We start from the raw sequence: 71,833 nt of genomic DNA, 5'->3' as shown, positions 1-71,833 counted from the left end.
CACTAGACAATTACATAATATTTGCAGAAAATTATGAATAAATGTTAATTTCATTAAAAAAAGTGATAATTCCTCACGGCACATTAATGCACCACTGCACAGTGGTTGAAAATTACCACACTAAATGACACTAACTATATTATATACTATATTATAGAGCTGTAAATCCCCATTCAATTCCTTTGGACTGCACTGATGCTACTTTTTGTTCTGTCCACTAGAGGGCGCTAAACTCATTTTGTTCACTAGATGGTGCATATGCGTCTTTTGGTCAGCTAATGGCACTGACACACAGTCCTCTCGTCATCACTTTCTATTCATATGATATATTTTTTCCCTCTCTTTTTGTCACTAGTACTCACTACGAGACATACAGCAGGCGACTGACCGTCTTATGAAACGCAAGTCAACATTCGCTGTGCTAAACTCCATGCTAGCCGAGCATCCTGCCTCACCGGAACCGGAGGAAAGAAGCGGCATACTGAGCATGTGCGATGACCCCATCATCTTCGCCCAGCAGCTCACACACATTGAAATAGTAAGCACTTACTTGGGACTCCATAGTATGATATTGTACACTAACCACACCTTTAGTCATATAGTAAATATGTGGTTGTGGTGTACAAATACAACTTTTGAAGATTTTTCTTCATCACCATTTAACTTTTATTGCTGATTCTTTTTCTTCCAGGACAGGATGAGTTTGATCGGGCCGGAGGAGTTCACCCAATCATTTGCAGTGAAGAACCCTCAGGTAGATGTGCAGTGACAGTTATTATGTCTGTGTGTGTCTGGACTTAAAACATTACATGACCAATTTTCCCTACTTACTGACTTACAGGTGTTTGTGTGTTGGTCTTTTTTGTCTCTCATGTGCATGTTTTCAGTGTCAGGGCAGCAACCTTGAGGCTTATGTGAGGTGGTTCAACAGACTGAGCTCCCTTGTGGCTACTGAGATCTGTATGGTATGTTCACTGGTGTTTGCATTTAGTCAGCTTGTAAAGATTTCATGGCGCTCCATACGGGTTGTTTAGGAGTCTGTGACTTATTCGTGTTCTGGCATTGCAGCCGACCAAGAAGAAACACAGAGATGGAGTGGTCAAGTTCTTCATCGATGTGGCTCAGCAATGTTTGGATATTGGAAACTTCAACTCCCTAATGGCCATCATTGGTGAGTATTTTTTTACCATGAACTCTGCTGCCTTTTGTTCCAGCTTTTGAGTTTTTCTTTTTTCTTTTTCTAGACCTGATAGTGAAGTATTGTTGTCTTACAAAAAAAGCACAGATGGACTCTTTTTGTGTGTGTCACTAAATCTGTGATTCTACCTTTCAGCGGGGATGAACATGAACTGTATTTCCAAGCTGAAAAAGACCTGGAATAAAGACAACACTCACAGGTTTAAAACCTTAGAGGTGAGAAAAATCACATGACCAAATACTAAATACCATCATGGAGGACACAGTACACTATCATTGCCTTATTCTTGGTTGTCTCAGAACCTGATGGACCGATCCTATAACTTCAAGAACTATCGCACTGCGCTCCATGACGCCACTGAGATGTCCAACACTGCTGACAGCACCCAGGAGAAGATTGTCATTCCTTTCTTCTGTCTTCTCATGAAGGACATCTTCTTCCTGGATGAAAGCTGTGCTAGCAGGCTTCCTAATGGACACATCAACCTCAAGGTTGGTACACAATTAAACACACACCTCAGTTTTCATCATTAATCTGTACTTTAACCAAATAAACCACACAAATGTAATAAATAAAATATGGATGAGTATAGTGTATGTAAGTGTAGGTAGCTATGATTAGATTTGACTCAAATGTGTTTTCTTTTTTTTCAGAAACTGGAGGATATTACAAAGCCGATCAGCCAGTTTCTGCTCTGGCGTCAGGCCATATGCCCATTCCACAGAGATGAGACAATCCTTCAGTTTCTCATCACCATGCCGATCATCACCGAAGACGGTAAATCAACCCGCTGTTATATCTTGTCTTGTTTTATACTTTATCATGTACATTATATGGATAAAAATGACTGCATGTGGATTAGGGATGAATGTATTATTTTTTTATGAGACAATTAGTTAAAGTTATGTGTGGTGTTTCTGCAGAGCTCCATCTGATCTCTGAAGGCATCGTGAAGGACAGCCGTCCATCTTTTTGGGGGTTCCTCACACAAAAATTAAAAAAAAAGAAAAAACAATAAACCATTCAAAACCATTCTTATATTCCTTTCTTTCTCTGAAGATCCTCTGTCCCATCAGTCCAGCATCATTCAGGATGCTCACTCACTTTTGTTCTGCTCAGCCATTGGGGCAGATAATTTTATTCATCTAAATGCTTTGGGGATGAGACTCTGAGGCCATGGTTTCAGTCCAAAAGGTCTTACTCAAACCAAAACGGATGCTAACCAAATAGATTTTTCTCATAAGAAATCATTCATTCATTCATTCATTTTCTACCGCTTATCCTCACCAGGGTGCTGGAGCCTATCCCAGCTGCCTTCGGGCGAGAGGCGGGGTACACCCTGGACTGGTCACCAACCAATCACAGGGCACATATAGACAAACAACCATTCACACTCACATTCATACCTATGGACAATTTGGAGTCGCCAATTAACCTAGCATGTTTTTGGAATGTGGGAGGAAACCGGAGTACCCGGAGAAAACCCACACATGCACGGGGAGAACATGCAAACTCCACACAGAGATGGCCGAGGGTGGAATTGAACTCGGGTCTCCTAGCTGTGAGGTGCTAACCATTTGTCCGCCATGCAACATTATTAGAACCCTCTAAATATTAAATAACACCTATAGCGACTTCATCCAAAAGAGTCGCTGAGAGGCTGAAGCCGGGCCTTTCCTTTGTCTGACGCGCCACACATAAAAAATCTCCGAGATACAAAAAATGAATTCAACCTTTTATTAAAGAAAATTAAAGATCAACTTATGATACCGTGCACAAACTCATAATCAAAGTAATCACAGAGATTAAATGAATTAGCGGTCAACAAAAAATACGGCAACCCTGCTCACCCTCTCTCTGTCTCTCTCTGGCCACACAGGTGAACAGGTGCCTTTATTAACGAAACGTCACCGCCCATAACCATTTGACCTACTTCCCGTGTCCACGTGATCACAACGAATCTAAATAATATCATAAACAATAACAAACACCACTATTCAAGTTTAAACTATCATGCACCTACAAAGAATCAATCCAAATTCATTCATGGCTCCTACATTCCAGCCCCTAATTATTAGGTTCACACATAATAATTACCCATATTCATATCAATAGGAGACATGTAACAATTAAAAGCTTCATATTTAGAGTCCATAATACATATATTGTCTTCTGTCTTCTTTCTTCTTGAATCCAAAGTCTGTGAAGTCAATAATCAGGCTCAATCAAAAGATTTTAGCCATCATTCTGTGGCAAGTCTTCAGCTTCCTGTAGTAGGCAGATCTTCGTAATTGGACGATCCAAGCAACTGCCCTTTGTTTTGATCCGCACCTGCCGCACTAATCCTCTTCTATCTGGAAAGGTTTGAAGAACTTTTCCCATAACCCAGGAATTTCGAGGTGCTGTGTTGTCCACAATAAGCACTATATCTCCAGGGACAATGTTGCGCTTCACTCTGGACCATCTCTGACGCTCCTGCAGTTGTGGTAAGTATTCTTTAATCCACCTTTTCCAGAATAAATCTGACATGTATTGCACCTGCCTCCATCGCCTGCGAGCGTAGAGGTCAGCTGCCTGGCAGTCTCCTGGTGGTAAAGATGGTAAAGTCTTCAGCAGCAACAGGTGATTTGGCGTCAAGGCCTCCAGATCATTCGGATCTGTAGATGCCTTGGTAATCGGCCTGCTGTTAACGATGGACTCCACTTCACAAAGAACCGTGTGAAGGCCCTCTTCATCCAGATTTTGCACGTTCAGAGTAGAATTTAGGACTTTCCTCACAGACCGGATTAACCTCTCCCAAGATCCTCCATGATGTGAGCCAGCGGGGGGGTTAAAGGTCCATTTTATTCCTTTCTGAAGAAGTGCATTGTTAATCTGTGACTGATTCCATTGTTCAATAGCTGTTCTCAACTCACGCTCTGCTCCAATGAAGTTTGTCCCATTGTCCGAGCACAGTTCCTGGACTTGACCTCGTCTTGCTATAAAGCGTCTGAGTGCATTTATGAAGGAGTCTGTGTCCAATGAAGATGCTACTTCGATGTGAATTGCCCGTATGGCCAAACAGGTAAAAATAACACCATACCTCTTTACAACACTCCTTCTGCTCTTCACTTCAAACGGTCAAAATAGTCAACTCCAACACGAGTAAAAGGCGGCTCATCTGGAGTCACTCTTTCAGCAGGTATATCTGCCATCTGCTGGGACACTGGCTGAGCATTCAGTCTCCGACAGATGACACACTTAGACAGAGCTCTCCTTATGGCTGTACTAGCCCCAGTGATCCAATACTTCTCCCGCAGTTTGGCTAGCATGTGGTTACGGCCACCATGTCCCACTTCCTGGTGAATATGCCTTAGAATAATGTCTGAGATATGGAAATCTTTAGCCAATATGATGGGATGTTTAGCCTCTGCAGGCATAGAAGACCTGCTCAGTCGACCGCCAACTCTCAGAACACCATCTTCGACCAGTGGGCAGAGTTTATAAATATGGCTATGGCCCATAACACTTTTGCCCTTTTGGAGCCTGGAGAATTCCTCTGGAAACTTCTTCCGTTGGCAAAACCCGATGATTTCCATCTCGGCCTTCTCCAGCTCCTCCACTGTCAGACAACTTGAACGATTCTCCTCTTTAAAAACATCCATATTCTTCTTCAAAGAACATTCCTTGTGTATCACATCCAAATCAGACTGGGCACGCTCGGTGGTCAACTGTTTCCTTTTCTGACAGCAAGCCAAAAGCCAGTTCTTGAATCTCAACATCCAAGCTACGGACCTTTTCAGACCAGTCCAAGATGAGAAATAACTGATCATGCGAACCAAAGCATCATCCTCCTTGCTGGCCTGTACAGCATTCCCTGCAACAGCTTTCTGGACCTCAGGGTCATCTGATGGAAGCTGTTGAACATCCTCAGGATTAACAGGCCACGAACACTCAGGTTGATGGAGAAAAGGTGGACCTGACACCCATGTTAGATTTTTGAGGAATGCATCCACTTTCAAGCCTCTCGAGGCCACATCTGCTGGATTACTTGCAGTGTCTACGTACCTCCATTGAGAAGACAGTGAAACTTTGAGAATCTCCGAGACCTTGTTGGCAACAAAAAACTTTGAACCTGGAAGTCTCATTCTTGATATATTTGAGTACAGATGCACTGTCTGTCCAAAACACGGAATCCTGTAGATCCAAATGTAGCTCTTTCCTCCACAGGACATCAATACGGCTCGCCATAGTGGCAGCGATTAGCTCCATACGAGGGATGGTAACAGACTTAAGTGGAGCCACCCTTGCCTTTCCCATGACAAAAGCACTGTGTACCTGAGAGTCTTTGTTACGTGACAGCAGGTAAGTCACTACCCTGTAGCCATCCTCACTTGCATCACAGAAATGGTGCAGCTGTGCGGTGGTTATCTCTCCAAAGTTTAGTGGTTTCAGGCATCTCGTGACGTTAAAACCCTCTAGACGGCACAGTTCCTGTAGCCACGTCTTCCATTCTTTGACAACTGGTTCAGGTATGATGTCATCCCAGCCAAGTGATCTCCTGCACAGATCTCTCAAGATTTTCTTAGCCAATAATACTACAGGGCTCAGGATTCCAAGAGGATCATAGATGGAGCTGACAGTTGAGAGAATTCCCCTCCTGGTGAGTGGTCTGTCCTTGATAATGATCTTAAACTTAAAAGTGTCCGACTGAATACACCATTCCACACCCAGCACTCTCTCCACTGGTAGCTGATCCTGATCCAGGTCCAAGTCTGTAATGTCTGTTGCTCGGTGGCTTTCAGGTATTGCAACCATAACCTCACGTCTGTTGCTTATCCATTTCATAAGCTTAAACCCACCCTTTGCACAGATGGAGACAAGGTCATGATGGAGAGATACAGCTTCCTCCTCTGAAGTCACCGACACCAGACAATCATCAACGCAGAAGCAATGTAGGACCTTATCAATCACTTCTTGGCTGAACTGTTCCTTATTATCTTCTGCACATTTCCTGAGAGCGAAATTGGCGCAGCTGGGAGACGAAGTTGCCCCGAAGAGATGCACCATCATCCTGAAGTCACTGGGTTCTTTAATTTAAATCCCCATCAGGCCACCAGAGAAACCTCAACAAATCTGCGTCTTCAGCTGGTACCCTTACCTGGTGAAACATGGACTCAATATCTGCCATGATCACCACTGATTCTTTCCGGAACCTGGTCACCACTCCGATCAATGAACTGGTCAGGTCCGGTCCTTGCAGGAGCTCAGCATTAAGAGATGTTCCTTGGAAACTCGCTCCACAGTCGAAAACGACTCTGATTTGCCTCTTCTTCAGATGATAGACACCATGATGGGGGATATACCAAACCTTGCCATCACAGCAGTCCAACTCCTCTTCAGGCACCTTTTCGGCATAACCTTTGGCAACCAGATCATTCATGAAGGCTGTATATTCTGCGTGGAATGACGAGTCCTTCAGAAGCCTCCTCTTCAGGTATGTTGCTCAACAATTATTCTATTATTTGGCATGTTGAGTTCCTCATTCCTTGTTTCATCGTAATCTGATCTGGTAATGGCCATTCACTTGCTTTGCTGAGTTTCTCACCAAATCCATAAACTTCTGATCCTCTCTTGACATTCCAGGTTGCTCATCGATACTACATTCAGGGAAATCCACTTTGAACTGCTGCTGCCAAAATTCATCCAAATTTACAACTGACACAACTGACACACGGCTTGGAAATTGACTGCTGTTTGTCCATTGGGAATGATGGCGCAATGGATTGAGGATTGAATCCTTCGGCGCATCGGCGTTATTTATTGCAAGACATCCTGGTGCTGAAGTTATCTCCATGCTATAAATATGTGAAATATCGCTCTCTCGCTCCGACGTTGCTGCTGATCTGCCGTTATGTGGGACGATTTTTGGATGAATTTCCTGTTTGTCTGTGGATGCAATTTAAATGCACAAAGAATACATTGAAGAAAATCCCAAAAGGAAATGAATGGAGGAAACGGAGTCAAATAAATGCTGCTGTTGCAAGTTTTGAAGTCCATGTGTTTCAAAGGTGCAAACTGATAAATCAAAAGGATGTGTTTTAAAGGATCTCAAAAGGAGAAAAATTAAATGAAATCAAAATATAAAGATGAGTGAAATAAATGCTGGTGTTGAAATGGAGTGTGGAAAAAAAGAAACGAAACTCACAGCCAAGGCCTGGGCAAATAAAATTGAAAAACTTCAGCATGAACGCAAAACCTTTGTGAATAAAATTAAAGGGCTCATACCTGAAATGAAAACGCTTATGAAAAGCAAGGGAAACGTCTCACATGTTCAATCTCACCTGGAGAACTTAATTCAACTTTGTGAAAATGCTATCACATCACATAATGTGTTGATTCCTTTACTTCCTGAGGACGAACTAAATAAACAAAATGAATGGTTTGCCAGCATCATGAAATATGGTAACACATTTGAAGAGGATGTTAAAAGGTGGCTTAGTGAAGCTGAGGAGCCACAGCAAAATAACAGCCTTGGTCAATCAGATCCTGATGCAGTCAGTGAAGAAGTGCTTCATTTACCAACTGAGGATGAACATCAAGCACCAACTCAGGCTGTGTCCATAATCATGACAGAGGACATGCAAGATAACATAAAACCAAGTGACAGTGTATCAAACGTGGGAAGCAAGAACTATGTTACTGGAGGAAAGTCTGTTGTCTCTGCTGCTTCTTCTTCACGTCTTAAAGCTGAGGCTGATTTGGCAGCTTTAATGGCAAGACAGAGACTACTGAAGGACAAACAAGAACTGGAGGAGCAGGAGGAACAACTGAGGAGAAAGAAAGAGCAATTAAAATTGGATGAAGACATTGCAGTGCACATGGCCAAATTAAACGTGCTACGATCTCAGAGCATCTTAAGTGGAACCTCATCCAAGCGCTCCGATGGAATGAACTCTTACCTGGAGAAAGGAAAATCTAAACCAAAAACTCTCAATGCTAACGCAAAAACATTTACTCCACAAGCACCACTGAAACAAAAGGAAACCAAACATGATTACATGGATCCAGGGGCAAAGCCCAAGGAGAAAGCTGTACCCCAGTTCATCTATTCCGAGCCCGTGTCACTTAATGAACCCAAACAACGTTCAGTGAACCACCCAAACTCGAAACGAAGATTTATGGAGTGCAGCATTTGAATCAAAAAATGAGGATCAAAACAATATGCTAGGAATTATGAGGAAGCAAAATGAAATAACTACGCTTTTGATACAACAGCAATGCCTGTCATCATTGCCAAAGAGAGAGATCCCAATTTTTGATGGTGATCCATTAAAATATCAAGCGTTTACTAAAGCTTTTGAGAATGGTGTGGAACGAAACACTCAGAGTTACAGTGATAGACTCTATTTCCTGGAGCAATACACTAGAGGTCACCCTAAGGAACTGGTTAGAAGCTGCCAGCATTTTAACCCAGAGAGGGGCTACGTCAAGGCCAAAGCTCTATTGAGGGAGCATTTTGGGAATGAGCAGAAAGTAGCCGCAGCATATATGGAAAGGGCTCTTTCATGGCCTTCCATCAAAATGGAGGATGCAAAGGCTCTCCAGGACTACAGTCTTTTCCTCAGAGGCTGTTCTAACGCCATGGCAGGGGTGGGATATTTGCATGAGTTAGATCTGCCCGCCAATATGCTCTCCATTATAAGGAAGTTGCCTTACAAATTCAGAGACAAGTGGAGAACCGTAGCCTGTGAGCTGCAGGAGAGGCGCAATCAGAGACAAACGTTCAATGACATCACCAATTTTATTGAGAGACAAGTGAAGATCTTGACTGATCCAGTGTTTGGAAATATATATGATGCTCCCCCAGCGACAATAAATAAAGGTGTAAGCAAATTCAAGCAACAGTCTCGTTCTGGAATGAAAGGAACCAGCTTCGCCACCACGGTAGCTCCTGTAGAAAACAACATTCTAGAACCAAAGAGAAGGAACAATTTCAAGCTGCAAGGAGGATGTGTCTTTGTTGTGGAGGAGGACACATATTGGATTTGTGTCCCCAGTTGGAGAAAAGACCCCACAAGGAGAAGATAGGCTTCTTACGAGAAAAAGGTGTCTGTTTTGGCTGCTTGTGTATAGGACACATTAGCAAGGATTGCAGAAAACGGATTTCTTGTGCAAAGTGTGGTCTTTTACATCCAAATGTTCTTCATATTCCAAAGGCAAAGTCAAAGGACTCTGATCAAGCCGAAGGGAAATCAGAGAAAGCTGCGGACAGCACCCTGGTGTCAAGTGGTCTCACTGGGGCTGGTGATCATGAGTGTAAACTTCCCATAGTCCCCGTACAAGTTAAGTCGAAGAAGGGCAGCAAGATTATTAGAACTTATGCTTTCTTGGATCAGGGAAGCACAGCAGTATTCTGCACAGAGGCACTACTGCACAAGCTGGGCCTCACAGGAAAGAAGGCACGTATTCTCTTGCGGACCATGGGCCAAGAAAGGGTAGTGAGCAGCCATATTGTGTCAGGACTGGAGGTGGCTGGTCTAAACTGCGATAATTTCTGTGATCTGCCCAAAACTTTCACACAGGAGTGTATGCCCGTCCACAGTGGGAACATTCCAAGACAGAGGGATCTTCAGAAATGGCCACATTTGAAACATGTCCAGTTGCCTGAAGTGGAGGCAGGGATTGAGCTGCTGATTGGGACAAATGTTCCCAAGGCTTTGGAACCATTGCAAGTCATTCATAGCGTCAATGGTGGGCCCTATGCAATTAGGACAATGCTGGGCTGGACTGTGAATGGACCTCTAAGTGGAGAAAGCGAGGAAGCGATGGATTGTGAGCAGCCAGAGTTATCTGTGAACAGAGTGTCAGTTGTAAATTTGGATGAACTTTGGCAGCAGCAGTTCAAAGTGGATTTCCCTGAATGTAGTATTGATGAGCAACCTGGAATGTCAAGAGAGGATCAGAAGTTTATGGATTTGGTGAGAAACTCAGCAAAGCAAGTGAATGGCCATTACCAGATCAGATTACCATTAAGGAATGAGGAACTCAACATGCCAAATAATAGAATAATTGTTGAGCAACGTGCAAAATACCTGAAGAGGAGGCTTTTGAAGGACTCATCATTCCACGCAGAATATACAGCCTTCATGAATGATCTGGTTGCCAAAGGTTATGCCGAAAAGGTGCCTGAAGAGGAGTTGGACCGCTGTGATGGCAAGGTTTGGTATATCCCCCATCATGGTGTCTATCATCCGAAGAAGAGGAAAATCAGAGTCGTTTTCGACTGTGGAGCGAGTTTCCAAGGAACATCTCTTAATGCTGAGCTCCTGCAAGGACCGGACCTGACCAGTTCATTGATCGGAGTGGTGACCAGGTTCCGGAAAGAACCAGTGGTGATCATGGCAGATATTGAGTCCATGTTTCACCAGGTAAGGGTACCAGCTGAAGACGCAGATTTGTTGAGGTTTCTCTGGTGGCCTGATGGGGATTTAAATCAAGAACTCAGTGACTTCAGGATGATGGTGCATCTCTTCGGGGCAACTTCGTCTCCCAGCTGCGCCAATTTCGCTCTCAGGAAATGTGCAGAAGATAATAAGGAACAGTTCAGCCAAGAAGTGATTGATAAGGTCCTACATTGCTTCTATGTTGACGATTGTCTGGTGTCGGTGACTTCAGAGGAGGAAGCTGTATCTCTCCATCATGACCTTGTCTCCATCTGTGCAAAGGGTGGGTTTAAGCTTAGGAAATGGATAAGCAACAGATGTGAGGTTATGGTTGCAATACCTGAAAGCCACCGAGCAACAGACATTACAGACTTGGACCTGGATCAGGATCAGCTACCAGTGGAGAGAGTGCTGGGTGTGGAATGGTGTATTCAGTCGGACACCTTTAAGTTTAAGATCATTGTTAAGGACAGACCACTCACCAGGAGGGGAATTCTCTCAACTGTCAGCTCCATCTATGATCCTCTTGGAATCCTGAGCCCTGTAGTATTATTGGCAAAGAAAATCTTGAGAGATCTGTGCAGGAGATCACTTGGCTGGGATGACATCATACCTGAACCAGTTGTCAAAGAATGGACAACGTGGCTACAGGAACTGTGCCGTCTAGAGGGTTTTAACGTCACGAGATGCCTGAAACCACTAAACTTTGGAGAGACGACCACAGCACAGCTGCACCATTTCTGTGATGCAAGTGAGGATGGCTACGGGGTAGTGACTTACCTGCTGTCACGTAACAAAGACTCTCAGGTACACAGTGCTTTTGTCATGGGAAAGGCAAGGGTGGCTCCACTTAAGTCTGTTACCATCCCTCGTATGGAGCTAATCGCTGCCACTATGGCGAGCCGTATTGATGTCCTGTGGAGGAAAGAGCTACATTTGGATCTACAGGATTCCGTGTTTTGGACAGACAGTGCATCTGTACTCAAATATATCAAGAATGAGACTTCCAGGTTCAAAGTTTTTGTTGCCAACAAGGTCTCGGAGATTCTCAAAGTTTCACTGTCTTCTCAATGGAGGTACGTAGACACTGCAAGTAATCCAGCAGATGTGGCCTCGAGAGGCTTGAAAGTGGATGCATTCCTCAAAAATCTAACATGGGTGTCAGGTCCACCTTTTCTCCATCAACCTGAGTGTTCGTGGCCTGTTAATCCTGAGGATGTTCAACAGCTTCCATCAGATGACCCTGAGGTCAAGAAAGCTGTTGCAGTGAATGCTGTACAGGCCAGCAAGGAGGATGATGCTTTGGTTCGCATGATCAGTTATTTCTCATCTTGGACTGGTCTGAAAAGGTCCGTAGCTTGGATGTTGAGATTCAAGAACTGGCTTTTGGCTTGCTGTCAGAAAAGGAAACAGTTGACCACCGAGCGTGCCCAGTCTGATTTGGATGTGATACACAAGGAATGTTCTTTGAAGAAGAATATGGATGTTTTTAAAGAGGAGAATCGTTCAAGTTGTCTGACAGTGGAGGAGCTGGAGAAGGCCGAGATGGAAATCATGGATGGAAAGGAAGAAGTTTCCAGAGGAATTCTCCAGGCTCCAAAAAGGCAAAAGTGTTATGGGCCATAGCCATATTTATAAACTCTGCCCACTGGTCGAAGATGGTGTTCTGAGAGTTGGCGGTCGACTGAGCAGGTCTTCTATGCCTGCAGAGGCTAAACATCCCATCATATTGGCTAAAGATTTCCATATCTCAGACATTATTCTAAGGCATATTCACCAGGAAGTGGGACATGGTGACCGTAACCACATGCTAGCCAAACTGCGGGAGAAGTATTGGATCACTGGGGCTAGTACAGCCATAAGGAGAGCTCTGTCTAAGTGTGTCATCTGTCGGAGACTGAATGCTCAGCCAGTGTCCCAGCAGATGGCAGATATACCTGCTGAAAGAGTGACTCCAGATGAGCCGCCTTTTACTCGTGTTGGAGTTGACTATTTTGACCGTTTGAAGTGAAGAGTAGAAGGAGTGTTGTAAAGAGGTATGGTGTTATTTTTACCTGTTTGGCCATACGGGCAATTCACATCGAAGTAGCATCTTCATTGGACACAGACTCCTTCATAAATGCACTCAGACGCTTTATAGCAAGACGAGGTCAAGTCCAGGAACTGTGCTCGGACAATGGGACAAACTTCATTGGAGCAGAGCGTGAGTTGAGAACAGCTATTGAACAATGGAATCAGTCACAGATTAACAATGCACTTCTTCAGAAAGGAATAAAATGGACCTTTAACCCCCCCGCTGGCTCACATCATGGAGGATCTTGGGAGAGGTTAATCCGGTCTGTGAGGAAAGTCCTAAATTCTACTCTGAACGTGCAAAATCTGGATGAAGAGGGCCTTCACACGGTTCTTTGTGAAGTGGAGTCCATCGTTAACAGCAGGCCGATTACCAAGGCATCTACAGATCCGAATGATCTGGAGGCCTTGACGCCAAATCACCTGTTGCTGCTGAAGACTTTACCATCTTTACCACCAGGAGACTGCCAGGCAGCTGACCTCTACGCTCGCAGGCGATGGAGGCAGGTGCAATACATGTCAGATTTATTCTGGAAAAGGTGGATTAAAGAATACTTACCACAACTGCAGGAGCGTCAGAGATGGTCCAGAGTGAAGCGCAACATTGTCCCTGGAGATATAGTGCTTATTGTGGACAACACAGCACCTCGAAATTCCTGGGTTATGGGAAAAGTTCTTCAAACCTTTCCAGATAGAAGAGGATTAGTGCGGCAGGTGCGGATCAAAACAAAGGGCAGTTGCTTGGATCGTCCAATTACGAAGATCTGCCTACTACAGGAAGCTGAAGACTTGCCACAGAATGATGGCTAAAATCTTTTGATTGAGCCTGATTATTGACTTCACAGACTTTGGATTCAAGAAGAAAGACAGAAGACAATATATGTATTATGGACTCTAAATATGAAGCTTTTAATTGTTACATGTCTCCTATTGATATGAATATGGGTAATTATTATGTGTGAACCTAATAATTAGGGGCTGGAATGTAGGAGCCATGAATGAATTTGGATTGATTCTTTGTAGGTGCATGATAGTTTAAACTTGAATAGTGGTGTTTGTTATTGTTTATGATATTATTTAGATTCGTTGTGATCACGTGGACACGGGAAGTAGGTCAAATGGTTATGAGCGGTGACGTTTCGTTAATAAAGGCACCTGTTCACCTGTGTGGCCAGAGAGAGACAGAGAGAGGGTGAGCAGGGTTGCCGTATTTTTTGTCGACTGCTAATTCATTTAATCTCTGTGATTACTTTGATTATGAGTTTGTGCACGGTATCATAAGTTGATCTTTAATTTTCTTTAATAAAAGGTTGAACTCATTTTTTGTATCTCTGAGATTTTTTATGTGTGGCGCGTCAGACAAAGGAAAGGCCCGGCTTCAGCCTCTCAGCGACTCTTTTGGATGAAGTCGCTATAGGTGTTATTTAATATTTAGAGGGTTCTAATAATGTTGCACGGCGGACAAATGGTTAGCACCTCACAGCTAGGAGACCCGAGTTCAATTCCACCCTCGGCCATCTCTGTGTGGAGTTTGCATGTTCTCCCCGTGCATGCGTGGGTTTTCTCCGGGTACTCCGGTTTCCTCCCACATTCCAAAAACATGCTAGGTTAATTGGCGACTCCAAATTGTCCATAGGTATGAATGTGAGTGTGAATGGTTGTTTGTCTATATGTGCCCTGTGATTGGTTGGTGACCAGTCCAGGGTGTACCCCGCCTCTCACCCGAAGACAGCTGGGATAGGCTCCAGCACCCTGGTGAGGATAAGCGGTAGAAAATGAATGAATGAATGAATGATTTCTTATGAGAAAAATCCAATTGGTTAGCATCCGTTTTGGTTTGAGTAAGACCTTTTGGACTGAAACCATGGCCTCAGAGTCTCATCCCCAAAGCATTTAGATGAATAAAATTATCTGCCCCAATGGCTGAGCAGAACAAAAGTGAGTGAGCATCCTGAATGATGCTGGACTGATGGGACAGAGGATCTTCAGAGAAAGAAAGGAATATAAGAATGGTTTTGAATGGTTTATTGTTTTTTCTTTTTTTTTTATTTTTGTGTGAGGAACCCCCAAAAAGATGGACGGCTGTCCTTCACGATGCCTTCAGAGATCAGATGGAGCTCTGCAGAAACAAAACACCACACATAACTTTAACTAATTGTCTCGTAAAAAAATAATACATTCATCCCTAATCCACATGCAGTCCTTTTTATCCATATAATGTACATGATAAAGTATAAAACAAGACAAGATATAACAGCGGGTTGATTTACCGTCTTCGGTGATGATCGGCATGGTGATGAGAAACTGAAGGATTGTCTCATCTCTGTGGAATGGGCATTTGGCCTGACGCCAGAGCAGAAACTGGCTGATCGGCTTTGTAATATCCTCCAGTTTCTGAAAAAAAAGAAAACACATTTGAGTCAAATCTAATCATAGCTACCTACACTTACATACACTATACTCATCCATATTTTATTTATTACATTTGTGTGGTTTATTTGGTTAAAGTACAGATTAATGATGAAAACTGAGGTGTGTGTTTGTGTACCAACCTCGAGGTTGATGTGTCCATTAGGAAGCCTGCTAGCACAGCTTTCATCCAGGAAGAAGATGTCCTTCATGAGAAGACAGAAGAAAGGAATGACAATCTTCTCCTGGGTGCTGTCAGCAGTGTTGGACATCTCAGTGGCGTCATGGAGCGCAGTGCGATAGTTCTTGAAGTTATAAGATGGGTCCATCAGGTTCTGAGACAACCAAGAATAAGGCAATGATAGTGTACTGTGTCCTCCATGATGGTATTTAGTATTTGGTCATGTGATTTTTCTCACCTCTAAGGTTTTAAACCTGTGAGTGTTGTCTTTATTCCAGGTCTTTTTCAGCTTGGAAATACAGTTCATGTTCATCCCCGCTGAAAGGTAGAATCACAGATTTAGTGACACACACAAAAAGAGTCCATCTTTCCTTTTTTTGTAAGACAACAATACTTCACTATCCGGTCTAGAAAAAGAAAAAAGAAAAACTCAAAAGCTGGAACAAAAGGCAGCAGAGTTCATGGTAAAAAAATACTCACCAATGATGGCCATTAGGGAGTTGAAGTTTCCAATATCCAAACACTGCTGAGCCACATCGATGAAGAACTTGACCACTCCATCTCTGTGTTTCTTCTTGGTCGGCTGCAATGTCAGAACACGAATAAGTCACAGACTCCTAAACAACCGTATGGAGCGCCATGAAATCTTTACAAGCTGACTAAATGCAAACACCAGTGAACATACCATACAGATCTCAGTAGCCACAAGGGAGCTCAGTCTGTTGAACCACCTCACATAAGCCTCAAGGTTGCTGCCCTGACACTGAAAACATGCACATGAGAGACAAAAAAGACCAACACACAAACACCTGTAAGTCAGTAAGAAGGGAAAATTGGTCATGTAATGTTTTAAGTCCAGGCACACACAGACATAATAACTGTCACTGCACATCTACCTGAGGGTTCTTCACTGCAAATGATTGGGTGAACTCCTCTGGCCCGATCAAACTCATCCTGTCCTGGAAGAAAAAGAATCAGCAATAAAAGTTAAATGGTGATGAAGAAAAATCTTTCAAAGTTGTATTTGTACACCACAACCACATATTTACTATATGACTAAAGGTGTGGTTAGTGTACAATATCATACTATGGAGTCCCAAGTAAGTGCTTACTATTTCAATGTGTGTGAGCTGCTGGGCGAAGATGATGGGGTCATCGCACATGCTCAGTATGCCGCTTCTTTCTTCCGGTTCCGGTGAGGCAGGATGCTCGGCTAGCATGGAGTTTAGCACAGCGAATGTTGACTTGCGTTTCATAAGACGGTCAGTCGCCTGCTGTATGTCTCGTAGTGAGTACTAGTGACAAAAAGAAAGGGAAAAAATATATCATATGAATAGAAAGTGATGACGAGTGAACTGTGTGTCAGTGCCATTAGCTGACCAAAAGACGCATATGCACCATCTAGTGAACAAAATGAGTTTAGCGCCCTCTAGTGGACAGAACAAAAAGTAGCATCAGTGCAGTCCAATGGAATTGAATGGGGATTTACAGCTCTATAATATAGTATATAATATAGTTAGTGTCATCTAGTGTGGTAATTTTCAACCACTGTGCCGTGGTGCACTAGTGAGGAATTATCACTTTTTTTTAATGAAATTAACATTTATTAATAATTTTCTGCAAATATTATGCAATTGTCTAGTGTCCGTGGTGTAACGACTGCCCGAGCAATGTAATATTCGTCCGTGTGGGAACACGAAGCAGATTGCATAGTTCCTACAATAGACTAGTGATGCACGTGAGAGGTCGTGGCGACATTTTGTAACATTTTCGGTTAGTGATGTGCCCCAAGATTCCCCCCCCCCCCCCCAAAAAAAAGGTGGCTCAGGAAAGGTGGAGAAACACTGATCTAGTGTTTGATGTACGGAGGAAATGTGACACTAACCTCGTCCACGCCAGCTACATGATGTGTTATATCTCTGAGAGAACGCATCATCCGCTCATCGCTGAAGTCGTGTGGAAAGGCCTCAGTCCACTCAGTCATCAGCTGCACCAGCTTCTTCGCCTCTTCGTAGAGACGTATCTGAAGAAACATCAAATGTAAGCATAAATACCTTGTCAGTTATTACAACTTGTTGTCAGTTGTAATCTACAGACCTGATCTAGCAGGTCATCTCCAGAGCCCTGCTCCAAACACAAGTGGCAAACTCGTGTCATTAGATCATAGGGCTGCAGGAAGAGACGTGAAGTCAACAGGAAGTTGAAGGCGTACGGCTTCTAATGATGTGAAGGACACAGAAGGGGATGGTGAGGACAAGTGAGGCTGACAAGTGCATTGACAGAAAGATGGAACTCACATCAGGGTAGTAATCCATGTGTTGGATCAGCGCCTCAAGAGATGCTGAAACCAAATTGTTTGCCATTTGCCTGTAATTGAACATGTTCACCTGCAAACAAGACAATAAACAACAAAATATTATTTTCATTCTCGAGGTCAACGTGTAAGTAAACAAGTGCAAGTTAGTCGTTATATTTCATATTATAATGAACACGTTACTACACACAAATCACACGTTACCAGCCTGTAAAAATTAACAAAACTAACCAACAAAGCAGAACATCTAATATCAGCAAATTGTTTTACGATGTATTTCTTTTAAGCCGTGCGTTTTATTTTTTCCAGCGTACCTGTCCAATGATGCAGCTCAACGTTCCGTTAGCCGTTAGATGAAAATTATTTATTAATTGTTCGTTCGATGTACTTTCCATCCGATTGACGTTATTTCATCTTTATTTTTTTACAATAAATACACAAAACTGTGTTACAACTGGAACTTTATGCAATTAGACAATTAGAAAATCGCACTTACCATCGCAATGATGCAGTTCAACGACGTTAGAAAGTATCCTGTCGATGTATTTTTTCACAAAAAATCCAGACAAAACAAATCAATCTTCAAGCAGGTTGTTCGTGATGCTGTCAGATCCCTTGGGTGTTTACCCTCCTGATATTTCAAGCACAGTAAACTTGATTTCTGGAGGCCCGATAAACCTGACCAATCAGGGCCAGGTGAAAAGTCTCACGTGGGATCAAGGGGACCAATCGCAGCAGAGTACGTCAACTGTTCAGTTGCTGCCACCCATCCATCCATCCATCCATCCATCCATTTCTATACCCTGTAAAAAATAAAAAATAAAAAATGATGACTGTAATTATTTGAATTATTATCTAGTTATCTATCAATCAAATGGTTGTTTGTGTACATGTTTAAACTTTAACATTATCTAATAGCATTATAGAGGAGAAATAACCCATATATTCATGGGAATTTCTTTTAGAAATATTTCTACATTAAATAATTCATTAAAACTACAGGCGGCACAATTTTAATGATAAATTATGAATTGATTTAAAATCACGAAGAACTAAAAAAGAAGGTGGTTTTAAGAAGTGTTAAAACAAAATGTAGCAGTTGTCATGCAATGCTATGAATGTCATTGCTAATATTTGATCAATGTAGACATTTACTTGTCCTGATCCCCTTGCCCTGCTGCGATTGGTCCGCTTGGTACAACGTGGTCCCACTTCTGCGCTATGATTGGTCAGGTTTACAGGGCCTCTGGAAGTCAAGTGGCGGGTTGCTTGCTAGCAACGGATAACCTGCTGAAATCACTTTTGTGTGGCTCGTGAGTGACAGAAGTAAAAAAAAAATAGACCGTTTTAATTTCGGACGGTTCACCGAACTTAATTCAGCTATATCACTCGAAAGGTCGGTGTGATTTGAAAAAATTGTTCTGTTAAATAACGTCCCAGTTTTAACTTCCGATACAGTTTTACATATTTGTCGTTAAGTGTACTTAACGTCGCTCAGGTGGAAAGTGCATCGAACGACCGGCTGTGTAACGGCTAATGGAACGTTAGTGTACTGTAAGAAATAAAACCCCTAAAACTTTGAAATTCTTATTATTAGTAGTCATTTTCTTGATTATGAGCTGAGATTTCATATGTGTTGAATTAAAGTGTGTGTTTATTGTGGGGTTTTTTTTGCAGGTGATCATTCCAGTTACGAAGAAATCACTTGGATTTCTTCCCTGATGTGAGTTCCAAGCAGTCATTGTTTTGTTTTTTTTTATGCACTTGCAATCTCACTTGTCTTCAGCATCCTGTTCTGTGACCTTCACATCATCAGATGTCAGACATCTTCAACTTCCTGTTGAGAAAGCTGTGCTAGCAGGCTTCCAAATGGACACATTAACCTTGAGGTTGGTCCACAATTAAACACACACACACATTGACTTAGTGACACATTAGGAAATAAATGAGTAATCACAATACTATGATGTAACAATGCCACCACAGTTGTCCCTCATTTATAACGTAGAATTGGTTCCAGACCAACAATAAATTAATTTCTATGATAATGTTAATAAATGGATAGACCATAGAAAAACATGTTTATGACTTTCTAAATATGTTATTTAAACATCATTGGAGACCTGTTGACATGACATAACACCTCAATAGTCACCTAACCAGTTAGCCTTGAATTTATTTGTTCTTAACTTAACTTCATGCAGTGTTAAAGGGGACCTATTATGCTTGGCCCTTTGTATTGTATAGAGTGATGAAAATTTATTATAACATATTGAAAGACAGCTACTTCCCCCTGGCCATCAGACTGCTCAATGCCAAATAAGCCCCTCTACCTTTACTTACATTATTATTATTTATTTAAATTATTTAAATTATTTGGGCAATTTACTGTTCACACTGCACTTTACATTATGTTGTTCATATTTGGTGTCTATTCTATCTATATATTCTCCACATTATTATTATTATTATTATTGTTCATTATTACTTATCTTCTTTTGTGTCTGTTATTATATGGGAGCCAGGCAACGACATTTCGTTGGCAATTTCACTACTGTGTTTTTGTGCAATGACAATAAAGGGAGTCTATCTATCTATCTATCTATCTATCTAAAAAACTTCATTTTGTCAAGGCAGGACGTGGGAAGGAGGACCCAAAGGCAGAATTGGCAGGCACTGCACGAGGTAAGGTTCTACACGCGGGTGAGGGTCGGTACACACGAAGTCAGTCCAATAAGGCAAAGGTATCCAAGAGTGGCAGGCAGTAGGAGAGGTCGAAAGGCAGGCGAGGGTCGAGAACCAGGCGAGGCGATGACAAGGAATGCTAGAGCGAGACATGAGAGTACAACGAACTTGCACCAGACAGGAGGAATCAGAGGCAATATATAGCAGCCGGAAATTGGGTGATGAGGGACACCTGAGCACAATCAGGCAGGAGGCGGGGTCTCCAAGGAGAAGGCGGGGTAGGCAATGGCAGGCATGACAGAACCCCTCCCTCAATGGCCGGCTCCTGACGGCCCAGGAACCTCAGGGTGAGCTACATGAAAGTCTTTGATGAGGGAGGGATCCAAAATGAACCGGGAGGGTACCCATTGGCGTTCCTCAGGTCCATATCCCTCCCAGTCGACGAGATACTGCCAACCTCGACCCCGCCGTCGAGCAGCCAGCAGTTTCCTGACTGTGTAAACCGGACCTCCATCCATGATTCGGGCGGGTGGTGGGTGGCTGGCTGGTGGGACCAGGGTGCTGGTTTTCGCAGGCTTTATCTGGCTCACATGAAAGGATGGGTGGGTTCGCATGGACCTAGGTAGTTTCAGACGGACTGAGACAGGATTAATAACTTTGGAAATTGGAAATGGGCCGACGAACCTAGGAGCAAGCTTCTTAGACTCCACTCTCAGGGGAAGGGTCTTGGAGGACAGCCAAACGTTATGGCCCACCGTATAGGCAGGGGCAGGAATTTTTTTACGGTCCGCCGCCACCTTGTAAATATCAGACTGCCTTTGAAGGTTCTTGCGGGCCCTCTGCCAAACTCTCTTGATGCGGCCCACCAAGGCCAAGGCGGAGGGAACCACGGAATCCTTGCTGAGAGAGGGGAACAAGGAGGGTTGGTGACCAAATACCACATGATGCGGAGACATACCGGTGGATGCACTAGGCAAAGTATTGTGGGCCAATTCCACCCACAAGAGTTGTTTAGCCCAAGAGGAGGGGTTTTGAGAGGCAAGGCACCTCAACTTTGTCTCAAGCACCTGGTTGATCCTTTCTGCCTGTCCATTCGACTGGGGGTGAAATCCAGATGAGAGACTGACTGTGGATCCCAGCAAGCCGCAAAATTCCTTCCAAAACAAAGAGATAAATTGAGGACCACGATCGGACACTATGTCCTGAGGGAAACCAAAAAGGAAAAATATATTGTTCATCAGTGCCTCGGCCGTTTCTTTGGCTGAGGGAACTTTAACAAAAGGAAAGAAACATGACATCTTGGAAAATCTGTCCACGACGGTGAGTACCACTGTCTTCTCCTCTGACGGGGGCAATCCACAAACAAAGTCCAACGAGATATGGGTCCAGGGTCGGTGGGGAATAGACAAGGGCCTGAGTTCTCCCACAGGTTTCTGTGATGAAGATTTGTTCGCAGCACAAACAGGACAGGCAGAGACATACTCTGAAACATCCTTTGCCATGTTGGGCCACCAAAAGCGTTGCTGGGTTACGAATATGGTCTTTTTAACCCCAGGGTGACAGGAGGTCTTATTGGTGTGAGCCCAATGAATCACCGGACCCCTCATGGCTTCCACAACAAATAATTTATCTGGAGGGCAGTTCGGGGGCCGAGGCACTTCAAGTCCTGCCTCCCTAACCTTGTCTTCTATTACCCACTGCAAGGCTGAGACAAAACACGAGTTAGGTAGGATGGTTGCGACTTCCTCAGGTTCCTTTTCCGAAGGAAAAAAAATACGGGACAAAGTATCCGGCTTGGTGTTCTTGGAACCCGGACGGTATGACAAGGTAAAATTGAAACGGCTGAAGAACAATGACCACCTAGCCTGTCGAGAATTTAATCTTTTGGCGGATTTGAGATATTCCAAATTTTTGTGGTCAGTCCATACCTGGAACGGCAGCGTAGACCCCTCCAGCCAGTGTCTCCATTCTTCAAGAGCCGTCTTGACTGCCAATAACTCGCGATCCCCAATGTCGTAATTGCACTCTGCCGAAGACAATTTTTTAGACAGAAAGGCACATGGATGCAGTTTACCGTCTTTTGTACCGATCTGGGACAGGACGGCTCCGACTCCAATATCTGATGCATCTACTTCAACCACGAACTGCAGATGGGGATCAGGGATGGCCAGCACCGGGGCTGTGGTGAAGCTCTCCTTAAGCTTCACAAAAGCTTTCTCACACTCAGAAGTCCAGTGAAATGGTTTGTGCGGAGAGGTGAGGGCATGGAGAGGAGAGGCTACCGAGCTAAAATTTCTGATATATTTACGATAAAAATTAGCAAATCCCAGAAATCTTTGAACATCTTTACGAGACTTGGGAGTGGGCCACTCTGCCACCGCCGAGACTTTTCCCGGGTCCATCCTCACCTCCCCCTCGGACAGAATAAACCCTAAGAACACATTTTTTCCTAAGTCACATTTTTCTGCCTTCACAAATAGGTGGTTGTCAAGGAGCCTTTGCAGCACCTTCCTGACATGCTGCACATGGGTAGGTTCATCACAAGAAAAAATAAGAATGTCATCAAGATACACAAACACAAAAATATTCAACATGTCCCTCAAAACGTCGTTGACAAGGCCCTGAAACACTGCTGGGGCATTGGTCAGTCCAAAGGGCATCACCAAGTACTCATAATGTCCGGTTGGGGTGTTGAAGGCTGATTTCCATTCGTCCCCCTCTCGTACCCTGACAAGATGATAGGCATTACGCAAATCCAGCTTGGTGAAAATCTTAGCTCCTTCAGGAGCTCAGTGGCGGTGGCAATGAGGGGCAGGGGATACTGGTTCTTTATGGAGATGTCGTTAAGGCCTCTGTAGTCTATGCATGGCCGAAGGGATTTGTCTTTTTTCTCAACAAAGAAGAAACCCGCCTGTTGGAAGAATTGTACATAAAGTTATTCTATTTTTACTATATTCTTATGACCTATTTTTACTATATTCTTATGACCTATTTTCTTATGACCTACTACAAGCATTTCATATCACTCACGGGGCAAAAGTAAGATTAATGTTGTGTCGCTTGTACATTTTGGTGTATATCATGATTAGAGAAAACAGAACGTGACAGAACATTCTCTCAGCAGATAGTTTTATCACACTCTCGAGATGACGTAGCTGCACGGGTCAGAAGTACGTAGATGTGACCTCAAAGAGTGTGTGTGAGTGTCTCCGGAAGATCACATGCCAAAGAGGAGATACCCACACACTATGGATAACATGTTGTGCAAAAGAACCGGTTTCAACTGGAATAGTTAGACCCCCCTTCCCTTAGCAGGTGAAACCATGTGTAACTAGGGCGTTTTCTGATTCAATAAATAGCGAGGAGAATGGAGGGTGTTTCAGAGTTGGTAGGAGGATTGTAACTTTGCAGTCTCCATCATCTCTCCTTGCAAGTAAAAAGAAACTCACCTCTCTGTGTCTTCCTTTGTACAGGCAGTGTTTTTTACAAGCATCGGGATTTTTAAACCTGACATTTTAATTGGTCCTGCAAGACTGTGGCCACAGCATTCAGACCCTTTCCGGGACTGGTCCCTCTCTTGCGGGCTGGGATCCGAAGGTTGAAGGAAATCCAGAGACGCAGAGACTGTGAGTACAAATTTTGTTTAAAAGAAATGAAAGTGAGAAAAAGTAAAATAGAAGAGAAAGAGTAAAATAGAAGAAGAAGAGACAAACCCTGCAGGTCAGACAGTTAAATTCCGTGGAGGAGTAGACTCCCCTAGTTTAAAAGAACTAGTTAAACTCTACATAGGATGGCGGAGTCCTCTGGGCTGAGAAAAAAGTAAAATAGAAGTGTAACAAACCCTGACAATTCTAGACTCTATCAGGTCAGACAGTTAAATTCCGTGGAGGGTAGACTCCCCTAGTTGAAACAGACTAGTTAAACTCTATAGGATGATAATGAATATTCAGGTCCTTACAACGTGTTGAGGCAACAATTGGAACAGCCAGTGGGAGCATCAGCACCAAATGAAGAATTAGGAGAGCAACCCCCGCAGTGTACACCTCAAATGACAGACGTAGGATTAGCGAAAGGAGCAGCACCTGTCATAATTAGACCCAAAACAGAGCATCGTCCCAGGATAAAACAATACCCTCTAAAACCAGATGCAATGGCAGGAATAGAGCCAGTGATTGAAGATCTAAAGAAGGCAGGTGTACTAATAGAATGTGCTGACTCCCCAGTAAACACACCAATATTTCCTGTGAAAAAGGCACCTCCATCAACAGGGTGGAGGATGGTTCAGGACTTAATAGCAGTAAACAACGCAGTAATCCAAAGATCTCTGTGTGTTGCAGATCCACACACGCTGCTGAATTCGCTAAATCCAAAAGCGATATTCAGCAGGCTTGTCTTAACAAATACAACCAGAACCAAATGATGAACCAGTAGTATAAGTACAAGTACACCTGATAAAACTAAATTCATATGAAGGAATAAAACCAGCAATAGAAGATTTGTTAAAAACTCAAGTCTTAGTAGAATGCTATAACCCACCATGTAACATCCCTATTTTCCCAGTGAAAAAAAAAAAGTGCCACTCTCTGTGGGATGGAGAATGATATAGGACAAGTTGTAAATCAAACTGTGGTGGCGAGAGCACCTTGTGTGCCTGACCCACACACATTGTTAAATACTTTACCAACAGATGTCACATGGTTCACCGTAGTAGACATCAGGCATTCTTCTCCATTCAAATAGAGAAAGAAAGTTCAGGTTCGCATTTACATTTGCAGTAAAAAGAAAAAAAAAAATATATATATATATATACGTACACACGCTTACCAAAAGAATATTGTGAAAGCCCGACAATTTATTCACAAGCAATGATGGCCAGTATGTCCACGTTTGAACCCCCAAATGGAAGCCAGAAACTATTATATGTAGATGACATCCTACTAGCGTCACCAGATAGGAAGTCATGCTATAGGAAGACACAATAGCCTTATTGCATCAATTAGCGAAAGAAGGCCATAAAGTGAGTAAAGACAAACTACAATTTTGTAAGCAATCAGTGAAGTATTTAGGCCATCAGTTGACAGGACAAGGGCGAACCATTCTAACAGACAGAAAACAAGCAATCTTAAATGAAGCTAAACCACATTTAACACTTGAGCGATGCACCACGCTCAACCCAGCTACCCTTCTACCATTCCCTGAGGAAGGCCAACCACGTGATTGTTATGAGCTAACAACACAAACTGCAAAGTGTAGACCAGACTTATTAGATCAGACACTAACAAAAAGGGGTGATTTTGTAGATGCTTCCTCAAAGGAAAAATTATTTGGGAAAAACAATAACAGGCTATGCAGTCATAGCGCTTACAGAAGCATGCAAATTAATGAAAGGTCAAAAGGTGACAAATTATACTGATAGCCAATATGTATATTCAACAGTAAATATCTTTGCACAATATTGGCAAAACAGAGGTATGATAACATCAACGGAAAAACCAGTAACTCATGCAGGATTATTAACAACCTTACTAGAAGCAGTACAATTACCAAAACAAATTGCTGTATGTAAATGCACGGCACATACTAATAATTCGGATCCAATATCTTTAGGAAATATGTTTGCTGATAAAATGGTAAAACAAGCGTCACTAAAAGAACTGAACCATCTTAACGCAGAAAAAAAAAAATTATTACAAGTACACTTTGAGATCCTGGCAGACATGTAACAACAGAGTCCAAAGCAAGAAATTGACCACTGGCTAAGGAATAAAGCAATCCTGGACAAAAATGTTAATATGTCGACAAATAATAAAACAATCTTGGATAAAAAAAAATTTTTTTTTGCATAAGTGGGACGCTATTTTGAGCCATGGTTTTACACATGTCTCAACAGGAGGGATGTGCTGTGGCACAATAGTGTGCTATTAACACCCACTTTACTACGTAGGGATTTAATTCTTATTCAAAAAATTTTTGTAGAGCGTGTTTAGCGTGTGCAAAACACAATGCCCAGGGCAGCTTGCGACCTCGGCCACAAAAGAACCACAATACTTATTTCAAGAAATACACATGGACTTCATTGAACTCAACAACAGTGAAGGCAAAAAATTCTGTTTAGTGATAATAGACTAATTTTAAAAATGGATAGAACTGTTTCCTACAAAACATCCAGATGCACTAACAGTAGCTAAAGCTCTATGCAAAGACATAATTCCACGCTATGGTATTCCAGAAAAAAATTACAGTGATAAACTATGACTAAATTATCCATCTCCATCTTAGTATTTACCCTAACTGTACCTATTTGCGTCATGATAATAGCATTGTGGTATCTGCTGTAGATTTGTAGCTCCTCAACGACCTTCAGAGGAAGTCCGGCTACAAAGGGGGCTGTAATTCTAGTTTGCAGTCGTCTCAAACCGGTGAAGATTGTCCACAACTCTGTTGTGTTATTAGGAGGGGTTGCAAGCCTGCAGGTAAGATGATCACTCAGACGCATAAAAATAAAAGTAGAAAGAAAAAAAATGAAAAATAAAATAATAAAATAATAAAATAAAAATAAAAATCTTAACATGCAGAAAAGAAGGGTGGGGACCCTAACCGATCACAAACACAGATCGAACAAACACCTTGGATAATTAGGTGGGCATACAACAACTCCATATGTATGACCATAGCCCCAAATTCGACTACCAAATACCCATATCATCGTTGAAAGGATTTTTAAATAGACATCAGGTGTCAGGGGAGACATATGCTAGTTATTGGTGGTATGTTACTGGACACGTGTTAGATTTAAGTTGGGACACATTGATTACCACACAGGAAGGTGATTACTGGACACCTGGTACCACATTAGAAGCCAGGCATTTCCATAATAAAGTTATGTTAAAGAAACATGGGGCCATATTAAGTATGACGTTTGCTTTTAGCTCAGCTAAGCTCAACCCATATGACCAACCATTGGGCACTACTTTAAATACCTCGTGTTGGGGTTTCCTTTTATGGGCCTACTCTTCTGGGGCAGATCCCTACTTTCCTATAATTATTTGCAAAAATCAAACTATGACCCCTGTTGAACTGCCAATCACAAATAACTACACACGTCACGCTGGAGTTAAAATAGCCGTAATTCGAAATACAGATGATTGGTTTCAGGTCACTACGGGCATCTCACAACAAAGTAATAACTGGCTGCTGCTAGTGGAACAGGCAGCAAAAAAGTCAAATCAAGAAGATTGTGTAGTATGTATGGGAGCCAGACCACTGTTACAAGTAGTGCCTTCAACTATGGGAATAGATTGTTTGATCGAAGTAATGAATAAAACCATTGCATAAGAAAGAAAAAAAAAATTGTTCACAATGGGATAAGGTCTATCCTCTTCCACTGAAAAACAAAAACCAGTATTTTCTAAAAAGGTAGCTGTAGGAAACTTCTCATGCATAAACAGAACAGGTGTTGGAATCAAATTAGGAAGATTGAATGACACTGAGTGTCAATCAATAGAGATGGTAGACATAACATTCAAACCCAGAATCAAAGAGATCAGTGTCAGGGTGGGATAAAAATGATCCCACCTACATAGACAGTATTGGAGTTCCGAGAGGAGTCCTTGATGAATACAAATTAGTCAACCAGATAGCAGCAGGTTTCGAATCATCGATTTGCTGGTGGTGCACAATTAACAAAAATGTAGACAAATCAACTACATCCACTATAACGTGCAGAAATTAGGAAACAACACTGAAAGAGGGTTCTCCGCCATCCATGAACAACTGTCAGCTACCTCCCTCATGGCTTTCCAAAACTTTGCTGTTGCTGTTGACATGCTCCTGGCGGAGAAGGGCGGAGTATGCGCCATTTTTGGTGATCAGTGCTGCACGTTCATTCCGAACAACACAGCAGCAGACGGGAGTCTCACCAAGGCCTTGGAAGGTCTAAGGTCCCTTTTTTTTTTTTTTTTGTCCCATCCAGCCATTGGGGCAGATAGTATTGTTGATCTAAATGCCCTTACATGCTAGACAGATTTGCTCTGTGTCAGGAAAGGTGTTGGCTACAACTTCCCTGTACCATGAAATTTTATTTGCCGTTATTTGATGTTTTTGTTATGCCATTTGGAGCGACTGGACCGGAGCAAGAAGAAGAACAGAAAAGAAGAAGAGAAAGGTGGGGTGGGGGGGGGGTCAGTAGAGGGAAAGACAAAAACAGCAGCAACAAGAATTCCCATAACAACAACAGTGACAAACAGAACAGTTAAATGTCAATGATGGCTAAGGGTCACAATGGAGATGACATCAGTGAAATGAAACAGTCCAACTTACCAGTAGCAATAGTAACAATGAAGACATGACCCATGATAGTAAACACAATTACAGCCATACGGTTACAGTAATTAAAATCTCCCTGCTTGACATCATTATTACTGTAATAATAGCATACAAATACTATATAAACATCAGGGATAAGATGGTAGATTGTATAGAGAAGCACCCATGTGCTGTGAGTGTCCATATGGAGGTGTGTTGTGTATGTGAATGCGAGTGTGTGAATGTGTAATTGTCACTGAGAATGACAAAAGGAGAGAGACTGCCTTCTACCACCCAGCAAACCCCGTCCCGCGCAGCCAGGTCAAGCCCCCACCGCCAGAGATCCTCCGGCCCCGTGGGTGTGGGCAAAGCCAGGGCCGACTCCCCAAGACCCGCCCCTGAAGCAACTCCCCGAAGAGACCAGCAAGAGGCCATGGAGGAGCAATCCCAACCGGCAACAGGGCGCCAGCAGGCCGGAGGAGAGCCGCACCCCCGAGACCAGCGGGAGACCATACCCCACTAGGGCAGAAGGGCATCGAAGGCCACACACCCGTGGGCACAGGGGCGCCCCCGCCAGCCGGAAGGGAGTCCGTCCACGGCCGGAGGCGCCGCCCCCCGCCCCCCACACACCCCCAGTAAGCAGAACCCGGCCCGCCCCAGGTTACCCCAGGCCTGACCACCGACATAGGACCGCCCCGGCCAGGACAGAAGGGGCCCGGGCACACTGCCCCATGGAGGACCGGGCGGTAGAGATGGAACGCCCTGCGCCAGACCCCCGCAGAGCCCCCCCCGCTATATATATATATATATATAATTATAATAAAACTAATCATTATTTATCTAAGTATTTAAAACAATAAATACATAAAATAATCTCAGACACACGCGCACACCCCATCCACTCAATACACACACACGCAAGCACACACTGTGGACGTCCCCGGGTGGGGTGTCCGGGGCATCACAGGGCGGGGGACCCAGGGGTCCCAGACCCACAACCAGGCCCCGAGCCCAGGGAGGTACGGACCGCCAAGGCATAGCACCTCCAGACTCCCCTCGACCACGGCATCAGGGCTACGGCAGTGTGGCAGACAAAGGAGCGGGTGAGGGGAGGAGGCCCGCACATGAGCAAGCGGAGGGGGCGAGCAGGCGAGTGGTGAGGCGCTCCACCGCGCCGGACGACACCCGCCGGGCAGCTCACCCCCGTGAGGGAGAGCCATAGCTCCAAGTCATGGGGAGGCCAAGCACCAGAGCCGAGGAGTAAAGACCAGCGCAAGGCCACCAACAGACCCCACCATCCACCGGGAGGGCCAACCCCCCCCCCAGAACCAGCAGGGCTCCACCCACGTACCGGAGAACCATCCCCGACGAGCCATAAGGCAAGACTGGGGATGGGCAAAGACAGGGACAGCGATGCAGCAGAGCATAGGACCAGTGGCAGCAGACACCCAAACGCCCGGAAGAGCACCGCCCCCCCAGCAGGCCCCACTCCGAGGAGCATGCTCCCCATCCTCACACGCCACCCAGACCCCGAGATACTTAAACTCCTCCACCTGGGGCAGGACCTCATTCCCAACCCGGAGGGAGCCCTCCACCCTTTTCCGACTGAGAACCATGGCCTCTGATTTGGAGGTACCAAGTCTCATCCCAGAAGCTTCACACTCAGATGCAAACCGTCCCAGTAAACGCTGAAGGTCGCAGCCCGAAGAAGCCATAAGAACCACATCATCTGCAAATAGCAGAGATGAGATTCTAAGGCCCCCGAACTGGACTCCCTCAACACCTTGGCTGCGCCTAGAAATTCTGTCCATGAAAATTATGAACAGAATCGGTGACAAAGGGCAGCCTTGGCGAAAGTCCATACTACTTATATTTATATATATAAATACATAGAGAACTTCTTAGCATATCATCATATTGATTGGGTTGATCCAATTTTGATTAAATGTACAGACAACTGATTCATACAAATGTTCATACCTTAAAATATTAACTATAATACATGTTTACATGGTTCACCCAAATACAAGACAATAGACAGCTTAAATAAAGTTTTCAATATGTTATAATAATTTTTCATCACTCTATACAATACAAAGGGCCAAGCATAATAGGTCCCCTTTAACACTGCATGAAGTTAAGTTAAGAACAAATAAATTCAAGGCTAACTGGTTAGGTGACTATTGAGGTGTTATTTCATGTCAACAGGTCTCCAATGATGTTTAAATAACATATTTAGAAAGTCATAAACATGTTTTTCTATGGTCTATCCATTTATTAACATTATCATAGAAATTAATTTATTGTTGGTCTGGAACCAATTCTACGTTATAAATGAGGGACAACTGTACACAAGCAATTGTGTGCTATACACATCCACAAGGTGGCATTGTTACATCATAGCATTGTGATTACTCATTTATTTCTTAATGTGTCACTAAGTCAATGTGTGTGTGTGTTTAATTGTGGACCAACCTCAAGGTTAATGTGTCCATTTGGAAGCCTGCTAGCACAGCTTTCATCCAGGAAGAAGATGTCTTTCATGGGAAGACAGAAGAAAGGAATGACAATCTTCTCCTGTCTTTATATTCCAGGACTTTTTCAGCGTAGAAAATCCAGTGAATTCCTTTTCATATTGGATGAGTGTTGACTGGCGTTTCATAAAACGATGGGGCATCTCCTGTATGTATCGCAATGAGTACTAGTGACAAAAAGGAAGGGAAGAAATATATCATATGAATAGAAAGTGACTTTTTCAGTGCCATTAGCTGACCAAAAGAAGCATCTGCACCATGTAGTGGACCAAATGAGACGTGTTAGTGCCATCTAGTGGACAGAAATTGTGTGATAATGACTTTGCCAACAGTGGAGAGGCATGTCAGTACCTTCTCAAAATAAAAAGTATCAGTGCAGTCTAATGGGCCGAACAGAGATAAATGTGCCATCTAGTGGATTGAATCCAGCATGGCAGCTGTCATGTAGTGTATGCCAAATGACAGCAGTTAGTGCCATCTAGTGGATAGAAAGAGGTATGTTAGTACCATCTATTGGGCACAAAAAAATCAATGTTTGCAATCGAAGATTAGCATGAAGGTGAAATGTTTAATTGGTGAAGATGTGTTTAAAAATGTTTGCACACAAAAGTGTCAACATGTCAGCAATATTATGCGTGTGTGTGTGTTTATAATCCACCTACCTGATAGCAGATGATCTCCAGAGCTGCTGCTCCAAGCACAGGTGACAAACTGGTGTCATTAGCTCGTACGGCTGCAAGAAGTGGCGTGAACTCAACAGGAAGTTGAAGATGTCTGACCTCTGATGATGTGAAAGACACAGAACAGGATGCTGAAGACAAGTGAGACTGCAAGTGCATAAAAAAACAAAACAATGACTGCTTGGAACTCACATCAGGGAAGAAATCCAAGTGATGGATCATTTCCTCAAGGGATTTCTTCGTAACTGGAATGATCACCTGCAAAAAAAACCCCACAATAAACACACACGCTAATTCAACACATATGAAATCTCAGCTCATGTTTTAGGGGTTTTATTTCTTACAGTATACAAACGTTCCATTAGCCGTTACACAGCCGTTCGTTCGATGCACTTTCCACCTGAGCGACGTTAAGTACACTTAACGACAAATATGTAAAACTGTATCGGAAGTTAAAACTGGGACGTTATTTAACAGAACAATTTTTCAAATCACACCGACCTTTCGAGTGATATAGCTGAATTAAGTTCGGTGAACCGTCAGAAATTAAAACGGTCTATTTTTTTTTTACTTCTGTCACTCAGGAGCCACACAAAAGTGATTTCAGCAGGTTATCCGTTGCTAGCAAGCAACCCGCCACTTGACTTCCAGAGGCCCTGTAAACCTGACCAATCATAGCGCAGAAGTGGGACCACGTTGTACCAAGCGGACCAATCGCAGCAGGGCAAGGGGATCAGGACAAGTAAATGTCTACATTGATCAAATATTAGCAATGACATTCATATCATTGCATGACAACTGCTACATTTTGTTTTAACACTTCTTAAAACCACCTTCTGTTTTAGTTCTTTGTGATTTAAATCAATTCATAATTTATCATTAAAATTGTGCCGCCTGTAGTTTTAATGAATTATTTAATGTAGAAATATTTGTAAAAGAAATTCCCATTAATATATGGGTTATTTCTCCTCTATAATGCTATTAGATAATGTTAAAGTTTAAACATGTACACAAACAACCATTTGATTGATAGATAACTAGATAATAATTCAAATAATTATAGTCATCATTTTTTATTTTTTATTTTTTTTACAGGGTATAGAAATGGATGGATGGATGGATGGATGGATGGCAGCAACTGAACAGTTGACGTACTCTGCTGCGATTGGTCCCCTTGATCCCACGTGAGAATTTTCACCTGGCCCTGATTGGTCAGGTTCATCGGGCCTCCAGAGCTCAAGTTTACTGTGCTTGAAATATCAGGAGGGTAAACACCCAAGGGATCTGACAGCATCACGAACAACCTGTTTGAAGATTGATTTGTTTTGTCTGGATTTTTTGTGAAAAAATACATCGACAGGATACTTTCTAACGTCGTTGAACTGCATCATTGCGATGGTAAGTGCGATTTTCTAATTGTCTAATTGCATAAAGTTCCAGTTGTAACACAGTTTTGTGTATTTATTGTAAAAAAATAAAGATAAAATAACGTCAATCGGATGGAAAGTACATCGAACGAACAATTCATAAATAATTTTCATCTAACGGCTAACGGAACGTTGAGCTGCATCATTGGACAGGTACGCTGGAAAAAATAAAACGCACGGCTTAAAAAAAATACATCGTAAAACAATTTGCTGATATTAGATGTTCTGCTTTGTTAGTTAGTTTTGTTAATTTTTACAGGCTAGTAACGTGTGATTTGTGTGTAGTAACGTGTTAATTATAATATGAAATATAACGACTAACTTGCACTTGTTTACTTACACGTTGACTTCGAGAATGAAAATAATATTTTGTTGTTTATTGTCTTGTTTGCAGGTGAACATGTTCAATTACAGGCAAATGGCAAACAATTTGGTTTCAGCATCTCTTGAGGCGCTGATCCAACACATGGATTACTACCCTGATGTGAGTTCCATCTTTCTGTCAATGCACTTGTCAGCCTCACTTGTCCTCACCATCCCCTTCTGTGTCCTTCACATCATTAGAAGCCGTACGCCTTCAACTTCCTGTTGACTTCACGTCTCTTCCTGCAGCCCTATGATCTAATGACACGAGTTTGCCACTTGTGTTTGGAGCAGGGCTCTGGAGATGACCTGCTAGATCAGGTCTGTAGATTACAACTGACAACAAGTTGTAATAACTGACAAGGTATTTATGCTTACATTTGATGTTTCTTCAGATACGTCTCTACGAAGAGGCGAAGAAGCTGGTGCAGCTGATGACTGAGTGGACTGAGGCCTTTCCACACGACTTCAGCGATGAGCGGATGATGCGTTCTCTCAGAGATATAACACATCATGTAGCTGGCGTGGACGAGGTTAGTGTCACATTTCCTCCGTACATCAAACACTAGATCAGTGTTTCCCCACCTTTCCTGAGCCACCTTTTTTTGGGGGGGGGGGGTCTTGCGGCACATCACTAACCCAAAATGTTACAAAATGTCGCCATGACCTCTCACGTGCATCACTAGTCTATTGTAGGAACGATGCAATCTGCTTCGTGTTCCCACACGGACGAATATTACATTGCTCGGGCAGTCGTTACACCACGGACACTAGACAATTACATAATATTTGCAGAAAATTATGAATAAATGTTAATTTCATAAAAAAAGTGAAAATTCCTCACGGCACACTAGTGCACCACTGCACAGTGGTTGAAAATTACCACACTAGATGACACTAACTATATTATATACTATATTATAGAGCTGTAAATCCCCATTCAATTCCATTGGACTGCACTGATGCTACTTTTTGTTCTGTCCACTAGAGGGCGCTAAACTCATTTTGGTCACTAGATGGTGCATATGCGTCTTTTGGTCAGCTAATGGCACTGACACACAATTCTCTCGTCATCACTTTCTATTCATATGATATATTTTTTCCCTTTCTTTTTGTCACTAGTACTCACTACGAGACATACAGCAGGCGACTGACCGTCTTATGAAACGCAAGTCAACATTCGCTGTGCTAAACTCCATGCTAGCCGAGCATCCTGCCTCACCGGAACCGGAGGAAAGAAGCGGCATACTGAGCATGTGCGATGACCCCATCATCTTCGCCCAGCAGCTCACACACATTGAAATAGTAAGCACTTACTTGGGACTCCATAGTATGATATTGTACACTAACCACACCTTTAGTCATATAGTAAATATGTGGTTGTGGTGTACAAATACAACTTTGAAAGATTTTTCTTCATCACCATTTAACTTTTATTGCTCATTCTTTTTCTTCCAGGACAGGATGAGTTTGATCGGGCCGGAGGAGTTCACCCAATCATTTGCAGTGAAGAACCCTAAGGTAGATGTGCAGTGACAGTTATTATGTCTGTGTGTGTCTGGACTTAAAACATTACATGACCAATTTTCCCTACTTACTGACTTACAGGTGTTTGTGTGTTGGTCTTTTTTGTCTCTCATGTGCATGTTTTCAGTGTCAGGGCAGCAACCTTGAGGCTTATGTGAGGTGGTTCAACAGACTGAGCTCCCTTGTGGCTACTGAGATCTGTATGGTATGTTCACTGGTGTTTGCATTTAGTCAGCTTGTAAAGATTTCATGGCGCTCCATACGGGTTGTTTAGGAGTCTGTGACTTATTCGTGTTCTGGCATTGCAGCCGACCAAGAAGAAACACAGAGATCGAGTGGTCAAGTTCTTCATCGATGTGGCTCAGCAGTGTTTGGATATTGGAAACTTCAACTCCCTAATGGCCATCATTGGTGAGTATTTTTTTACCATGAACTCTGCTGCCTTTTGTTCCAGCTTTTGAGTTTTTCTTTTTTCTTTTTCTAGACCTGATAGTGAAGTATTGTTGTCTTACAAAAAAAGCACAGATGGACTCTTTTTGTGTGTGTCACTAAATCTGTGATTCTACCTTTCAGCGGGGATGAACATGAACTGTATTTCCAAGCTGAAAAAGACCTGGAATAAAGACAACATTCACAGGTTTAAAACCTTAGAGGTGAGAAAAATCACATGACCAAATACTAAATACCATCATGGAGGACACAGTACACTATCATTGCCTTATTCTTGGTTGTCTCAGAACCTGATGGACCCATCCAAAAACTTCAAGAACTATCGCACTGCGCTCCATGACGCCACTGAGATGTCCAACACTGCTGACAGCACCCAGGAGAAGATTGTCATTCCTTTCTTCTGTCTTCTCATGAAGGACATCTTCTTCCTGGATGAAAGCTGTGCTAGCAGGCTTCCTAATGGACACATCATCCTTGAGGTTGGTACACAATTAAACACACACCTCAGTTTTCATCATTAATCTGTACTTTAACCAAATAAACCACACAAATGTAATAAATAAAACATGGATGAGTATAGTGTATGTAAGTGTAGGTAGCTATGATTAGATTTGACTCAAATGTGTTTTCTTTTTTTTCAGAAACTGGAAGATATTACAAAGCCGATCAGCCAGTTTCTGCTCTGGCGTCAGGCCATATGCCCATTCCACAGAGATGAGACAATCCTTCAGTTTCTCATCACCATGCCGATCATCACCGAAGACGGTAAATCAACCCGCTGTTATATCTTGTCTTGTTTTATACTTTATCATGTACATTATATGGATAAAAATGACTGCATGTGGATTAGGGATGAATGTATTATTTTTTTATGAGACAATTAGTTAAAGTTATGTGTGGTGTTTTGTTTCTGCAGAGCTCCATCTGATCTCTGAAGGCATCGTGAAGGACAGCCGTCCATCTTTTTGGGGGTTCCTCACACAAAAATTAAAAAAAAAGAAAAAACAATAAACCATTCAAAACCATTCTTATATTCCTTTCTTTCTCTGAAGATCCTCTGTCCCATCAGTCCAGCATCATTCAGGATGCTCACTCACTTTTGTTCTGCTCCATCCATAGAATCCATCCATCCATCTTGTAGAAGATAAGTATTTTCTATTCGTATTTTATTTTAAAAGCTTTCAATTTAGTTCTTGTAGACCTGCTCAGTAACAACACTGATGTCTGTGTCAGTACTCTGGTTCCTCTGCTGTGATCTTGTTTATCGGGAGTTCACCTGCATTAGGTATTGGTATTGCATCAGATATTGCAGTAACCTAAACAGAGAGAGAGAAAGAGAGAGAGAGAAGTGGGGGGCGGGGGGTAGGCCGCACAGCAGGGGCCAACACAAATACAGTAAAGTCTCGTTATATCGATATTGTCGGGAGTCGGAAAAAATATCGATATAACCGGACTGTCGATATATCCGATCCTGCGCCGAACTGCATTAAAAGTGGGCAATAATGCACTCGACATTGTTCTATAGTATAGAACAATGTCGAGCAGCTTAAATCAATCTTTGCTTAAGGATTTCAATACCAAAAAAGAACACGGCGAACGGCTGCTTCCAGTCAACTTTATCTTTCACACTTCCACCACCAGAGCACAGCACACACACCGATTCCCGCACTTCCTGGTTCACAGGTCATGCTCAACCCGCCCCACATAGCTGGCCAAACACATGCCTGCAACAGAAGAACCAACTGCGTTCGTGGTTTCTCTCGTGTGTATAGAATCTATACACACGAGAGAAACCACGAACGCCAGCATGTACATATGAAAAACAGTGATTATTGCAAGCGATAAAAAGATATCTGAATACAACACAATTAAATACATGTATTTGTACGCTTGTGTCTTCGTTGGAATAGGTGTGTATGCTATGTCAGTTGGTTCTTCTGTTGCAGGCATGTGTTTGGCCAGCTATGTGGGGCGGGTTGAGCATGACCTGTGAACCAGGAAGTGCCGGAATCGGTGTGTGTGCTGTGCTCTGGTGGTGGAAGTGTGAAAAATAAAGTTGACTGGAAGCAGCCGTGTTCTTTTTTGGTATTGAAATCCTTAAGCAAAGATTGATTTAAGCTGCTTTTGTATCGATATAAGCAGACCAAATTGGCTGGCGGGAGATGAAAAGGGCATCGTAGTAACCAGATTATCATAATAACCGGGTATCGTACTAACGGAACTAATTATATCATAAAAGACTAGAAATTTGCCGGGAAATGAAAATAGTATCGTAATAAGCAGTACTTCGATATAACCGATATCGATATAACGAGACTTTACTGTACCACAAACAGGTTTTGATCTGTCACAGAAACATCTGACTGCAGATATCAGACACCACTAAGACACCCGGCAGAATTTCCAACAAAGTAAGTGCATTTAATTCATATAATAGTGATACATACATATGGAGTTTATTATTCTTCCTACTATGGTAACCTTCCACAGCCCAAAACATGCATTTTAAGGAATGAATGTCAGTATGTGTGGTAGTTTTTAACTGTCGGACCACAGAGAACAAATACTTGCAAATAAGACTCAAGAACTCAAGAGTCTTCATTACTTGAAAAAATTTAGATAAATTTAGAGTGATGCATGGTGTTTTGAAAAAAATAAAGTACTAAAACCATGAATGGTAAAAATACAACAACAAAAAGCTTTGCAGAGGGCCATGGGAAGAACTGGATAAATCACTAACGGTGATGCAAGGAGTTTGAAGGCAACAAACAAAACAAGGCAGGAGTGGCATGAGGACAAAATAATGATAGTGGAACCTCAGTTAACATTCCCCCCGGTTAATACATTTGTTTTTATAGTTTTGCAATTATAGTTTTATAACACGTCACTTCCTGTGCTGACAGACTGCTCGCGCGCGCGCTCGTTCAATTAAGCTAGCTCCGTTCATTCCGATCTTCAACAGATCTTTTCTTCTAGACTTTTTTTCTCAACCAATTTTTTTTTCTTAAACTAAAACGACTGACTGGACCAAGCTTGCCCGTCGACTTGGACTTCCAGCGGTGTCACCGGAGTTGTTCTTCAAGTTTCCTACTAACTCGCCGATCAACAAGAAACGTGAGTATGGCTTCTTGCAACTCCTGTTCCCTCCTCCTTGAGAGGCTTTCCCTGCTGGAGGAACGTGTCCGCCAACTAGAGGAGAGTAATTTCGTAACGATAGATGTGTCAAGCACACCGGATAGCGTAGGTTGTAGCCAACCTACTAGTCTGGTTAGCATTAGCCCTAAGCGGCCGGCTAACCGCGGTGAGCCAATTCAGACGCATAACAGTTACACTCCCTTAGAAAGCCCCACGATGTCACAGTCTACTGGCTCCCGCACATTAGTTATAGGTGACTCCATCACCCGTAACATTAAGCTTAAGAACCCAGCCACCGTAATGTGTATTCCTGGGGCCAGAGCACCCGATATTGAAGCTAGCCTTAGGGAGCTGACTCGCAACAGGTCCAAACACCGGCATAAAGCAAACAACACTAGTTTCTCTGATATAGTGATACACGTCGGCTCCAATGACACTAGGATGAGGCAATCAGAGATTACAAAAAGGAACATAGCAAGGACTTGTAATCTCGCCAGAAAGATGTGTCGGCATCGAGTAGTTGTCTCTGGTCCCTTGCCTGCGAGAGGCAATGATGAGAGGTTTAGTAGATTATTCTCGCTAAACCGGTGGCTGGCTGGCTTCTGTAACGAACAGGGATTTCAGTTTGTAGATAACTGGCCTTCCTTCTGGAGGAACCCCCGACTGTTTGGTAGAGATGGCCTTCACCCTAATGGGGAAGGTGCTCTTACCCTTTCCAGAAATATAGATTACTGTTTAAGTCCCACATGACATCCTGCACTAGAACAAGTCGGGGGACAGGTGATTAGCGAGCCTGTTAGAACGGGTGTGGAGTCTGTAAGGGTATGGCTAACTGGCGCTATGCCGGACTTGAACAATACACATAGCCCTTTCTGTAGAATAAAGCAACATATTATGCATACAGATTCACAACCCATAAATGCTCCACAGTCTGTCTTGCCTTCTACTGAGGTAGGGCCTCGTGATAAATTTGAACCTCCCTCTTGTACTAGTGATGATTCAACAAACAACTATCAGACCCCTATGGTATTGACTTCTTATCGTGTGTACAACAAGTCAAAATATGGCATGGGTTCTAGACGGAGCAATCTCGTTATTATTACTACTATTAATTCTTTGGGAGTGAACAGCCTCAGTCAGCCAACCTTTACGAAAATTGGTCTTATGAATATTAGATCGCTCTCCTCAAAGGCTGTGCTCATTAATGATCTGATAAGAGATCATAATCTCAACATAATCGGTCTTTGCGAGACCTGGTTAAAACCAAACGATTTTATATCCCTTAATGAGGCATCTCCACCTAATTTTTTGAGTTCTCAGGTTTCACGTCCTAATAGGAAAGGTGGGGGTGTTGCCCTCATCCATGAATCTGCTCTTAACCTCAGAACTTGGTCAAAATCTGAAATTAAAACATTTGAGGTCCTCGTTTTGTGATCGACCGCATCATTGCCATTTTATCTAGCACTTCTCTATCGTCCTCCTGGTCCGTACTCGGGCTTCTTGGATGAATTTTCTGAATTTATTGCAGACCTGGTAACCCACGCAGACAATATTGTACTCATGGGTGATTTCAATATCCATGTCAATTCTCCTGAAGAGTCCCTTAGTGTGGCTTTTCAGGCAATAATCGATACTTTTGGTTTTGTTCAATTAATTAATGAGCCAACTCACATCAGTGGTAATACCCTGGATCTGGTTTTAATTCGAGGTATTAGGACCTCCAACGTAACAGTCCTTCCTTACATAGCCACTGTGTCTGACCATTATTTTATAACATTTGAAATCTTGACCCAATGCCAGCGCTTGGACCGGAACCAGTGCTCTAGCAGTCGTAATATTAGTTCTTCGACTGCTACTGCACTTGCTGAGGTACTGCCCTCAGTGGTTTCCTCTTTCCCTTCCTATAAGGGCCCTATAGACAACCTTACAAATGATTTCAACAAGGTGTTATGTAAAGCTCTTGATACTGTTGCACCTTTGAGATTTAAGTGTCATGCCAAAAGGTTTACAGGCCATGCCAAGGTTTTACAGGTGAAACTCGAAGGCTGAAACAATTTTGTCGGAGATTGGAGCGCAGATGGCGTGCAACTAAACTTGAGGTCTTCCGATGGGGAGATTAAAATATAAAATGACTAAATATAAACAGGCTCTTGTTGCGGCAAAAAACAACTATTTTTCTAGACTAATTGACCTCCATAAAAATAACCCTAAATACTTATTCGACACAGTTGCATTGCTAACCCAGAAGAGAACCTCTCCTAGTAGTTCCCCTTTCTCAGCCGACGAGTTCTTGCGATTCTTCACAAATAAAGTTGAGCTCATCAGGAAGGAAATAAAGGACACCCTACCGCCAGACAGTTTAAACATGTCGGCCGCCATGACCGCTGCTGGGACTACTTCCATCCTCTGTCCCACTAGTTTCTCCTACTTTGAGGAAGTATCTCTGGACGAGCTTACAAAACTTGTCAGTGCAGCAAAACAGACAACATGTCTGCTTGACCCGCTTCCTGGGAAACTTGTTAAAGAATTGTTCCCAATTCTAGCCCCCTCAATCTTAAATATAATTAATCTATCACTCTCATCTGGCACTGTGCCTGCAGCTTTCAAGACTGCAGTGATTCGACCCCTGCTGAAAAAACCAACCCTCGACCCCGGGAGTGTTTCCCACTGTAGGCCGGTGTCTAACCTCCCATTTCTGTCCAAGATCCTTGAAAGAATTGTAGCACAACAGCTCAATGATCACATGGCTTTGGGTGATCTTTTTGAACCTTTTCAGTCTGGTTTCAGGATGAACCACTCCACTGAATCAGCCCTTGCAAAAATGACAAATGATCTTCTTCTATCTATGGACTGTGACACATCTACAATATTGTTGTTACTTGATCTCAGTGCTGCTTTCGACACTGTCGATCACTCTATCCTACTGGAACGCCTTCAAACATATATTGGTGTTACTGGTCCGGTACTCTCTTGGTTTAGATCTTATCTTGAGGATCGGACGCATCGTGTCGTTTGTGATGATATGACTTCAGAGTTCTGTGGTGTCACTTGTGGAGTTCCACAAGGTTCAGTGCTCGGCCCTCTTTTGTTTAACATTTACATGTTGCCGCTTGGCGACATCATTCGCAAACATAAGATTAGCTTTCACTCTTATGCTGATGACACTCAGCTAATGTCCCACTAAAGTTAACTGACCTGCAGGACTGCTCTAATTAGGAGGCTTGTCTCATTGATATTAAACATTGGATGTCCTGTAACTTTTTACTCTTGAACCCTGATAAAACTGAGATGTTGATCATCGGCCCTGCTAAACAGAGCCGCCTGTTTAAGGACACCACTCTGAGTTTTGATAATAGCATAATTTCCCAAAGTGACTCTGTAAAAAATCTGGGTGTGATATTGGACCCGACTCTATCCTTTCATAAACACATTAAGAATGTTACTAAAACAGCATTTTTTCATCTTCGCAATATTGCGAAGATACGACCTATTCTATCCACTTCTGATGCAGAGACCCTAGTCCATGCATTTGTCACGTCTCGCCTTGACTACTGTAATGTACTGTTTTCTGGTCTTCCAATGGCGAGTCTCAAAAGCTTGCAGTTAGTACAAAATGCTGCAGCGCGACTTCTTACAAGGACACGTAAGTGTTACCATATTTCTCCAATACTAGCCAACCCGCACTGGCTCCCAGTTCATTTAAGATGTGACTTTAAGGTACTGCTTCTGGTTTACAAAATATTACATGGGTTGGCACCTTTTTATCTGGTTGACCTAATTGTACCCTATGCTCCGTCTAGAAACCTACGCTCACAACACGCCGGTCTTTTGACTATCCCGAGAGCCAGAAAGAAGTATGCGGGCTCTAGAGCCTTTTCCATTCGGGCCCCAACGTTGTGGAATGCTCTACCTGTTAATATTAGAGCTGCTACCTCAGTAGAAATGTTCAAGTCCCGACTTAAGACTCATTTCTATACTTTAGCGTTTAGTTAAAAATATTCCCTGCCTGTTTTGACTGCCGCTCCTTATCTCTCCCATACCCCCCCCCCCCCCCCCCTCCACCGGGTCCAGGAGAGGCTGTTTGGAAGTTGCCTTGACGGAACTGGACATCTGACGTGGCCTACCTTGTGGAGGCGCTGCAGCAGAGGGATGGTGATCATCTCAAGCTGCCGGCTGCCCAACTGTCCTAATGGCATTACATCTTGGACCTGGACTATTATACTCTCTGTTTATATTTAACTGTCACATGTTAACCTCTCGACATCCATTGTAGCTTGGTCATCCTTGAAGGGGGATTGCCCCATCTGCGGTCCCTTCTCAAGGTTTCTTTTTCCCTAATGGGTTTTGAGTTTTTCCTTGCCCTGATGGGGGTTCAGATCAGGGGATGTCGTTTGTCGTCTATTGTCTATCATCTACTGTTGCCTGCTTGTTAAGCCCTTTGAGGCTCTTGTGTGATTAAGGGCTATATAAATAAATTTGACTTGACTTGACTTGACTTGACTTTGCAGCTATTCATTGATCCCAGTTGGCACAGGAACCAAGTAGCGGCAATGAACGATAGATTATTTATACTTAAAACATCGTGTTTTGCCTTGCCGCCTTATTATTATTAGGAATTATTATTATTCCTGTTAAAATTACAGTGGAACCTTGGTTAGCATCATTAATTTGTTCCAGAAGGTCTTACTCTAACCAAAACAAATGCTAACCAAATGGATTTTTCTCATAACAAATCATTCATTCATTCATTCATTTTCTACCGCTTATCCTCACCAGGGTCGCGGGGGTGCTGGAGCCTATCCCAGCTGTACACCCTGGACTGGTCGCCAGCCAATCACAGGGCACAAATAGTCAAACAACCATTCACACTCACATTCATACCTATGGACAATTTGGAGTCGCCAATTAACCTAGCATGTTTTTGGAATGTGGGAGGAAACCGGAGTACCCGGAGAAAACCCACGCATGCACGGGGAGAACATGCATGCAAACTCCACATACAGATGCCTGAGGGTGATATCGAACTTGGGTCTCCTAGCTGCAAGGTCTGTGCGCTAACCACTCCTGCGCCGTGCAGCCCTCATATAAAACTATAATTGCAAAACTATAAAAACATGTTTTTTTATTGTTGTTAAAATGTATTAACCGGGGGGAATGTTAACTGAGGTTCCACTATCATTATTTTGTCCTCATGCCACTCCTGCCTTGTTTTGTTTGTTGCCTTCAAACTCCTTGCATCACCGTTAGTGATTTACCCAGTTCTTTCCATGGCCCTCTGCAAAGCTTTTTGTTGTTGTATTTTTACCATTCATGGTTGTACTCGTTTTTAGTACTTTATTTTTTTCAAGACACCATGCATCACTCTAAATTTATCTAAATTTTTTTAAGTAATGAAGACTCTACATCTTGAGTTCTTGAGTCTTATTTGCAAGTATTTGTTCTCTGTGGTCCGACAGTTAAAAACTACCACACAAACTACCACCAATGCATGTTTTGGGCTGTGGAAGGTTACCATAGTAGGAAGAATAATAAACTCCATATGTATGTATCACTATTATATGAATTAAATGTACTTACTTTGTTGGAAATTCTGCCGGGTGTCTTAGTGGTGTCTGATATCTGCAGTCAGATGTTTCTGTGACAGATCAAAACCTGTTTGTGGTACAGTAAAGTCTCGTTATATCGATATCGGTTATATCGAAGTACTGCTTATTATGATACTGTTTTCATTTCCCGGCAAATTTCTAGTCTTTTATGATATAATTAGTTCCGTTAGTACGATACCCGGTTATTATGATAATCCGGTTACTACGATGCCCTTTTCATCTCCCGCCAGCCAATTTGGTCTGCTTATATCGATACAAAAGCAGCTTAAATCAATCTTTGCTTAAGGATTTCAATACCAAAAAAGAACACGGCGAACGGCTGCTTCCAGTCAACTTTATTTTTCACTCTTCCACCACCAGAGCGCAGCAGACACACCGATTCCCGCACTTCCTGGTTCACAGGTCATGCTCAACCCACCCCACATAGCTGGCCAAACACATGCCTGCAACAGAAGAACCAACTGATATAGCATACACACCTATTCCAACGAAGACACAAGCGTACAAATACATGTATTTAATTGTGTTGTATTCAGATATCTTTTTATCGCTTGCAATAATCACTGTTTTTCATATGTACATGCTGGCGTTCGTGGTGTATAGAATCTATACACACAAGAGAAACCAGAACGCAGTTGGTTCTTGTGTTGCAGGCATGTGTTTGGCCAGCTATGTGGGGCGGGTTGAGCAAAGATTGATTTAAGCTGCTCGACATTGTTCTATACTATAGAACAATGTCGAGTGCATTATTGCCCACTTTTAATGCAGTTCGGCGCAGGATCGGATATATCGACAGTCCGGTTATATCGATATTTTTTCTGACTCCCGACAATATCGATATAACGAGACTTTACTGTATTTGTGTTGACCCCTGCTGTGCGGCCTACCCCCCACTTCTCTCTCTCTCTTTCTCTCTCTCTGTTTAGGTTACTGCAATATCTGATGCAATACCAATACCTAATGCAGGTGAACTCCCGATAAACAAGATCACAGCAGAGGAACCAGAGTACTGACACAGACATCAGTGTTGTTACTGAGCAGGTCTACAATAACTAAATTGAAAGCTTTTAAAATAAAATACGAATAGAAAATACTTATCTTCTACAAGATGGATGGATGGATTCTATATTATACTCCTACTGCACTGATATCATGGCTCGGTCCATTCAATAATGGCATAATAAGGTTTCACTCTCCCAGGTGTTCACATGATCCAGGAGATGTATGGCTATGAATGGAATGATGAGATTAATTTCATGGTTGGCGTTACGTTGGAGTATTGGAGATTGGAGATTTTTCAAAAAATAATGACTAAATGATCGCTGTTTTATGGTTGAATACGACCTATTAGTAAATACAAAATGTCTGTTTAAGCAAATTGTATGTATTTTTGCCCTAAATCAATGCTACTATGTTATTTTCTGTCATGCCCCCCAATGGACATATATTCAAGAGTCATATTGCAGAGCGTATTTAGAGTGGAATTTCATGTTGAGTACGATAAATAAATAAAATAAAATTAATGAGGAATTGCAAACATGTTTGTTATCATGTTTATATGGCTACTATATTGGATAATACAAATGTAAAGGTGATTATATGGGTGTTATTTAATATTTAGAGGGTTCTAATAATGTTGCACGGCGGACAAATGGTTAGCACCTCACAGCTAGGAGACCCGAGTTCAATTCCACCCTCGGCCATCTCTGTGTGGAGTTTGCATGTTTTCCCCGTGCATGCGTGGGTTTTCTCCGGGTACTCCGGTTTCCTCCCACATTCCAAAAACATGCTAGGTTAATTGGCCACTCCAAATTGTCCATAGGTATGAATGTGAGTGTGAATGGTTGTTTGTCTATATGTGCCCTGTGATTGGTTGGTGACCAGTCCAGGGTGTACCCCGCCTCTCGCCCGAAGACAGCTGGGATAGGCTCCAGCACCCTGGTGAGGATAAGCGGTAGAAAATGAATGAATGAATGAATGATTTCTTATGAGAAAAATCCATTTGGTTAGCATCCGTTTTGGTTTGAGTAAGACCTTTTGGACTGAAACCATGGCCTCAGAGTCTCATCCCCAAAGCATTTAGATGAATAAAATTATCTGCCCCAATGGCTGAGCAGAACAAAAGTGAGTGAGCATCCTGAATGATGCTGGACTGATGGGACAGAGGATCTTCAGAGAAAGAAAGGAATATAAGAATGGTTTTGAATGGTTTATTGTTTTTTCTTTTTTTTTAATTTTTGTGTGAGGAACCCCCAAAAAGATGGACGGCTGTCCTTCACGATGCCTTCAGAGATCAGATGGAGCTCTGCAGAAACAAAACACCACACATAACTTTAACTAATTGTCTCATAAAAAAATAATACATTCATCCCTAATCCACATGCAGTCATTTTTATCCATATAATGTACATGATAAAGTATAAAACAAGACAAGATATAACAGCGGGTTGATTTACCGTCTTCGGTGATGATCGGCATGGTGATGAGAAACTGAAGGATTGTCTCATCTCTGTGGAATGGGCATATGGCCTGACGCCAGAGCAGAAACTGGCTGATCGGCTTTGTAATATCCTCCAGTTTCTGAAAAAAAAGAAAACACATTTGAGTCAAATCTAATCATAGCTACCTACACTTACATACACTATACTCATCCATATTTTATTTATTACATTTGTGTGGTTTATTTGGTTAAAGTACAGATTAATGATGAAAACTGAGGTGTGTGTTTAATTGTGTACCAACCTCAAGGTTGATGTGTCCATTAGGAAGCCTGCTAGCACAGCTTTCATCCAGGAAGAAGATGTCCTTCATGAGAAGACAGAAGAAAGGAATGACAATCTTCTCCTGGGTGCTGTCAGCAGTGTTGGACATCTCAGTGGCGTCATGGAGCGCAGTGCGATAGTTCTTGAAGTTATAGGATGGGTCCATCAGGTTCTGAGACAACCAAGAATAAGGCAATGATAGTGTACTGTGTCCTCCATGATGGTATTTAGTATTTGGTCATGTGATTTTTCTCACCTCTAAGGTTTTAAACCTGTGAGTGTTGTCTTTATTCCAGGTCTTTTTCAGCTTGGAAATACAGTTCATGTTCATCCCCGCTGAAAGGTAGAATCACAGATTTAGTGACACACACAAAAAGAGTCCATCTGTGCTTTTTTTGTAAGACAACAATACTTGACTATCAAGTCTGGAAAAAGAAAAAGGAAAAACTCAAAAGCTGGAACAAAAGGCAGCAGAGTTCATGGTAAAAAAATACTCACCAATGATGGCCATTAGGGAGTTGAAGTTTCCAATATCCAAACACTGCTGAGCCACATCGATGAAGAACTTGACCACTCCATCTCTGTGTTTCTTCTTGGTCGGCTGCAATGCCAGAACACGAATAAGTCACAGACTCCTAAACAACCCGTATGGAGCGCCATGAAATCTTTACAAGCTGACTAAATGCAAACACCAGTGAACATACCATACAGATCTCAGTAGCCACAAGGGAGCTCAGTCTGTTGAACCACCTCACATAAGCCTCAAGGTTGCTGCCCTGACACTGAAAACATGCACATGAGAGACAAAAAAGACCAACACACAAACACCTGTAAGTCAGTAAGTAGGGAAAATTGGTCATGTCATGTTTTAAGTCCAGACACACACAGACATAATAACTGTCACTGCACATCTACCTGAGGGTTCTTCACTGCAAATGATTGGGTGAACTCCTCCGGCCCGATCAAACTCATCCTGTCCTGGAAGAAAAAGAATCAGCAATAAAAGTTAAATGGTGATGAAGAAAAATCTTTCAAAGTTGTATTTGTACACCACAACCACATATTTACTATATGACTAAAGGTGTGGTTAGTGTACAATATCATACTATGGAGTCCCAAGTAAGTGCTTACTATTTCAATGTGTGTGAGCTGCTGGGCGAAGATGATGGGGTCATCGCACATGCTCAGTATGCCGCTTCTTTCCTCCGGTTCCGGTGAGGCAGGTTGCTCGGCTAGCATGGAGTTTAGCACAGCGAATTCCTCTTCATATTGGATGAGTGTTGACTTGCTTTTCAGAAGACGGTCAGTCGCCTGCTGTATGTCTCGTAGTGAGTACTAGTGACAAAAAGAAAGGGAAAAAATATATCATATGAATAGAAAGTGATGACGAGTGAACTGTGTGTCAGTGCCATTAGCTGACCAAAAGACGCATATGCACCATCTAGTGAACAAAATGAGTTTAGTGCCCTCTAGTGGACAGAACAAAAAGTAGCATCAGTGCAGTCCAATGGAATTGAATGGGGATTTACAGCTCTATAATATAGTATATAATATAGTTAGTGTCATCTAGTGTGGTAATTTTCAACCACTGTGCCGTGGTGCACTAGTGAGGAATTATCACTTTTTTTAATTAACATTTATTAATAATTTTCTGCAAATATTATGTAATTGTCTAGTGTCCGTGGTGTAACGACTGCCCGAGCAATGTAATATTCGTCCGTGTGGGAACACGAAGCTGATTGCATCGTTCCTACAATAGACTAGTGATGCACGTGAGAGGTCGTGGCGACATTTTGTAACATTTTCGGTTAGTGATGTGCCGCAAGATTCCCCCCCACCCCCCACAAAAAAAACATGGCTCAGGAAAGGTGGAGAAACACTGATCTAGTGTTTGATGTACGGAGGAAATGTGACACTAACCTCGTCCACGCCAGCTACATGATGTGTTATATCTCTGAGAGAACGCATCATCCGCTCATCGCTGAAGTCGTGTGGAAAGGCCTCAGTCCACTCAGTCATCAGCTGCACCAGCTTCTTCGCCTCTTCGTAGAGACGTATCTGAAGAAACATCAAATGTAAGCATAAATACCTTGTCAGTTATTACAACTTGTTGTCAGTTGTAATCTACAGACCTGATCTAGCAGGTCATCTCCAGAGCCCTGCTCCAAACACAAGTGGCAAACTCGTGTCATTAGATCATAGGGCTGCAGGAAGAGACGTGAAGTCAACAGGAAGTTGAAGGCGTACGGCTTCTAATGATGTGAAGGACACAGAAGGGGATGGTGAGGACAAGTGAGGCTGGCAAGTGCATTGACAGAAAGATGGAACTCACATCAGGGTAGTAATCCATGTGTTGGATCAGCGCCTCAAGAGATGCTGAAACCAAATTGTTTGCCATTTGCCTGTAATTGAACATGTTCACCTGCAAACAAGACAATAAACAACAAAATATTATTTTCATTCTCGAAGTCAACGTGTAAGTAAACAAGTGCAAGTTAGTCGTTATATTTCATATTATAATTAACACATTACTACACACAAATCACACGTTACCAGCCTGTAAAAATTAACAAAACTAACCAACAAAGCAGAACATCTAATATCAGCAAATTGTTTTACGATGTATTTCTTTTAAGCCGTGCGTTTTATTTTTTCCAGCGTACCTGTCCAATGATGCAGCTCAACGTTCCGTTAGCCGTTAGATGAAAATTATTTATTAATTCTTCGTTCGATGTACTTTCCATCCGATTGACGTTATTTTATCTTTATTTTTTCACAATAAATACACAAAACTGTGTTACAACTGGAACTTTATGCAATTAGACAATTAGAAAATCGCACTTACCATCGCAATGATGCAGTTCAACGACGTTAGAAAGTATCCTGTCGATGTATTTTTTCACAAAAAATCCAGACAAAACAAATCAATCTTCAAGCAGGTTGTTCGTGATGCTGTCAGATCCCTTGGGTGTTTACCCTCCTGATATTTCAAGCACAGTAAACTTGATCTCTGGAGGCCCGATAAACCTGACCAATCAGGGCCAGGTGAAAAGTCTCACGTGGGATCAAGGGGACCAATCGCAGCAGAGGACGTAAACTGTTCAGTTGCTGCCATCCATCCATCCATCCATCCATCCATCCATTTCTATACCCTGTAAAAAAATAAAAAATAAAAAATGATGACTATAATTATTTGAATTATTATCTAGTTATCTATCAATCAAATGGTTGTTTGTGTACATGTTTAAACTTTAACATTATCTAATAGCATTATAGAGGAGAAATAACCCATATATTAATAGGAATTTCTTTTACAAATATTTCTACATTAAATAATTCATTAAAACTACAGGCGGCACAATTTTAATGATAAATTATGAATTGATTTAAAATCACGAAGAACTAAAAAAGAAGGTGGTTTTAAGAAGTGTTAAAACAAAATGTAGCAGTTGTCATGCAATGCTATGAATGTCATTGCTAATATTTGATCAATGTAGACATTTACTTGTCCTGATCCCCTTGCCCTGCTGCGATTGGTCCGCTTGGTACAACGTGGTCCCACTTCTGCGCTATGATTGGTCAGGTTTACAGGGCCTCTGGAAGTCAAGTGGCGGGTTGCTTGCTAGCAACGGATAACCTGCTGAAATCACTTTTGTGTGGCTCGTGAGTGACAGAAGTAAAAAAAAATAGACCGTTTTAATTTCTGACAGTTCACCGAATTTAATTCAGCTATATCACTCGAAAGGTCGGTGTGATTTGAAAAATTGTTCTGTTAAATAACGTCCCAGTTTTAACTTCCGATACAGTTTTACATATTTGTCGTTAAGTGTACTTAACGTCGCTCAGGTGGAAAGTGCATCGAACGAACGGCTGTGTAACGGCTAATGGAACGTTAGTGTACTGTAAGAAATAAAACCCCTAAAACTTTGAAATTCTTATTATTAGTAGTAATTTTCTTGATTATGAGCTGAGATTTCATGTGTGTTGAATTAGCGTGTGTGTTTATTGTGGGGTTTTTTTTGCAGGTGATCATTCCAGTTACGAAGAAATCCCTTGAGGAAATGATCCATCACTTGGATTTCTTCCCTGATGTGAGTTCCAAGCAGTCATTGTTTTGTTTTTTTATGCACTTGCAATCTCACTTGTCTTCAGCATCCTGTTCTGTGTCCTTCACATCATCAGAGGTCAGACATCTTCAACTTCCTGTTGAGTTCACGCCACTTCTTGCAGCCGTACGAGCTAATGACACCAGTTTGTCACCTGTGCTTGGAGCAGCAGCGCTCTGGAGATCATCTGCTATCAGGTAGGTGGATTATAAACACACACACACGCATAACATTGCTGACATGTTGACACTTTTGTGTGCAAACATTTTTAAACACATCTTCACCAATTAAACATTTCACCTTCATGCTAATCTTCGATTGCAAACATTGATTTTTTTGTGCCCAATAGATGGTACTAACATACCTCTTTCTATCCACTAGATGGCACTAACTGCTGTCATTTGGCAGACACTACATGACAGCTGCCATGCTGGATTCAATCCACTCGATGGCACATTTATCTCTGTTCGGCCCATTAGACTGCACTGATACTTTTTATTTTGAGAAGGTACTGACATGCCTCTCCACTGTTGGCAAAGTCATTATCACACAATTTCTGTCCACTAGATGGCACTAACACGTCTCATTTGGTCCACTACATGGTGCAGATGCTTCTTTTGGTCAGCTAAGGGCACTGAAAAAGTCACTTTCTATTCATATGATATATTTCTTCCCTTCCTTTTTGTCACTAGTACTCATTGCGAGACATACAGGAGATGCCCCACCGTTTTATGAAACGCCAGTCAACACTCATCCAATATGAAAAGGAATTCACTGGATTTTCTACGCTGAAAAAGTCCTGGAATATAACGACAGGAGAAGATTGTCATTCCTTTCTTCTGTCTTCCCATGAAAGACATCTTCTTCCTGGATGAAAGCTGTGCTAGCAGGCTTCCAAATGGACACATTAACCTTGAGGTTGGTCCACAATTAAACACACACACACATTGACTTAGTGACACATTAAGAAATAAATGAGTAATCACAATGCTATGATGTAACACTGCCACCTTGTGGATGTGTATAGCACACAATTGCTTGTGTACAGTTGTCCCTCATTTATAACGTAGAATTGGTTCCAGACCAACAATAAATTAATTTCTATGATAATGTTAATAAATGGATAGACCATAGAAAAACATGTTTATGACTTTCTAAATATGTTATTTAAACATCATTGGAGACCTGTTGACATGAAATAACACCTCAATAGTCACCTAACCAGTTAGCCTTGAATTTATTTGTTCTTAACTTAACTTCATGCAGTGTTAAAGGGGACCTATTATGCTTGGCCCTTTGTATTGTATAGAGTGATGAAAAATTATTATAACATATTGAAAACTTCATTTAAGCTGTCTATTGTCTTGTATTTGGGTGAACCATGTAAACATGTATTATAGTTAATATTTTAAGGTATGAACATTTGTATGAATCAGTTGTCTGTACATTTAATCAAAATTGGATCAACCCAATCAATATGATGATATGCTAAGAAGTTCTCTATGTATTTATATATAAATATAAGTAGTATGGACTTTCGCCGATTCTGTTCACAATTTTCATGGACAGAATTTCTAGGCGCAGCCAAGGTGTTGAGGGAGTCCAGTTCGGGGGCCTTAGAATCTCATCTCTGCTATTTGCAGATGATGTGGTTCTTATGGCTTCTTCGGGCTGCGACCTTCAGCGTTTACTGGGACGGTTTGCATCTGAGTGTGAAGCTTCTGGGATGAGACTCAGTACCTCCAAATCAGAGGCCATGGTTCTCAGTCGGAAAAGGGTGGAGTGCTCCCTCCGGGTTGGGAATGAGGTCCTGCCCCAGGTGGAGGAGTTTAAGTATCTCGGGGTCTTGTTCACGAGTGAGGGAAAGTGGGAGCGTGAGGTCGACAGACGGATCGGTGCAGCCTCGGCAGTAATGTGAAGTTATTTGAATATTATTTAAATTTACCATGCGTACAATATTTTTTGGGTGCAACGTCATTAGGTCACGTGATGGTGTCTCACCAAGTCACGTTACGGCGCGCCGCCAATCACTGACGTATACATAGTCCGGAAGGGACTACACACCGGTAGCGGTGAGGGACGCATGGAGAGAATCGCTGCAGGTATTTAAAGGTTCGTTGTTTTGTTTTTGTTTTTGTTTTTTTTTGTCCCGTCCAGCCATTGGAGCAGATAATATTGTTGATCTAAATGCCCTTACATGCTAGACAGATTTGCTCTGTGTCAGGAAAGGTGTTGGCTACAACTTCCCTGTATCATGAAATTTTATTTGCCGTTATTTGATGTTTTTGTTATGCCATTTGGAGCGACTGGACCGGAGCAAGAAGAAGAACAGAAAAGAAGAAGAGAAAGGTGGGGTGGGGGGGGCAGTAGAGGGAGAGACAAAAACAGCAGCAACAAGAATTCCCATAACAACAACAGTGACAAACAGAACAGTTAAATGTCAATGATGGCTAAGGGTCACAATGGAGATGATATCAGTGAAATGAAACAGTCCAACTTACCAGTAGCAATAGTAACAATGAAGACATGAACCGTGATAGTAAACACAATTACAGCCATACGGTTACAGTAATTAAAATGTCACTGCTTGACATCATTATTACTGTAATAATAGCATACCAATAGCATATAAACATCAGGGATAAGATGGTAGATTGTATAGAGAAGCACCCATGTGCTGTGAGTGTCCATATGGAGGTGTGTTGTGTATGTGAATGCGAGTGTGTGAATGTGTAATTGTCACTGAGAATGACAAAAGGAGAGAGACTGCCTTCTACCACCCCGGTAGAAGCAAACCCCGCCCCGCGCAGCCAGGTCAAGCCCCCACCGCCAGAGATCCTCCGGCCCCGTGGGTGTTGGCAAAGCCAGGGCCGACTCCCCAAGACCCGCCTCCGAAACAACTCCCCGAGACCAGCAAGAGGCCATAGAGGAGCAATCCCAACCGGCAACAGGGCGCCAGCAGGCTGGAGGAGAGCCGCACCCCTGAGACCAGCGGGAGACCATACCCCACTAGGGCAGAAGGGCATCGAAGGCCACACACCCGTGGGCACAGAGGCGCCCCCGCCAGCCGGAAGGGAGCCCGTCCACGGCCGGAGGCACCGCCCCCCGCCCCCCACACACCCCCAGGAAGCAGAATCCGGCCCGCCCCAGGTAACCCCAGGCCTGACCACCGACATAGGACCGCCCCGGCCAGGACAGGAGAGGCCCGGGCACACTGCCCCATGGAGGACCGGGCGGTATAGATGGAACGCCCTGCGCCAGACCCCCGCACAGCCCCCCCCCCTCGTATATCTACATGGCCACATACACACACCCACATATATATTTATATATATATATATATATATATATAATTATAATAAAACTAATCATTATTTATCTAAGTATTTAAAACAATAAATACATAAAATAATCTCAGACACACACGCACACCCCATCCACTCAATACACACGCAAGCACACACTGTGGACGTCCCCGGGTGGGGCGTCCGGGGCATCACAGGGCGGGGGACCCAGGGGTCCCAGACCCACAACCAGGCCCCGAGCCCGGGGAGGTACGGACCTCCAAGGCATAGCACCCCCAGACTCCCCTCGACTACGGCATCAGGGCTACGGCAATGTGGCAGACAAAGGAGCGGGTGAGGGGAGGAGGCCCGCACATGAGCAAGCGGAGGGGGCGAGCAGGCGAGTGGTGAGGCGCTCCACCGCGCCGGCCGACACCCGCCGGGCAGCTCACCCCCGTGAGGGAGAGCCATAGCTCCAAGTCATGGGGAGGCCAAGCACCAGAGCCGAGGAGTTAAGACCAGCGCAAGGCCACCGACGGACCCCACCATCCACCGGGAGGGCACACCCCCCCCCCGCCCCCAGAACCAGCAGCGCTCCACCCACGTACCGGAGAACCATCCCAGACGAGCCCTAAGGCAAGACTGGGGATGGGTAAAGACAGGGACAGCGATGCAGCAGAGCATGGGACCAGTGGCAGCAGACACCCAAACGCCCGGAAGAGCACCACCCCCCCAGCAGGCCCCACTCCGAGGAGCATGCTCCCCATCCTCACACGCCACCCAGGCCCCAGGCCCCATGAGCAAGATCAGGCCCCCTCCCAACACACAGCCCGGTCCCCGCAGCAGCCACCACAGCGCAACAACCCCAAGCCACCACCGTAGACTTCAGGCCACCAGCAGCGCAAACCCCACCGCCTGGAGGCCGGCGAACGCCCCCCCAAAGGCACGTTGGTGTCCGCGACCCACTATAGACCCAGGGAGGTAGCGCCAACCATGACCCTAGGGCAAGCCCCGGCGTCAGCTGGTTCCAGCGGGACCCCCGGGAAGGCCAGGCAGACCAGACCACATTATCCTGCAGCCCAGGGCACCCCGAGCGAGCCGCCAAGCCCCAGCAGCCAGCGGGCCAATCGCAGGGGTAGGCAGAAGGCTCTCCGGTCCAGCCCGCTACACCTGTGTGTGTGATGATGGTATTGTGTAGATTGTGCAATTAAAAATAGGCCTGCCCCATATGGCTGACCTATGTGTATGTGTGTGTGTGGAGGGAAGCTGAGCAATGGTGGGTCCCATGCCTGCCCAGATTCCCCCCAGAACTGAGTGTCTAAGGTGCGGTTAAAATTGAAGGGTGACCCAGCCAGAGGAATGCCGAGGACAAAAGGGCATCCGCAAGGAAACCCTTCGCCCCTGGCACAACTAGTTGCAGGCCACCCCCCAAAGTCCTACATGTATGTGAGGTGGTGCAGTGCAGCAGGGAGGACCGGGGCCCCACACACGCTCACCCCGCACTACCGACCCACCGAGCCGGGCAACCCAGCCGCCCGGAGCAAGCCCTGGGCCACAGGACCAACCACGAGCCCCACCCAGCCCATCGTGGCAGCCAGTCCGGCCTGCCAGCTCCCCCCCGGAGGGCCCCACCAGAGATTGTGCCAGCTACGCCACCCCCGGACCACCAGGAGCCACGGACAAACCACACGCCCCGAGGCAGCTCCTACAACCACCAGAACAGCAGGGACCGCGCCCCGGCAACACATCCGTCACCGTGGCAGCCCAGGGAGTGACACCACAGAGACCGCAGGAGAACCGGGACCCGCATGGGGAAGAGCCCAACCCCGCCCCCCGGGCACGTGAGCCAAGAGTGCCAGGGCGGGACAGAGACACACACACCAGGCAGCAGAGCCCACCAGGTAAATGACACCCCAACAGCCGCAAAAAGTGAATGCACCCCCATTCCCACCCTCCGCCACAGCGCCGACCCGTCTCCACCACATCTCCCAACCACCCACGGACCCGCCGAGTAGGACACGCCGGAGGCAGGAAGACCGCCACCAGACCGGAGACAGAAGAGGCCAACCAGACACCGGCAAATAGCAGGGGCCACCCGTGAGCCACCGGCCAGTCCCACCCCCCAACCCTTGGTCGAGGCCCCCCCATGACCCAGAGCCCACCACCCCGCCTCCCAAGCAAGCCCCTGTTAGGGTTAAACCCAAAACATCATCACCAACTGTGAAAGAAGACACAAAGACGTGAGATATAAGCTTGCAAGGAGAGTGTTCAGAGACTGTTCAGTAACATTCATCCGACCCACTCTGAAACAGTCCCTGCTCTCCATCCTTTTATTAAAAATTAGGTATGCCCTATTACATAAGTCTCAACCTTCTAAAGGGAGGGGGGCATACAAATTGGTTGAGACTGGTTTCAACATTAAAGCATATCTTCAGATAACAGAAATGAATGGTTCAAAGAGACATCCTGGTACTGGGTGCCTCAAGGAGACATCCCGCTATTGTGTGTCTGTATGATGAATCATACAAGTGTGTGATCTATGTGTGCAATAGTAACTTGGATAATATGTGTGATTTATGTGTGTGCAATAGTAACTTGGATAATATAAGGCAATATAATGTAATTAAATGATATATACAGCTTTATTCCAACATTTCCCTCCTGTTTATCCAATTTACTCATCGTAGAACATCATTTATTGATCACTTCACAAGGATTTTCGATCATAAAATCATAACACATGAGAAAAGTTACACCTAGAGGAAAAAGGGTGTCACTCATAATCACCTAGATCTGGAAAAAGATCAGGAATGTTAAAAGATGTTTCATTGTCATAGTCAACACTATCTTTATTAATGTTAACACTGTCCTCGTCGTCGTCATGTTGTGGAATGAGTGTGTAAAGCTCCTGAACGTGTAACTGAATAGGTGAAATAGCAGAAGATATCATCTGGGTGCAAATCCTGCGAATAATGGGGACACAAATACATCCACACACTGCCAGAATGCTGACAAAAACTGTCACTGCCAATGCAATTGTCATTAAAAGTGGCTTCCACTTACTGAAGAAATCAGCAAACCCAGACCACATAGAGGTATCAACACCTGAATGCTCCTTCATCTTCTTGTTTAGGGACTGAAGTCCATCCAAGGCCCTGGTGAGGCTGCCATTTGCTGCTGTATTGTTCGGAATGAACGTGCAACACTTCTCACCAAAAAGGGCGCAGACATGTCCTTTCTCCGCCAGCAACATGTCAAGGGCAATGCGGTTCTGGAAGGCCATCAAAGATGTCGCTGACAATTGCTCATGAATTGCTTGAAAACCATCTTGAGTATAATTTCCTAGCGTCTGCACATTGTAGTGGATGTAGTTGATCCTGTCTACATTTTTATTTATCGTTATCCAAGGTACAATAGATTCCCACCCAGCTGCTATCTGATTAACTAGTTTGTAATCATCAGGAACACCTCGCGGAATACCTATAGCATCAATATAAGTTGGATCATTATCACTCCATCCCAAGCCTCTTTTTGTCCTAGTCCATAAATGTGGGAGTATGGTATCGAATGCATTTAATAATTCTGTTGCTGTAATTTGGAATATCTGTACAGGTAAGATTAAGGTGACTGAAGCACAATATCCTGTGGTATTGAAAGGTAATCTATCATATATGGCATTTTCACCACACCACCACCATATGTCACTCCGTGATAAGGGTGTAAAATATTCATCCACAATTTCAGTTTCAAAACACTGAGAAGCACTTAATGAACCCAATATTGTACCAGTTCCAATCCTGTTGATACACGTGAAATTTCCCCTTGCAACTTTATTAGAAAACAGTGGTTTCTTCTTCTCTGGACCTGTAAGAGGGAATGTTTTATCAAACATGGCACAACTTCCTGTAGGATTGGTCTTGGCCATGACCTGTAAGAGACAACTTTTATTCAAGACAGAAGGAACTATTTGTAGTAGTGGTCTTGGTCCCATGCAAACCACACAGTCCTGGTCGGTGGTGTTTGCAGCTTGTTCCGCCATGAGTAACCAGTTGTTGTTTTGGCCTGACACACCAGTAATAACTTGGAACCAGTCATCATTAGTTTGAAGCATTGTTACTTTAACTCCTGCTCTAATTGTTGCTTTAGTAAGTTCTGGCTTCTTTAGCTTAGCCGTATAAGTTTGACATAATTGAATCGGGTAACATGTGTCGTATCCTGTTTTCCATTGGCATAACAAAAACTCCCAGCAGGAGCAGCCTAGCCCCACACACGAAAGATCTTTAGACGGAATTGGGCTTAAAAGTTGTCCTGAACTCAGATCTACGGTTAAGATCAAAGTCTTGCCATTGTTCTTTTCTACAAGTGACAGAAGTGGCCTTTGATATTTAGCATACTTGGTTGTAGTATATGATGACCAGTCATAACCTTGAGGATCTGCCACTAATGTTTCCCAACTCCCTTCTCTATCGTTAATCATATACCAAGGGCTCTTGTCTGGTGTAGCATACACTCCCATGTGACGTAATTGAGCAACTGTTAGGGTGATTACCATTGTTTTATTTTGTGGAATGCACACTCTGAGTAGGCTGACATGCCGGTGTTGACCACAGGCAGGGTCGGTGATGTTTTGCTTTATGTTTAACTCAGAGTATCGTTTGCCAGGTGGTTGTATTTGTAACTGTTCATGTAGCAATAAGCTGATTCCCGTGATAATTAGTCCAAGTGCCGTCGTCAATATTACTGCTACTCCTGTTTTTGTTTTAACCTGAGCCATGTCTTCAGGTATTCCCTGGTTGCCTCTAAAGTCTTGCAAGGCTGTGGACAATCTTCACCGGGTTTGAGACGATTACACACTAGAAGTGCAGCCCCCTTTGTAGTCGGACTTTACCTTGCAAGACGGTAGGCACCTCGAGAATCCTTCCAACAAGCCCTTTTATTTATTATTTTAATTTTTTTTTTTTTTTTTATGCTTTATCTTTATACGATGAGTTCTACAATGTAATTCCTACACTGAAATTGCCGATAGAAACAGTTAATTTAGTCATACTTTAGAATCTTTTTGCAATGAGTTAAGTGGATCCAAGTATTTCGTTCTGCTATTTTTAAAGTTGCCAATGTGTCGGCCTCACAGTCTTCCTTTGTTTTTGATGCGATAAGAATATCATCAATATACGTGAGTATCTGACTATTCCTTGGTGGATTCAAAGTTGATAAACTTGCATTCATCACTTGGGAGTATATTGTGGGACTTTCACAATAACCTTGAGGCAATCTAGTGTAAGTATATTTTTTGCCTTGGAAAGTAAATGCAAACCAAAATTGACTATCTTTATGGACTGGAATAGAAAAGAACGCATTACTTACATCAATAACCGTAAAATATTTTGCTTCTGGCATCAAGGAGTTTAATAGAGTGTGTGGATCAGCCACACATGGTGCTCTCTGTATAACAGCATTGTTGACTGCTATTAAATCCTGTACCATCCTCCATCCCGTGGATGGGGGTGCCTTTTTGACAGGAAATATGGGCGTGTTTACAGGTGAATCGGCACACTCTATTATCACTCCTGCTGCTTTCAAATCATTTATGACAGGTATTATACCTTCTTGTGCATCTGGTTTTAATGGATATTGTTTAATGCGAGGTCTATGTTCTGTTTTAGGCCTAATCACTACTGGTTGAGCTCCTTTAACTAATCCTACGTCTGTGGGTCTCTGGGACCACAATTTGGGTGGAACCTGATTGAGGAGTGCTTCTTCAGCTTCAGTAAAATAAATGGGTCATTGTTGTTGTTCTACCATATGTGCCTGGCCTTCCACATTCACTGTCCAATGTAATTTTTTCTTGAACAACCCCGCTATCTCACTGTAGTAGGTGTTCCCACTGACTTGTTCCCATCCATGTGTTTGTACTCCCCTAGTCACTATTTTTCTCATATCTCTCCACTGAAATGCTTTATTTTTACACAGTGACACATGTGGAACAAAGTGTTGTTTGAAAAGTCCTTTTAAGTGCTGTGGTAAGTTAACGCTAGCTACAGCATTTCCTGCTTGGTCATAGTATAGTGAATCTATTACTACTCTGGCAGGTGTCTCTTTCTCTAGTTTCTCCTGATATTTTGCGTCTGGTTTCTCAGTAAACCACATGGTGACATGTAAGTTATCAGGTGACATAGCATCTTGAACAGTATGCACTGCAAGTTTTGCCATGTTGACCAGGGATGAACCTACACAAGTAGGTGGTGCGTTGTTGACGTCAAGAGAGTAGTAGTAGTGAGGTACTCCCACTCCCTCTATAACATACACTGATTCTGGTCTTTTTCGGATGATGGTCAAGCCCTCAGGAGTTGGAGCTATGGTAAGTCCAAGCTGTATGAGAGCGTCTCTTCCCAATAAATTTACGGGACAATCAGGTAAGTACAAGATTTGCATTTTACATGATTTCCCATCAGGGTCTCTGAGCCAGAGTGGTTCAGTATAACGTACATGAGATACTGACCCTTGGGCTGCCCTTACAACTGCTACCTTTTGACTCATTTTCATGCCTGGTACTGGTATGTTGATGGTTGTTCTACATGCACCAGTATCACATAGGAAGTTAACTGGAGTTCCATTTATCATTATTGTCACTTCTGGTTTTACTTTTTCTGAGAAAAGTATGTCTTGTAAGTTTAATATCTCGTCTGGTTCTAACACAGAGTCATCTTCATCTGAGGCAAACGGTATTGGTTCCTCAAGTTGAGCGCACTGTTCCTTATCTAGTCATGCTGACGTTGACTCATTTGGGGAGGTACTCTGAGTACGAGTACATTCCCGTGAGAAATGTCCAGGTTTCCCGCATGTCCAACAAACATTTGGATCCCCAAAGTATGGTAATCTACCTCGTCCTCCACCTCTTCCTCGTCCTCCCCGTCCTCTAAACTGACCTCTTCCTCTTCCCCTGTTAACACTCTTTTGATAGTACACTTCGCTTTCTCCCATGTGAAAAGTATCCTGTACTTCCTTCTTTTGTTTGTTTTTAGTAACCTTCTCTGCATGAGTTGCATGCGTGATATACTCTTCCAGGTTACCTGATGGAAGGTTTATATAATGCTTTGCTACCCATTGGCTGATTTCAGTTTTGGTGCCTGCATGTAAAGCATTTTTTAGTTGTTGTTTGTAAGGGCTCGTCTCTTCATCACTATAGGGTAGCTCACTGTTTGCCTTGAACACTTTTTCTAACCTAGTACGATAATCCTCAAAGGATTTGTCTGGTTTCTGTTTGCATCTACCTATCTCAGTGTAGTTTGCCTTTTTGCGGAATCTAGTAATCACTCTTTCTATGAGTGGTTCTAGTCGATGGCGTAATGCCATAGAATGTGGAGCAAATGGTCTACCATCGTCATCAGCTGGAGTGTATCCCCCTTTTACATGAAACCAGTCGGGTCCCAAGAGGGTCATCCAGACCTGTTGAACTTCCGTTCCATTCAGATGGTAGGATTGTCTTAGATTTTCCATTTGAGTCACACATTCAGCTATGTCCTCTTTGGGAGAGGGTATCCCTTCAACGGCCTTCTTGATGTCATCTTTTGTCCAGGTCCTAAAAACCCTAATTGTCAAATCTTCACCACTTTGACCTGCTCTGGGGTTTGGTAATTCAATGAGGGGACAAAGATCTTCTAGTGGAGGTACATCTTCTGGTAGACGATATGTTCCTGAAGAGAACATGTTTTCTCTACCAGTTACCATTTTCTTTGTCCAATCACCTACACTGCCCTGCGATCTAGTATAAGGCACGTTTGGTGCAGTAGGTGCAGTAGGATGTAACCTAGCTGCACTAGGAGGAGAATAAACTGGTGGTTTATTATCTTCCTCTTTTGGTGACCTTCTGTCTAACATTTCTCTTGCTTCTCTGTACGGCCCTACATACTCATCATCTTCTTTTCTGTGAAACAAAGTGGTTGTTTTGTCTTGCTCCCTACATTCTTGTTCTTGTTTTTTATCTCTCTCCTGTTGCTGCCTCTCCTGTTCCTTCTTATCTATTTTAGTCTGCCTTGCTCTTTTTTCACCTGCCTCTCTCTGTCCTGCTATTTTCATCCATACGTAAGTATGCTGAATACCTTCTTTGTTCATTTGTTTTTCCTTACAGTTTGTTTTGTTTCTGATTTTTTGCTGTAAGTCTTTTATTCCCGCCGTAGAAAGTTTGCCGTTAAAATCATATTGTTTTATCCAATATGGTAACGGTTTTAGTGCTTCTGGATCTTGTTTTTCTACCACTGTCCAATCTTTACATTCTAGTTTGTCTATTTCTTTTTTACGTTGTTTACTTTGCCCTTTTCCCATTTTGACAATTTAGTCCCAACTAAGATGAGTGCTCCTAGGGAGTCCTAAATAGTTGGGGATGTTCTTAGTGAGGTGGTGATCAATGTCTTATTGTGGTAATTGTCAAGCTTCTACCCCGGTGAGGGCGGACAATTCTTGCCTTTGCATCCACAACAAGTCACCACTTACAATCTCACTGTTTGGTATGGAGTTCGAAACCTAGTGGTAATCTTACTCCCATTCACACACACATGTTCACACCTTTAACGCGTTTTCCTTTTGCCAGAGGACGCCGCCGCCCTTGCAGAATTTAACTGTATCCTTTTCAACAGGCGAGTCTGCCCTCGCGCGGACTTTAACTGGTCTTTACTTTTACCTGATAGAGTCTAGAATTGTCAGGGTTTTACACTTCGCCTAACTCGTCTCCCCTTGAATACCGGTATTTTATTTCACTCGTCACACATTCCTTTTTTAAGTGAAATATTCTACTCACGTCTTCGTGTTCCTGGATCTCCGTCAACCGTCGGATCCCAGCCCGAGAGGGAGGAACCAGTCCCGGAAAGGGTATTGATTGCTGTGGCCACAGACTTGCCTGGATCTCTCTCCCACGCTGGAATCCTTAGGTCTGTTGGAATCCGGCTCGAAGGACCAATTTAATGTTGGGGTTAAACCCAAAACATCATCACCAACTGTGAAAGAAGACACAAAGACGTGAGATATAAGCTTGCAAGGAGAGTGTTCAGAGACTGTTCAGTAACATTCATCCGACCCACTCTGAAACAGTCCCTGCTCTCCATCCTTTTTTTAAAAATTAGGTATGCCCTATTACATAAGTCTCAACCTTCTAAAGGGAGGGGGGCAATACAAATTGGTTGAGACTGGTTTCAACATTAAAGCATATCTTCAGATAACAGAAATGAATGGTTCAAAGAGACATCCTGGTACTGGGTGCCTCAAGGAGACATCCCGCTATTGTGTGTCTGTGTGATGAATCATACAAGTGTGTGATCTATGTGTGCAATAGTAACTTGGATAATATGTGTGATTTATGTGTGTGCAATAGTAACTTGGATAATATAAGGCAATATAATGTAATTAAATGATATATACAGTTTTATTCCAACAGCCCCCCGCTAATCCCGGCCCGCGCCGTGCAGGGCACCACCCCAACCGCTATCCGCCCCGCTACCCACGCACCCACAGCCAGCCCCCCCACCTGCCCGCCCCACATCCACCACAACCCAGCCACCCCCCTACCGAAGCGAGAGAAGCAGGTAATGCCCCACCCCAGCACCGCACCTCCCCACCCAGAGCCCAAGCTGCACAAACGAGACCCCCCCCTCCGTATGAGCTTACCAGGCGCCCCACCCGGGAAACAGCCACAGCCAGAGGGACGATAACACACAGTCCCCATAACTCACACATGCCTACCATACACAAAAATAAAAATTGAGAATAAAAATAATAAATAAAAATAAAGTAAAGTAATTGATAATAATAATAATAGTAATCATAATAATAATAGTAATAATAATAATAATAATAATAATAACAATAATAGTGATAATAATAATAATGGTAATAATAATAATAGTAATAATAATAATAATATTTATTGATAATAGTTACGTATGTATAATAATGATACTACTATTGATACTTAATATATAATAATTTATATATAATACATTTTCTAATAATTTAGATCTTTTAGCTATTTTAGATATGATAATAATAAATATATACATGCATACCTACACACACACATATATAGCCATATACATACCTAAGGGGGAAGGCTCTGCAAGGGCAGCGGGGTATAACCACCCGTGCCCACACCAAGGGCAGGGCCAAAGCCTCCCATGCCCACACCCCACGGTCCCACACAGTAGCCAAGCCAGAGCACCCAGGGCAAACCCGGCCCACCCCCAGGGGCGAGGGAGGTCGCGGAGGAACCAGCGCCACCGGACACACACAGGCCCCCCCAGCAGCAGCAGGCGCCCACCACCCACAGGATGCAGCTCCCCGTCTACCCACTACCCCGAGGGACGGCCTGCACCACCCCCGGGACGACCACCACCACCCCACCCACGCCCCATCCCCAGATCCGGACAGCCCCCCACCAACCCCCACCAGAACCTCCAGGGGGTCAGCCCAGCAGGAAGGGACAGAGATACACGACACCCACCCGCCCACCCCCCAGACGCCAGGGCAACCCGGCGACCAAGACCATGCCCCAAGCCAGAGGAACGGGACCGCCAGGGGCAGAGACAGGCACACTCAGCCCTTCGAGAATTAGATTAAGAGATTAGTTTAAGAGATTAATTATTGGAGCCCATATAGATTGAAATTCTGACAGTTGTTCTTTGGATTCAGCAGACATTCTCTCAATTCTAACAGAAGATTTTTGTAAAAGGCTAGGTTCAGTTTTTTTTGGGATTTCCAATTGATAAGAATGGTTTTCTTGGCAATGCTTAACGCTGTGATGAGGAGTTGTGTGTGATTTGTTTCTACGTTGACTGTAGAAAGATCACCCAACAAGCATAATACAGGTGAGGAAGGAATAGAGGTCCCAAGTGCCAAAGAAAGGTCTTCGCACACTGCTTGCCAGAAATTACTAATGGGGGCACATGCCCACATGGAGTGTAAATAATCATCTACTACATGATCTGGGCAGTGTACACAGATGTTAGAGTCGGTTAGACCCATTTTAAACATTCTCTGCCCTGTGTAGTGTACTCTATGAATGGTTTTGAACTGAACCAACTGTAGGTTGGGATTTTTTATTAAACGGGACGAATTAAGGCATATTTGCTTCCAGAACTCAGGGTCACAGCTTGTAGATAAATCTACGTTCCATTTGGAGACTGGAACCCCAACGGTGTTGTCACACTTTGACAAAAGAATGTACAACTTGGATAATGTTTGGGGAGCGGATACGTTTAAGAATTGGTCAATGGTGGGATAGCTTTCCCAAGATGTGTTACGAAACCTAGCTCTAATTATGGATTTAATTTGTGAGTATTCAAGAAATGTATTCTGGCTTAACCCATACTGTGTAACAAGGTAAGTGAATGACACAAACTTTCCCCCCCTTATGATATTTTCCAAGCAACTTATTCCTTTGTCATGCCATGTTGTAAAATCCAAGGTTTTTTTTAAGCACTATATCAGGGTTATTCCAGATCGGAGTGTACTGGCAAGGAGTGAGCGAGGACCTAGTTATTTTTAAAAATTCCCACCAAGCTGTCAGAGTGGTTTTAATATTTATGCTTTTAAAACAATCGTGTTTCCTAAGGATTTGACTTATGAAAGGTAAGTTAAAGATGGGGATTTCTTGGCTAAATGATTGTTCAATGTCTAGCCATAACTGATCCAAGGGGTTAGGTTTTATCCATTTTAAGATATACTGTAGCCTATTTGCCAGGAAGTAATTGGAGAAATTTGGCAGTTCTAAGCCCCCACATTCTTTAGATTTTTGTAATGTTTTTAGGCTTATTCGTGCTGGCTTATTTTTCCAAAGAAATTTATTTATATATGAATCTAATGACTTAAACCAAGTTATAGATGGTTTGGTTGGGATCATAGAGAACAGATAATTGATCCTTGGTAATATCATCATTTTCACAGTGGATACTCTGCCCATAAGAGAGATCGGCAAAGTTCTCCAACGTTCAAGATCATCCTCAATCGATTTCAACAGTGGGGTATAATTCAAGTTGATCAGGTCTGACAGCTTGGAGGAAATGTTGATGCCCAAATACCTGATATTCCCTGAACGCAGTGGTATAGAGGGGGTGCTCTGGAAAACGAAATTAATGGGCAATACTATGGATTTAGACCAGTTAATAGAGTAGTCCGAGAAGGTGCTAAAGTTATTGATGAGTGTGATAGCTTGGTGAAGTGAGGAGTGTGAGTTTTTTAGGAAGAGTAACACATCATCAGCATAAAGGCTTATCTTATGATGAACATTCGTTGTGTGGATCCCTTTAATATTTACATGTTGTCGAATTGCAGCTGCAAGAGGTTCAATGAAGATAGCAAACAATGAGGGGGAGAGTGGACAACCTTGCCTAGTACCTCTTTGTAAAGTGAATTCTGGAGAGATCAGATTATTGGTTCGAACGGAGGCCTTTGGGGTGCTATATAATATTTGGATCCACGTTCTAAATGACTCTCCAAAGCCAAATTTCTGTAGGGTTACAAAGAGAAATTTCCAGTTAACTCTGTCGAATGCTTTTTCAGCGTCTAGTGAGACGATTGTGGTTTCCAAATTATGGATGATAGAGTGATCAATCAGATTGGTTAAGCGGCGTACATTGCTAACTGAGTGTCTCCCCTTGATAAATCCTGATTGATCGGGATGTATTGTATGAGGGGTAACTTTTTCCAGTCTTCTAGCTAATACTTTGCATATTATTTTAAGATCCGCATTAATAAGTGAAATTGGACGATAACTGGAAGGTAATGTGGGGTCCTTTTCTGATTTTAGCAAAAGACTGATTGTAGCAGAGTTCATATATGGGGGTAGGCGTGCATTTTCTTTTATTTCCTGAATCATTTTAAAAAATACTGGGGCTAGCAATGACCAGAATGTTTTATAAAATTCGGCAGGGAACCCGTCCGGTCCTGGTGCCTTGTTATTTGGCATTTGCTGTAGCGTATCATAAAGATCTGTTAGAGAAATGGGTAAGTCCAGGGTTGTCACCTGATTTTTTTCTAATTTTGGTAATTCTATGGTGCTAAGAAATGTTTCAATGTCTGGAACAGAAGGGTTAATCTGAGGTGTGTATAGTCTTTTATAAAAGTCCCTAAAGACTGAATTAATTTCCTCCAAAATACTCCATTATGACAATGTGAAAAAAGGTTTTTTTTGACATGTTTTGAATTTATTAAAAATGGAAAACAAAAAAATCACATTTACATAAGTATTCACAGCCTTTGCCATGAAGCTCAAAATGGAGCTCAGGTGCATCTTTTTTCCACTGATCATCCTTGAGATCTTTCTACAGCTTAATTGGAGTCCACCTGCAGTAAATTCAGTTGATTGGACATGATTTGGAAATATAATAACTGTCTATATAAGGTCCCACAGTTGACTGTGCATGTCAGAGCACAAACACCAAGCATGAAGTCAAAAGAACTGTCTGTAGACCTGCGAGACAGGATTGTCTTGAGGCACAAATCTGGGGAAGGATACAGAAACATTTCTGCTGCTTTGAAGGTCCCAATGAGCACAGTGGCCTCCATTATTCGTAAATGGAAGACGTTTGGAACCACCAGGACTCTTCCTAGAGCTGGCCGGCCTTCTAAACTGAGCGATTGGGGAAGAAGGGCCTTAGTCAGGGAGGTGACCAAGGCCCCAATGGTCACTCTGTCAGAGCTCCAGCGTTCCTCTGTGGAGAGAGGAGAGCCTTCCAGAAGGACAACCATCAGGCCTGTATGGTAGAGTGGCCAGACAAAAGCCACTCCTTAGTAAAAGGAACATGGCAGCCCGTCTGGAAGTTGCCAAAAAGAACCTGAATGACTCTCAGACCATGAGAAACAAAATTCTCTGGTCTGATGGCTTTCGTCCTGATTGGTGGATTGCTGCAGAGATGGTTGTCCTTCTGGAAGGCTCTCCTCTCTCCACAGAGGAACGCTGGAGCTCTGACAGAGTGACCATCGGGGCCTTGGTCACCTCCCTGACTAAGGCCCTTCTTCCCTGATCGCTCAGTTCAGAAGGCCGGCCAGCTCTAAGAAGAGTCCTGGTGGTTCCAAACGTCTTCCATTTACGAATAATGGAGGCCACTGTGCTCATTGGGACCTTCAAAGCAGCAGAAATGTTTCTGTATCCTTCCCCAGATTTGTGCCTCAAGACAATCCTGTCTCGCAGGTCTACAGACAGTTCTTTTGACTTCATGCTTGGTGTTTGTGCTCTGACATGCACAGTCAACTGTGGGACCTTATATAGACAGTTATTATATTTCCAAATCATGTCCAATCAACTGAATTTACTGCAGGTGGACTCCAATTAAGCTGTAGAAAGATCTCAAGGATGATCAGTGGAAAAAAGATGCACCTGAGCTCAATTTTGAGCTTCATGGCAAAGGCTGTGAATACTTATGTAAATGTGATTTTTTTGTTTTCTATTTTTAATAAATTCAAAACATGTCAAAAAAACCTTTTTTCACATTGTCATAATGGAGTATTTTGTGTAGAATTTTGAGGTAAGAGATTAATTTAATTCAGTTTGGAATGAGGCTGTAACATGACAAAATGTAGAAAAAGTGAAGCGCTGTGAATACTTTCCGGATGCACTGTACCTTCTATGTCTATAGTATTGTTGAGCAGTGTGAAATTGACCCTCCTGCTAATTAAAATGGCTACGCCCCTCTGTTTGGAGTTGTAGTTTGCTAAGTATATGTGTGGAAACTGTGGTGAGTGAAATGTATGGGCAGCTGCTTTGGAGATGTGAGTCTCTTGCAATAAGACAATGTCTGCTTGGATATTCTTTAGATGGTTAAACATTTTTTTCTTTTTTCTCGAGACCCGACTCCCCTGACATTCCAAGTGACAAATTGCAGTGAGGACATCCTAGACTAGCTTATGATGATATGTGTGTGTATAGTACATGTGCAAGTGTGAAGTATATGTGCCTGTAGGTAATGTAAGCATATAGTACATTAAATATATGCTTAAAGTGCACATGGGCATATTATAATGTAGTCCTCCTGATCTGACTAGTGAAGGTGTAATGTTGGTGTATGCATGTGTGAGATATGCGTGTGTGTAAGTGGCAGTGTTGTAGGTTTATGTGTCAGATGTACAGTACGAGCCACCTGTGTACATGGATGTGTGTCTTTATGTACAATGTTTGTATTTGCGGGTTTGTGATTATGTGAGTGTGTGTGAACTGTATAGACATGCTGGTGCAGAAAACAGACAAGTGACAAACAGGAATATAAGTGAGTGAAAGAGGGGAAAGACAGTGAGAAAGTGTGCGAGACAGGGAGGAAAGGAATGAGGTGACATGCAAGGGAGAAAAATGGGGAGTAATTTGAAGGCAGAGTGCAGGCGTTAACGAGGATGAGCGCGTTATAATATACGAACCTTTATCATGTTGCTATGAAAAAAGTAGGATGTTACCTTACCTTACCAAGCATATTCAGTTACCATGTTAGAATGATTAATACAGCCACGGTGTAATTTCACGATCGCGGTATAGCTGTCCATTAACAAAGAGTTTGTCCACTGTGATGACAGCTCGGCACCCCTCGTTGATGAACTTTTTTCGGATAGGGAACAGGCGACGGCGTCTGTCGAGGATCTCCCTTGGGAACTGGTCGTTCACGCTGAAGTCCGTCCCCTTCAGCTCTCGGCCTCGGCCTTTCACCTGCTCCTTCTGCTTGAAGTGTTCAAATTTTGCCACGATGGGTCTCGGCCTTCTATTTTCTGGCTTCTTGGTTCCCAGGCGGTGGACGCGATGGAAGGTGATGTCCCCGATGACGTCAGCTGGGAGCTTGAGCCGTTGCGCCATGAAGGCCCTTACGGATTCTTCCGGGTCTTCCTCAGATTTCTCCGGAATTCCTGCAAAGACGAGGTTGTCCCTCATGCTTCGAGCCTGAAGGTCCAAGATCGTTTCCTTCATGGACTTGTTTTCCTGGCAGAGTTGTGAAACTCCGTCGGTGAGGGACTTCACCGATTCATGGAGGGTTGCGTTCTCCGTCACCAAGGAGATTATTTGTTTTTGGCTGAAGTCCAGAGACTCACGGATGGCCTGAAATTCTTTATGGAGTACCTCGACAAGAGCCAGGCGGCCGTCCAAGCAAATCAGCGTCTTGTCGATGGAATCGAGGATGTCCTTGATGTCTGTGCCTGGTGGCGACGTCCCCCCAGGGGAGTCCTCAGGACGGCTACGCTTGGAGTTCGCCGTCTTGGGTGACTTGCCCATGACGATACTATCGACGCACCCGTCGATGTACTCCTCCAGATCTTCCAGGTTTGTTTTTTGTGAACTGTAACTTTTCCAGCAGTTAAATATGTTGGTTTATATCTAAAGATACTTTGCGGATGTTTAAATAGTTAAGATTGTTTGGGAGCGCTGCATTCCGCTTGTCTGACTTGCGCGCGTCACGTACCCTCTCGCGAGATTACAGCATCACGCACCTTGTTGTTCAAATGTATTAACCGGGGGAATGTTAACTGAGGTTCCACTATCATTATTTTGTCCTCATGCCACTCCTGCCTTGTTTTGTTTGTTGCCTTCAAACTCCTTGCATCACCGTTAGTGATTTATCCAGTTCTTTCCATGGCCCTCTCAAAGCTTTTTGTTGTTGTATTTTTACCATTCATGGTTTTAGTACTTTATTTTTTTCAAGACACCATGCATCACTCTAAATTTATCTAATTTTTTTTAAGTAATGAAGACTCTACATCTTGAGTTCTTGAGTCTTATTTGCAAGTATTTGTTCTCTGTGGTCCGACAGTTAAAAACTACCACACATACTGACATTCATTCCTTAAAATGGATGTTTTGGGCTGTGGAAGGTTACCATAGTAGGAAGAATAATAAACTCCATATGTATGTATCACTATTATATGAATTAAATGTACTTTAAATGTATACAAATTTCCCCACTGAGGGACGAATAAAGGCATATCTTAATCTTACTTACTTTGTTGGAAATTCTGCCGGGTGTCTTAGTGGTGTCTGATATCTGCAGTCAGATGTTTCTGTGACAGATCAAAACCTGTTTGTGGTACAGTAAAGTCTCGTTATATCGATATCGGTTATATCGAAGTACTGCTTATTACGATACTATTTTCATTTCCCGGCAAATTTCTAGTCTTTTATGATATAATTAGTTCCGTTAGTACGATACCCGGTTATTATGATAATCTGGTTACTACGATGCCCTTTTCATCTCCCGCCAGCCAATTTGGTCTGCTTATATCGATACAAAAGCAGCTTAAATCAATCTTTGCTTAAGGATTTCAATACCAAAAAAGAACACGGCGAACGGCTGCTTCCAGTCAACTTTATTTTTCACACTTCCACCACCAGAGCGCAGCACACACACTGATTCC

The 71,833-nt window shown here is 43.1% G+C and overlaps 4 protein-coding genes across 4 annotated transcripts in view; 2 read left to right on the top strand and 2 right to left on the bottom strand.

The window, feature by feature from the left end:
• LOC144901174 (ras-GEF domain-containing family member 1B-B-like) overlaps window positions 1-3,964 on the top strand; it is a 4,682-nt gene extending 718 nt beyond the window's left edge. The window contains exons 4-13 of the mRNA XM_078794359.1: window positions 356-538; window positions 692-754; window positions 888-965; window positions 1,069-1,171; window positions 1,334-1,413; window positions 1,498-1,689; window positions 1,852-1,975; window positions 3,680-3,684; window positions 3,762-3,820; window positions 3,862-3,964. Of these exons, the coding sequence (XP_078650485.1) occupies window positions 356-538; window positions 692-754; window positions 888-965; window positions 1,069-1,171; window positions 1,334-1,413; window positions 1,498-1,689; window positions 1,852-1,975; window positions 3,680-3,684; window positions 3,762-3,820; window positions 3,862-3,964 (990 nt within the window). The remainder of the gene's footprint in view (window positions 1-355; window positions 539-691; window positions 755-887; window positions 966-1,068; window positions 1,172-1,333; window positions 1,414-1,497; window positions 1,690-1,851; window positions 1,976-3,679; window positions 3,685-3,761; window positions 3,821-3,861) is intronic.
• A 10,777-nt stretch (window positions 3,965-14,741) lies between these two features.
• Window positions 14,742-33,025, bottom strand: LOC144901173 (ras-GEF domain-containing family member 1B-B-like). Its single transcript, XM_078794358.1, has 17 exons — window positions 32,959-33,025; window positions 31,786-31,904; window positions 22,360-22,486; window positions 22,214-22,311; window positions 21,333-21,439; window positions 21,041-21,185; window positions 17,584-17,673; window positions 17,384-17,503; window positions 17,172-17,309; window positions 16,399-16,581; window positions 16,183-16,245; window positions 15,972-16,049; window positions 15,767-15,869; window positions 15,525-15,604; window positions 15,249-15,440; window positions 14,967-15,090; window positions 14,742-14,815 (listed from the first exon to the last, which is right to left on the bottom strand). Exons 1-17 carry the CDS (start codon window positions 33,023-33,025, stop codon window positions 14,742-14,744), a joined length of 1,908 nt encoding a protein of 635 aa, XP_078650484.1.
• A 623-nt stretch (window positions 33,026-33,648) lies between these two features.
• Window positions 33,649-38,725, top strand: LOC144901172 (ras-GEF domain-containing family member 1B-B-like). The gene is made up of 11 exons (XM_078794357.1): window positions 33,649-33,714; window positions 33,795-33,914; window positions 33,989-34,126; window positions 34,716-34,898; window positions 35,052-35,114; window positions 35,248-35,325; window positions 35,429-35,531; window positions 35,694-35,773; window positions 35,858-36,049; window positions 36,212-36,335; window positions 38,628-38,725. Exons 1-11 carry the CDS (start codon window positions 33,649-33,651, stop codon window positions 38,723-38,725), a joined length of 1,245 nt encoding a protein of 414 aa, XP_078650483.1.
• A 1,165-nt stretch (window positions 38,726-39,890) lies between these two features.
• On the bottom strand, window positions 39,891-56,049 carry LOC144901171 (ras-GEF domain-containing family member 1B-B-like). The gene is made up of 12 exons (XM_078794356.1): window positions 55,978-56,049; window positions 49,406-49,495; window positions 49,206-49,325; window positions 48,994-49,131; window positions 48,205-48,408; window positions 47,989-48,051; window positions 47,778-47,855; window positions 47,572-47,674; window positions 47,330-47,409; window positions 47,054-47,245; window positions 46,768-46,891; window positions 39,891-39,958 (listed from the first exon to the last, which is right to left on the bottom strand). Exons 1-12 carry the CDS (start codon window positions 56,047-56,049, stop codon window positions 39,891-39,893), a joined length of 1,332 nt encoding a protein of 443 aa, XP_078650482.1.
• Window positions 56,050-71,833: the final 15,784 nt, after the last annotated feature.

Source organism: Doryrhamphus excisus, linkage group LG10, assembly GCF_037039965.1.
Source record: "Doryrhamphus excisus strain RoL-2023G ecotype Guam linkage group LG10, RoL_Dexc_Guam_v1.1, whole genome shotgun sequence".
Classification (NCBI taxonomy): domain Eukaryota; kingdom Metazoa; phylum Chordata; class Actinopteri; order Syngnathiformes; family Syngnathidae; genus Doryrhamphus; species Doryrhamphus excisus.
Note: the sequence above shows the minus strand (reverse complement) of the source record. Positions and strands in the feature narration are given on the sequence as shown.

Coding starts and splice junctions, on each gene's coding strand:
- LOC144901173 (XM_078794358.1), bottom strand. CDS start 33,025: ATGAACCTGACCAATCAGGGCCAGGTGAAAATTCTCACGTGGGATCAA. Junction 31,905..32,958: donor AGGGGACCAATCGCAGCAGA/GTACGTCAACTG, acceptor TCACATCATCAG/AGGTCAGACATCTTCAACTT. Junction 17,310..17,383: donor GAGATGACCTGCTAGATCAG/GTCTGTAGATTA, acceptor ATGTTTCTTCAG/ATACGTCTCTACGAAGAGGC.
- LOC144901172 (XM_078794357.1), top strand. CDS start 33,649: ATGGCAAACAATTTGGTTTCAGCATCTCTTGAGGCGCTGATCCAACAC. Junction 34,899..35,051: donor AGCTCACACACATTGAAATA/GTAAGCACTTAC, acceptor TTTTTCTTCCAG/GACAGGATGAGTTTGATCGG. Junction 36,336..38,627: donor GCCGATCATCACCGAAGACG/GTAAATCAACCC, acceptor TTGGACTTCCAG/CGGTGTCACCGGAGTTGTTC.
- LOC144901171 (XM_078794356.1), bottom strand. CDS start 56,049: ATGGGCTGGGTGGGGCTCGTGGTTGGTCCTGTGGCCCAGGGCTTGCTC. Junction 47,246..47,329: donor ACAGGTTTAAAACCTTAGAG/GTGAGAAAAATC, acceptor TGGTTGTCTCAG/AACCTGATGGACCCATCCTA. Junction 46,892..47,053: donor ATGGACACATCAACCTTGAG/GTTGGTACACAA, acceptor CTTTTTTTTCAG/AAACTGGAGGATATTACAAA.